Genomic DNA, 71,536 nt, shown 5'->3' with positions numbered 1-71,536 from the left:
CAGTGACCTCAAAGATTTCCCCGCTTGGCCTCAGTAGAGAATGCTTCAGCTAGGCAATCACAGGTAGTGCTTCAGCTCAACCACCATAGAGATTCTATGTAAACTTACTATAAAGCGTCTTGGCTAAAAGCACTGTGGCGCCTGTGACTTCTAATTAGATCAGCATACTTATGTAGTAGCTGAATAGAGACTAGCTGGCATTAATTAAAGATTTTGAAGAATATCTGGACAGCCAATTCCCAGGTAGCATCACAGACATTGATCCTTCACTAAATACGCCTTTTCTCACTTTTCAGCTCACCTTCATATCCTTTCCGACAATTGAAACTCGATGCACATTCCTTCACATCAAAACTAAGGTAACAAATAACTACATAAATAAGCAATTTGAAATCATAGAAACTCAAACTTTGTCCACGGAACATTCATCGCATTCACAATTCAATTCTCAGCATCGGCACTAAGATCACCATCCATCACAAATGAAGCAACATTACGTACGAAATCTTGAGCTCTAAAGAAACTAATAATTCGAAAATCGAACTCCCGCGGCAACCCATTTCTCAATCCGGCTTATAAGGTGTAAAGCAACAAAAACAAATAGAATCAAACATTACCTGGATTGATTTTGGCCCGTACTTGAACATCACCCCATGAAACTGACGCTTCTTGTTAACGGGCACACAAGCACCGCCGAAGCTGTCTCCGGAGGAGGCGATCGAAGATTTGACGGGCATCTTGGAAGAGGCGGAGCGGCCGCCAACAATTCCTGAAAACCAAGAAGTTGTAGACGACGTCGATTGCGAAGAAGCTGATAAGGTATTCATACCAAGGATTCAAAGCTGTCCATTGCAACTCAAATGATCCATTTCTACCTGCCCACGCAAATTATTTTTTGGATTACTTTTTCACTCTCTCTGTTTTCATATAATTTTTAAAATATTCATATTATTTTTATAATACAATTCACTCCCATCTAAGGTAAGATCAGCGAACCACATGGGACATGTAATCACATTTAGGTATATCAAAATCAGAGATCGAATCGAAATTGAACTTTTGAATATTTGAATTTGATTTGTTTATAATTGAATTGAACTCGAGTTTTATTTAACTAATATATTTATGACTTACGAGTTTATTCGAGCTTTTATCAAATCTTAATGAACTTAATAAATATAAATCATAAATTTAAATATTCACTCAATTCATTAAAGATGAGACCGTCTCACGGATCTTAATCTGTGAGACGGGTCAACCCTACTCATATTCACAATAAAAAGTAATACTCTTAGCATAAAAAGTGATACTTTTTCATGGACAACCCAAATAAGATATACGTCTCACAAATACGACCCATGAGACCGTCTCACACAAGTTTTTGCCTTCATTAAAAACTATTTTTATTAAAATTTATAATTTTATTCTAATAAACAAACTTAATATATTTTTCTACATTTGTAAAAATATAAAATCTATAAATCAAATATAAAACTATTTTTTATCTGATAGTTGATTCATGAGCATACTAACAAACATATTCTCGAACTAACGAATAGAATATTATAAAGTTTGAACTTAGTTTGTTTATTTTAACGAAGAGGTTAAATTAACTTTTATAAAATCGAGCTCCGAATAGTTGACGAAAACCTGATTCATTTCCCTTCTTGGTCACGCTAATTTTACATATGTCGATTTCGATGTGCCAAACCCAGCCCACATAGAGGTACTGAACTGGGATATACATTTTCTTTGGACAACGGCCCAACCTTGTTCTACGGACATCTACAATCCAGTTCCCAAAATGACGGGATCGTTGTGCCAACAATTTGCAATTTTTGATAGAAAAAATTGTTCAAAATAGTGGCATAGCACTTTACCATTGTGCCAAAGATTTGCAATGCTTTTTTTTAAATCAATTTTTTTGTTTGTTTTTACGTTTTATGATGTATTATATAATATATAGAAATTAATTTAAAAGAGTGCGATTTGTTGGAAAAGTAACCAAGGGCTAACCTGGGAAAGCTCAACCAATTTGGAAATGTAAAGATCATGCACAAAAGCAATTGTGGGACAGGAAGATTGTAATGTTTACTCATTATTGTTCCCGACACCAACCCACGCGTAGGGGACGGCTCTCGGTTGGTCCTCGCACTGGGTTGGCGAGATGCTCGTGAGACTGGCCTAATAAAGCCTCGACCCGTCTAGTTCATGTACGTCGTTAATTCGACCCGTCTTCGGTCTTGCTGATGTGCCTTGGAAAATGTCTTTTTTCGTAAAATGTTTAATGCAATTTAGCTTGAACCATAAGCATTTGTATATATTTTCTCTAAATTTCCAAATAATTGATGATTAGTTGGGAATATATACTCATAATTAACTTGCATCAACAGAATTTCAATATATCTTGGCCATGCTAGAAATCATTTATGGTTTATAAAGCTCGATCTTGAATAAAGTCAATATTAAACTAACTTACCATATAATATCACTACTTGTTTGGATGGTTAAAAATATAGGATCGTTCTCAATATATGTAATCATCCTCTTGTAGAGGACCAAGATCCTGAGAAAACGCTTTAGCGACGAGAAAGCGAACTGTCGACGCGAAAATGTGGACGTGTGCATGTTCGGAAAGAGGAGGATTCAATGATTATTCCTTCGTCGGAACCAGAAGTAAAAATTTTGGTGGATAAAGATCCCGTAAAAACTTCTTTCGAGGGATGGGCCAAACCGGGTCATTCCTCAAGAACGGAGACTTTATAAATGAAAAATGCCTTGATATTATACAAAAACAAAAACAAAAAAAATATATCAAAGTTATACTTATGGTATTTTAATAATACTTATCATCCCAACAAAGAAGCAAAGTAATGCAAATTCTCAGAATATAAAGCCTTCCTCTCATCTGTTTTGCCATTCTTTTCCATTTTCCAAGCATCTTCCCCATCTCGATCTTCTGAATTCTACAATTTTCTTAATATATCTCTACTAAGATTTAATTTCAGAAGACAATATATATATATATATATATGTGTGTGTATATATATATATGTATATTCTTAATCTCTGCTAAGATTCGACCTCAGAAAAATCTTATTTATAGAGAAGAAAATGTCCGAAGAATCGAATTATTCAATCTTAAATTGGTTCCAAATGGACTTTTGAACACTCATTATGGGGACAGTTTGTGCCCTCACAGTACAGAAACATCACGTGCAGATAGAGCTACTTATCCTATCTAAATCTACATTACACACCTGTTTGTTCATTTACCGACTAGGAAAAAATTTAGATGTAACGAATAAATATTTATTGCGAAGTACGAAATTTATGATTTTAATTCGAAAAATTTACATTGGGAATGTAATTTAAAGAAATCTTGTATATTTGAATGGTGTGGACTGACCTTGCTCGTACCCGTTGGATCGTGGCAAGATCATCGCAACCGAGTTATTTCGGGTTTTTTTTCATAGCAGTTTTTTGGACATGGTGTTTTTTTCTATGCTTGAAGATAGGAATATGTAGCGTCTTGTCTTTTGGGACACTGCATATTGAGCATTTAGCAAGAGCCTCGACCATTTCTAAAGTCAGTTGTCGGGGTTCATCTTTGAGTGGCCACGCCTAATCTTGATTACAATCATAGTACAAAACAAAAATTAGGAAATAATAATGATGTGATCCGGGTGAATCGGGTGAGTCGGGGCAATCCACCGGATCTGATGAGAAGTTTTGTTTAAGGAAAATGAGCAAGAAAGATATATCTGTGATAAAGGTATCTCTTCGTAATCTATAGCTTCAACCGCGACCTGCAGACAATGAAATAAACTCGTGAATGGGCATCGGAGGAGTATCCGGCGTAGCCACTGCGATGCTTAAGTCAGTTGGTGAAGAAGAAGGGTAAAATGGCTTGTCTATGTGTGAATATATGTGAGTGTTTTAAGTTCAGAATTCTAGATTCCGTAAATGAGAAGCAAACCTGTGTATTTATAGAGGAGAATATGACCTCGATTATAGCGCATGGACATTGTTCCTTATTAGACAGTTGTCCAGGCTCTGTCATCTGACAACTGCCCATACCATGTACTCTGACAACTGCCCATGACCTGTCATCTGTCAATAGGCATGGCGACCCATACTGTTCGGGTCTTGTCATGGGCACTGATTATCATGCTAATGATGCATGGTGACCCATACTGATCGGGTGATTTGAACCTTGTCCGGACGAAAGTACCCTGGTCGGGCTGAAGTACCCTAGTCGGGCTGGAGTACCCTGGTCGGGCGAAAGTACTCTGGTCACCCTGGTCAGGCGAAAGTACCCTGGTCGGGCTGGAGTACCCTGGTCACCCTGGTCGGGCAAAAGTACCCTGGTCGGACGAAAGTACCCTGGTCGGGATGGAGTACCCTAGTCGGGCTGGAGTACTCTAGTCGGGCGAAAGTACCATGGTCACCCTGGTCAGACGAAAGTACCCAGGTCGGGCTGGAGTACCCTGGTCGGATGAAAGTACCCTGGTCACCCTGGTCGGGCGAAAGTACCCTGGTCACCCTGGTCGGGCTAGAGTACCCTGGTCGGGCGAAAGTACCCTGACGACCCATGCTCTACTCTTTACAGCAAATTGGATTGTGACTTGTTTTAATTTTTCTCTTTCCGCTCGAGTCTAAGAATGACCCGAGCCCTTTCTAAGGTATCAGATAATAATAAAATAATTAACATAATCGATAAAGATTGGCGATATATACATACATACATATATGCAACGAAATTATATTTTTCGAAAGAAATTTTTCTACTTTGTTTTGTAAATTGAGTCTTGACCAATTCATGGCGGAGTTTCTTGGAAATATTCCATGGTGCTCTTAAATGGAGTTTTCACATTATCAGTATACATATATACATACATACTTAGATACATACAACTGCCTTTCTAACTCATGAATATGCCAATTTGGGTGGTTGTATGGTGTAAGAAATTAGAATGATTTTTAACTCGTATGTCCAAATTTTATGTTGTTTTATCGATTGAGACATACATTTTCAGTTCTCCTTTGCGATCGCAAATCTTTTTTTTTTATTGTTATTATTGTTATTATAATAGGGGTGATAATTTTTGTTTTATGTAGATCAAACTCATGTTGTCTCCGTTGGAGTATCATTTTTTTGTATCCAAAGCACAACGAAAGCTTAAATTTTTTTGTGTTTTGACAATCAAAACTTCTTTGGGTGTCGTATGATTTAAACTATTCATATATGTACTGGTTTGGTGTTCATCGTTCTTAAAAGACACCAAACTAGTACATGAACTGGTGGTTCCACTCTACTCACTTAATTAGCAATTAAGCTAAATTTCACAACTTTCATTACATGAAATCAACTTATAAAGTCCTTTATAAGCATTTTATTTTATCTCTATCAAACTACAGTCGTCAAATTTAACTCTTTGAACTTGACTATCTTAACGAGAACAAAGAATCAAATACTTATGTGATCCTAATGGTTAAGAGATACAGCTAGTCATGTGTTCACAACTTCATGTGATTCAAAACAACATTTGTTTCTATTCAGTCTTACCCTAATTATCCTCATTCTTTTCACCTGCTCTTTGATCATAGTAACAACGTCTAGTAGTATCGCCCCATGATCTCCCAGGTATCACTGAACGTGCCTGCAAAAATATTAAGTTATGGTTAGCGTACAATATGGTTTCTTCAACTCATATATGCCGATCGAATTTGCAATCATTAGTATATCGAGAGTTGCAAATAAATTCGATGACGATGTGAAATATCTTTGAGTAAAAATAGTGGCATGGTATGCGCAACTGAGGAAACCCATTTTTCAAAATGTACATGTCTTACTCTGTCCAGAGATTCTTTGTACTATCAACTCATTGGTCACATAAGATATCTTCACCTGTGGGTGAGTGGTGAATCTCCTACTACAATGCATTGACTCCTACGTACTTCGAAATTACACACAATCTCATCACATGATGACCTCAATGGAATCGGTAAATGGATCAAAGTGCATGCTAATACGTAGAGCCTCTACGTTTTCTCGGGTCAAAGGACTAATGGTATACAATCATAACCACGGACTATTCCACTCGATAAATTATAACAAGTTTGAAATTTCGAGGGAGGGTTATTCAGTGCATCATCAAATGATCACTCATATGTATGAATGTACATCTCCATACCTTTACCAATGAAACATATCGTTTACATCACAGATGTTAGTCTCATACTCGAGCGACATTTATCTTATTTATGCGGCTAAATCGACTAGAAACCAGTTTAGAATATGTAGTACACTTTCTAATGAGTTTCATGATCTTTCGTTGAAGGACAGACCTCATGATACATATTGTATATCCAAAGACTTTATCTATACAGTTTGCATGGGTATACATATAAAGTAAATGTCATAATTGGATAAATACATTAAATATTATTAAAATAAAGGTTAATTTTACATACGAATCAATAAAATTCAAGCCACAAATTGGATCGCGGAGAACATACTCTAAAAATATCTCTTATTGGGAAAGGTATATGCAACTACACCAATAATGATGTGTGCTGTGTAATTCCGATTTAAATTTAGTCAAACTTTAACTTCATTTTCACTAGAAATTGTGTTCCATTGTCAAGCAAAAGTGTGGCACGGAAAAGTTAACATAGCCTGATCATATCTTATCCTAAAAGCAAAGCAAGGCAAAAGCTTCAAAGATAAGATCTTAATCAACTATATATTTTGATCAAAAGTGGACCTCGAAGATTGTGGCTAGCATTTACAAATATCCAGCTACTGTAAGGTCAAAATCTAAGGTCGGGATAATTTGAGTCCCGACAAGTCTTCAATCCAACTATATTGTAGCTTGGAGCATATTAAGTCACTCCTATACCATATAATTCATATTTTATAAAATTATATAACAATTCGAAGTTCATATTTTCTCTATATTACATGAGCGACAGTTGTTTTAAACTTTTAATAACTCATGAAACCGGGCATGTCATCTTGACATAGTGTCAATTCTAAATAGGGCACAAGTACTTGTTGTATCAAGAATTACAACCGTCCACAATTCATGAAACTATATTTTGATTTGTGCGCGTTATCAGATATGAATAATCGTGCAAGATAACCATGTGTGATACCTTTCTACTCACACATGATCGACTGGTAATTAGCTCTTAGATGATTTTTTTTGACTCATAATCTTGTCATTTAAATTATATATATACACAATATTACAAGAATACAGTTGGGGACAAGAGCTATATATATATAATTAAATACAAAAAATGGTCGGGAGTGTTTTTTGCTGTTTTATAACAAGCTTTGACGAGTACAATAATGGGGGATGTTATCTGCAATTCAAGATGTGACCAACTAAATCTCCTGCATCACAATATTCTCTTTTTAACTACAAAGTGGACACACAAGTCTAAGACTAGGGTTGGTCGGGTAGGGTTTTTCTACTTTGGATTGATTGAGACCATAGTCACGTTCACACAACACCATGGAGAAATCTCTCTTTTGTAAATATATTTTAACAATCTCTTTCTATTAAAATACAAATATATANTATAATCTTTTTGTCGATCAATTATATGCAATTTTTTATTTACAATATTATTTGATTATTATTCTCTTTAATGTAAATTGACAACAATTTCTACTGGATGCTTTTACTTTCATAGTAACCTTTAATTTATTAAACACTTATACTTGATAACATATAAACTACACATTATTATTAGAGTGAACAAAATTTTGGTTAAATCGAATTAACCGACCGAGCCGAGTCAATTCGAAAATTTGGTTCGGTTATTTCAGAAATTCGATTTTCAAATTAAAAAAAATTGGTTGTATCGGTTAATTCGGTTCGGTTACGATTGTCAAAATTTTGAAATCGGCTAACCGAATTAACCGATATAATAAATACTATTATTTAATAAATTTTTATTATTTATCAATTTTAATATATTTTTTAATTTTTAATTTTAAAATCAGCCCTAATTCTAAAGAAAAATTTGTGATGTGTGTGATTTTATGTTTTTATGCATTTGTGTAGATTGTAGTGTTCAAAAAAATTAAATATATAATTAAAGTTAAATCACAAATTTTTTTAAAAAAAACTAATCGGTTAATTCGGTCACCAACCGAATTAACCGATTTTAATTCGGTTCGGTTTTCATCGGTTATGAAAAGTAATTCGGTCGGTTCGGTTATTGCTAAATATTTCGGTTCGGTCCGGTTATGACTAATTCGGTTCGGTCGGTAACAGAACCGACCGAATATTCACCCCTAATTATTATAACAATCTATCATCACATAAAAAGTACTGATGGATTGATTTAAATAAATATTGATTAAATATTGTCATCTATTTGTAATTTATAATAATAATATTTTTTACAATAAATCATCTTTTTACTGACTCTTATGACATTTATTTTAATATTTCATATTAACTCATAAGTATAATTAGCACAATCAAATTACTAATGTCATATTGATATTACCTCCAAAAAAATAATATATTTAATTTTTCTAATTGTTTAAATATCTTAACGGGAACATTTGAGTACCCTTATATTGAGAAAAATTCATTGCATTTATAAAGTTTGAACGGAAAATATAACTTTATAGTATACATTTAATTTAGAAACTGAATTCATTGTATGACAAACACTTCTTTCATTTCTATTTTTTGTGTAACCCAAAAGAATTAATATTTTTGCTCTTTTATCTTCTCCAACTCACTGTAAAAAGTTATAAAAAAATATTTATATCTAGAAAAATATTTTTATTTATTGTTTTTCTTGTCTATATATTTTGTTATATGTGAGCATATATTCTACTTCATTCTCTTAATTGTCATATATATTTACTATATAATTTGTGTACATTGAAGATGAATAAGTTCATTTTGTAGTTTTTAGTACCTGGATTTAGGTTGATATATTAATATGTGATATACATAGATATAATAATTTTCAAATTCAATTTATTCACAATGATTGTTCATAACAAAGGCCAACTCAAAATAATAAAAATTAGGATTCATAATTATTTTGAATATGATATAAAAATAATACGTTGAAACTTTTTTTGATATTTTAGTTGCAAAAATACAGTGATAAATACATGTAAGTGTATTATTTAATTGTGGCAATTATAACTTTATTTAAATATCTTATTTCTCACTCAAGAATCAAAATTTGTTTATTTCTTATTTTGATTATCTACAAATCCAATATTTCATTTAAATGTTTTTGTTAATAAAATTTACGTGAGTTTTATTGTATATTTATCCAATTTGAAAGGGATAAATTATAATTCAATATATAATAATATTTGAAAATTGTAGAATGCTTCTAAATTTAAAAATCGAGTACATGTAAGTGATCAATTCAAAACTAAAAGTTGATGCAACATGTTTCTTCTAGCTTTACAATCAAATAATATATGATCGAGCGTTTGTCGCTTTACCAAAAGCTATAACTGATAGTAACTATGCAAATCAAATCTTTAAATCATACAACAGCTCAAGCGCCTACCAATCGTGGACAATTATTGTACCAAACACTCTATCTCCTAATAATTGCACCAATTGCAATCATTGAAAATCAAAATCGCGATCTTGGCTCTGATACCAATTGTGCACTCAAGCGTTTACTGTTTTATCAATATCTATAGATTATGGTAACAATGCAAATCAAATATTTTAAATAGTACAACAGCTCAAACATAACATTTCAATTACTATATCCAACATGATCAATTATTGTACTCAACAAATAAGTTTATGCAAATACCCTTTTACTATATCATATAAATTTATAAGACATTTGAGTATAATATATACTTGATATTCTATATAAGTAGTAGAGAAAAAAATCATTTTTTATTTATTTGAAAATTTATATTTTAAAATAAAAGAAAAATCAGAAAAAAAAAATATATATATAGCATATTGACAAAATCCTGAAACCCAAATTGAAAGTTGAATTAATACATTCATATTCATCATTAAATTTTACTATTTAATTTTAATAGATTTAACATGTTTATCCACTAAAAATATTGAAAGAATTGTTTATACAATTTAATAAAAAAGACAAAGTACATCATTTTCTGATTCCAAATAACGATCACATTATTATTACGTTACAATGATAAATAAATTATTATTTTTAGTTTATCATCATAGTCTTTATCTCAATAAACACAATTTCGAACGTAGGATATTAAATTTAATATTGACATTAGATAATTATAGTATTAATTCTAACATTCTTTTTTTACTCTTCTCAATACATTACTTTTTTTATTTTCAAATATATTAATCTATTTATTATTGTATACAAAATATAATAATTATTTGGTTAATTGATCACATTTAAGATTAGATGTTTAGAAAAAAGTCTAATATATCTTTAAAGACCAATAGATGATGAAAAATTAAGAAAATTTAAACACTACGGTACATAAACTTTCGCTTTGTACAGTGACAAAAGATAAGGTGAGACCAAGTGAGATACTTATATATACGAGTCTCGTTCAACTTAGCCAATTATAATATTTTTATTAACCGACTTTGTCTTTCGTTTTTACTTCACTAACTTTGCAGTGTGACTCGTTCAAGCATTAACTTTTTATGTTTTTAGTACATAGTGGCCTCCACTCTCTCACCGACTTCAATCTTTAGAAGTCGATATTAGTAGTTTATAGGTAATAGACAATTATTTAATTTTTATTTTCTGTCTTTTGATTAATTGTGTAATTTTTTATGTTCTACTTAATTCATTTTTAGAATTTTTATTGAATTTTTATAATCATGATTATAAGTGTTGCACCTATACAATATAAAATTAATATATTTTAAAATGTTAATATTGAAGTGTCGAATAAATGTATTAAATTATTATTTAAGAACTTTTAGAAAAAAAAATATACATTATAATTCAGATTTAAAGATTAATATATAAATAAAGAATTGCAATGAATATCTTATAAAATAAATGGTGTTAGCCCAAAAAGATTAAATATGATTATTGTAAATAAATTTTTCTTAATTAATTAGAAAATTTTCAGCAAATGCGCTGAATTAATTAGAATGTTTTTAATATAGTATGTCGATAAATGCTTTTCCATATGAGTTAGTGATTGAGTTCTTATGAACATTTAAAAAAAATGTGTCTTTAGTTATAGTAACGTTGTCTTATAATTTAAAATATTAAATGAAAAAAATTCTCAAGATAAAAAATTAATTAAGAAATTCAAGAATATGTGATTACTCAATTAGTTTAATTGACACGCTCTTTAGTTTGCTGATTTAATAGATATTAAATCCACAATCACTGAGTTTGACAAGAATTCTTGTAGAATAAAATACAATTATAATAAATTACTTGATTGTATATGTAATAAAATTTTGTATATTTCATATATGTTTGATTTATTTCATTTATAAGGTTGAAATTTTATATATTATGATATAAGATTTTTTATACGTCTTAACATCGATAAATTCACTAAAAATTTATATATTAATTTTCGCTACCATATAATTCTTGTTTCGCCCTAGACTTTTGTGTATTCATTTGTTTGAATTTATTATTCCTCATTTTACCAAAACTCAAATATGTCAAACATGAAAGTGAATATTAATTTAAAGAGATGATAATATTTATATATTGTTATAAACATATTTATCTCTCACAATACTGATAAAACTAACTTAAAAATAATATGTTGACGAACATATTGTCAGGAATCCAAAAATACAACTCAAATGTCAACTTTGACACTCAATTTTGAGTGACTGTCAAAATGTCTCAAAAACCCACAACTTTTGGACAAGATTGTAACATCACAAATTTGAAATCAAACTGATATTTTTCATTTTATATCAAGAATTCATGATTGAAAATTGATAACATTATATATATAGATATTTAATATAAACTCGTGTGAGCTCATTTAAGCTCACATTTAAATGAGTCGACAAAATTTCAACCCAACTCACTTAAACTGTTTCGCGGTGTAGGCCAAACCAACAGATCACATAAATTCTAGCAAACTGTCACATGAGGACATGAAAAAAATTAATAAGATACCAAAAAAAATTCACAATTCGATAATGAGTTATTTCTAAACTTTAATTAACTTAATTTATATAATGAAAAGATAATAAAATATCTAAATCATTAGATTAAAAATAATATATTATAATATGGGTATGCATAAAAATACCAAATACTAATTTACATAATGAAAAGATATCATTGGAAAAAAATAACATATTATAATGTGAGTAGTCATAAAAAATTAAATATTAATAATCACTTATATTTAAAGTATGAATAAGGAAAATGAAAAGACACACTTATAATAAGCAATTAATATAAAAAAACAATTAATAAGGAGACAAATGGAAATTCACATATAAAATCACATATTTATATATATAATATATTTATATATATAATAGATATAGAGAGAGAAATTTGAAAGTTGCTTTTGGAAATAATGTGGAATGAATGTACGTTCCATTATCATGTTGTTTCTTTCAGAAAGAATCTGATATTTTTGCAGCAATATTTTTCACATGACTGACATCTTAAATTGGAACATGTAATCTTTTAATTTTGACAAAAATTTATGTTAGACAGTCTCATGGATCGTATTTTGTGAGACAGATCTCTTATTTGGGTTATCAATAAAAAAAAATATTTTTTTATGCTAAGAGTATTATTTTTATTGTGAATATCGGTAGTGTTGACTCATCTCACAGATAAAAATTCGTGAGACCGTCTCACAAGAGACCTACTATTTAATTTTGCTCTCAGTCTTCTTTTCTTTTGTCTTTGTAACTTTTTCTTGTTTTGACGTTTTAATAAAATATTGAGCATATGATCATCTTTCACCCGAGTTTTTGAAGTAAGACCAACCTAGGGAAGAAGCCAAACCTTTAGTCTCCATCAATAATTACCATAAAAAAAATTTATTAGAATTATCGCATGTATGTAAATAGAGAAAGTACAGCAAGATCCCATACCTCTATTTGTTTTATTACTCGATGGACAAATGAAATGCTTCACTAAATAGACAGTAATCCAAGAACATAGTTCACCGGTCCTCCTTGTATTCTGCTATTTGTTGGTAGATTCATGGACATTGAACCAATTCATAGTACAAGAAGCTTAAAACGGTACCATATGTTACAAGAAGAAAGAGCATGTTTGGTTGCCTGGGAACGGATCCAATTTTGAAGAAAGGGTGGTGCTTTAGAACATCATAAAGAGCTAAAACTTACAAGATGATAATTGCACATTCATTCAAGAGAGACTAAATCGATCCTAGAGCGGCCAAAAAGTTGTATCTCTATATATATTCAAAATACTCCATCTATATGTCATCCGAGCCATTTCGAAAACCAATGCATATAATGTTTGATGTCAGATTCAGCTGCAAGTTGATACTAACGGAGAGAGAAGTGGATACTAGAAGTCTTCATCCATTTTGAACTCGAAATTCTTGGAGCCATCTTCTCGCAAGTTTGACATAACAGAAGCCTTCTGATAATCTCCCACCCTTCTCTCAAAGAAGTTGGCTTTTCCTCTGCATTTATTAAGACCAACCAATAACTCACTAGAGGCAATTTAAAAAGCAATCAATAGTTGACGCAACATAATTGTTTTGATAGTCAGGGTATAAACAAATGAGGGACTGAGCAATGTCACTCAATGGATGGTACTGCCTGGCCTATCCTGTTCAAGACATGAGTTCGTGGGTTTGAAAGAGAGGTGAGAGGTGCATTTAACATAGATTAATCTTAATATGCACATTCTCGATAGAGTATGCTTGGGGAAAACAAAACAACAAAGAGAAAAGAAAGCAAGCTTGTGATATACGAAGATATGTCATATCAATACACAAGCTTTCATGTCATATCAATACACAAGCTTTCGTGATTTGTCATATCGAACGTGGCAATAAAACATAAATGAAACTGCGCAATCCAAAACAATCGTTTAGCAATGCATATCATCAGTTTTCATTCAACACCAAAAAAGGTGTAAAAGGCATAATGCAGAAAAAACCCTGATAATAAAGGGCATCGGCTTCAAGTTTAGAAATCAATGGTATTACATGCTAGGAAAAATACTTGATGGTGTTACCCGTTGTTTAAATAATTTAAAATTTCTAGTACTTACTGCAAGGATATGAACTCCATCCAATCAAAGGGGTTTTCCACATTATACTTCCTTTCGTACCCCAAAGAAACCTGAGAGATAAAATAACATTTATACATTTCCAAGAACAGAAACAATACAAATGTCTTTTTTAACATTGCGGGTGACAGAGCACTAGCAAACATGTGAAACCAGGTCCATATTGGTTTGGGTGGAGGAATTCAAAATGGCTTGGCTATAAACCTACATGATGGATTCATCCAGCATCTAGCTATTTTAGCCAAACGAGAAAGAATGTGAAGTAATTGCAAGTGAATCCTGTCTCATTTGGGAGGGCCAGTGAGCCTGGAGTGTGAAAACATGTGCATTTGTTTGTGTGTGGGAGAAGGAAAGATACCAGAAGTCTATCAGCGACAAACTTTATATACTGGCTCATCAACGTTGAGTTCATGCCAATTAATGCACATGGGAGGGCTTCACAAACAAATTGCATCTCAATTTCAACAGCTTCATGGACAATGAGATGAACTTTTTGCCAATGCAATTGCTTCTGGATCAAACTGTAAGATTGAAACAAAGGGAACTTAACACACTAACCACCTAAAAAAATGCCAAGAAAAGCAATAACAAAATAACTTAAGCGGCAGCCAAGGAAAGGAAGAGTTTTCAAACTCTCGAATATTTCCACAGAAAACCTGATTTTCAACGCCAAAAATTAACTTTGGAAGCAAAAAAGTTTAAATAACCTGTATAGGAGGCAAGCAAAGTCGCAATGGAGACCCTCATCTCTAGAAATAAGCTCATTTGAGAATGTCAAACCTGGCATCAATCCCCTCTTCTTAAGCCAAAAAATCGCACAGAAGCTGAGAATAAAGAAAAATGTTAAATTTTTTGAGAAGGATGATAAAAGAGGTACCTTTATATAAGCAAATCAGGATGGGTACAAAATCTTGTAGAAGTATACCTCCCCGAGAAGAAAATCCCTTCTACGCAAGCAAAAGCAACAAGTCTCTCAGCAAATGACCTTGAACTGCATATGGAATTTAGCATATATTACATCTGATCTACACTTATTCCAGTTAAGACGGAAATATAAAGTTCACAAGTGATAATTCGTTATGTCAATTAAGTTCCATTAATTATCAAGAAACTAATAAATTGGGCAGCAGTTGCCATTAATAATTACAGTAACTGAAAAAACTGAGCATATATCATATAGCACATTACCTTTTAATCCAATTCAAAGCCCACTGAGCCTTTTGTGCCACACAAGAAATGTTTTCGATTGCATTAAATAATCTATTCTTTTCCTTCGAGTCCTTGATGAAAGTTTCGAGAAGCAAGCTGTACATCTCTATAAAAGAAGTTTAAAAGATGACAATCAGGAACCTCAAAAATGGAAAACTGGTATAATGGTCATGAGTATCACTTGCAGAACTCTACCAGAATGTATATTTTCCATAGCAGTTTGAAAACCATAAAATGCCCGAGCCTATGGACACGAAGAAAAAAATTAGAAGGTTCAACATATGCTTTTCAGCAAAATTAAGTTAAAACGAGTGATATTCCAGCAATCAATAACACTCTGACACTAAAAACTATTTGGTAATAAGCCTTCAATACCATAAACAAAATTAAATATGAGAAGATACTCTCTAAAAAGAGCAGGTTTTTCAAGAATTAACAACAATGTCTCATATCACCAACCAAAGTTGTTAATGGTAAACAAAATTACACTGCAGTTAGCCAACACGACACAGAAGTTCTAGTTTGATAAGCATTTGGAAGATGTTAATATTGCCATTTAAAATTGAAAGGACTTAACGTTTGGATTCTAATCTTTTTAACTCTTAAGATATTATTTGTCTCCTGGTGTTCCGTAAATCCACGCATGACAAGGATTAACTTAAGCATGATTCAGAAGTCAGATAATCAATTGTCATATAGAGTATAGGTTCATTGTAAACATCAAGAATCGTTGCTTGCTGAGTGAAAACAAAAGTTCATGCACAATAGAAATAAAGAAACATCGAGAAAAATGACATTTTGAATCCATCAGCTTGCACTAAAGTTAGTTCCATGAGCAGGAAAAAAAAATGTTCCATAATGATTTAGTAGCTAAGTATCAATACTAAATGGATAAAAGCAGGTAAAATTTAAATGTCACCTCAGGAATTTGAACATCTGTTATAAATCTGGCAGCTAAATTTTCCAAAACAATCCCATCTGCAGTGGCAAAGAATGCCAGCACATGACTAATGAAGTGTTTTTCAGATTCAGACAAAGTTTCCCATTGTTGCACATCCTGTGAGAGGTCAACCTCCTCAGCTGAACCGCGGTTAAAAAAAAGTCAACACAACTATCCAGCATGAGAATGCAGGGTATAAAATTCTCGTGTATAAAATATACGTCTGATCCCAGAAGTGATGGGCAGAACATTCGGCATGTGATCGGTAAAATGTAGTAAAGAAAGTAGTTAAATTATGTCAATTGGTTGGAACAAAATCTTGAGCAACGAAACACAAGGTATAGTGACCAATACATATGCTATTGTCATAGTAAAAAAATAGCAAGGCCGCCTGTTCATCTCAGTAAGCAACAGACACAATAGGTAAATAGGTAATACGCCATCACCCAACACAAATACAAGCATGCCCAATAAAAAGCTAATAGCAATCTAAAAACTATATCCATCCAATTTCATTTTTCGAACAAAAAAAGGCATGAGAGATGATAACAAATTCCCTCCAGGTTGAAATACAAGAATGTAGCCTCCTTCCACCTCCCCTTAGTGTCAAAATTTCAGACACAATAAGCATCTCCAGTTCCTTTTCCAATAGCTTTTCCAAATAGATTATAAACTAACACAGATAGAAAGAAACTCGACAAGCATGAGAATTTTCAGGGGAGAAAAATTATAAATGCTTTGCTTAAGGGATTCCTTCGTCCCTGCTAGATCTGCTTTTGCATACAAGACAGTATGTTTTCGCGCAAGGGACGGCGTAATATACCTAATACACAATAAGTGGGAGAATTTGTGAATAAGACTAAAAATCTAAAGTTCAACAAGATAAACAAAGACGTTTCATAAACTGGATACGCAATTCAAAAATATGGAGAATAAGACTAAACCTCCAAACTTGAACCATATTATCAGATGAAAAAATTCGTGAACTGTACAATTAGTCCATATCTTGTTCACAAAATACAAACGCGAATCTGTCTCACTCTGTTATAACCATTCACGTCATTTCATAAGCGCGTGGTCAGAAAAATACACAGCGAAAGTAACATGAAACAAACATGGTCTCCAAATAAACAATAAAGCAAACACTTTCAAGACCAGAGAACCTTGTAAGTGAAACATGGCACCATTCCACATAGTCAGAAAGACAGTTGCACGTATAACTTCACACATTTAAGTAAACTATCTTTTAACCACGTGTGCACTAAATATCGATTACCAGTCCAGAAACTGGCCTCTGCTTTCTTGTACATCTCCCATAGCTGGGGATATTTAACAGGGAACATGCAGAACCTTTGGGACCGCTTCATCAAAATAGGTTCCTCTTCTTCCTCGATTTCTTTCTGCTCGCGCCATTCGCTCCCCGTTTCATCGTTTCTCAAAGAACCCATCTTTTCTTTCAGATAAAGAAAAGTGATTAAGCAATATTCTTATCTATCCCTTCCTCTCGTGCAGAGAAGTGGAGAAAAACGAAAGTACGGAACCCTACACAACCCGAAATTAAAGTGACAGGTTTTGGGAATTGTTCCCAACTGCCCTCGATAAATTTCCCCTTCCGCCTCCTTTTTGTGTTAAAAAACTCAAGATTTCTTCCCGGATTGTAATTTTGTTCGCAGCCTTCTGCATGGCCAATAAAGTTCCAAGTTTTCAGTTCAGAGAGCGACGTTTGATGAATGGCGGTGATTTTTTTTATTAGAGCACTAACATCCACCACTTCATCAAAAATAGTGAAATCCATATGCCATGTATATATTACATTAACACATCTATTCTTCTACGTTCATTTTAACATTCACACTCATTATTCGTAGGTCTCGATGTCCACTCATTCATCTTATTCTTATTTTATATTAAATAAATTCAATTTCAAATTTTTTAAGAAATTTAAATTATTATTATTTTATATTAATAATAATTTGTTTTTATATATTCAGTACGTAAAATAATTTAATTTTATGAGTGTCATTTTATAGTACAAGGTGTCTATTTATATTGAAATTTGCAACGACTATATTCCAACGGCTATTTTGCAACGGCTATATTCACCAAAGGATACTTTAAACCAATACATTAAATAACATTAAATAAGTAACAACGTTTAGCGACGGTTTTTGAAAAGCCGTCGCTAAATGTCCAATTTTTTTGGGCGTTCATAAAATATAAAATATAATTAAAATAATTCAAAACATATGAACGTCCCACACCCTCTCTCATACATATGAACGCCTCACACCCTCTCTCATGTGAGCGCCCACTCACATTGGAGAGTGGTGTAGGTGCCCTTAAATCCAAGGATTATGACGGTGAATCCAAATCGATTCTCATTCCAATATTATTAATTCCAAAATCTTTTAATTTTAGCACATAAATTGCAATGTAAAATATTTAAATCCCATAATTTGCACATTATCACTATTTTTATAAATATTCATTTCTCATTCCAAAAAAATTGATTAATGTATGTCGCAAATATTTCTAACTATTATTAATGTATCATTTGAAAATTGCAAAAAATATAAAGGACGTAACCGAAATTTCAAAATAGGATGGACTGGTTTTAATATAATTTATTATTTTTTTGTTATATTATTGAGTAATATGAACAATATAAATTTAAAAAACAGTAACACTTTTATTTGGAAAAAAAAAAACATATCAAGTTACATGATAAATATCATAAATAATATTAATCTTTTTAAATAAATTCACTGAATATTAAGTCAAAAATTAAAAATATATATGACGTGATTCATTCAGATAATCTACCTACACAATTTTTCCTTTAATTCCTTTAATAAACATCGATTAATTTGTTTATTATTTAATATTTATATATTTTTAGCTCTTTCAAAAAATTTATTTAAATATAACTTATAGTTATATCAACACAAATACATACAAATTGTATAATTATATTGAGTAAATATGTAAATTAAGATAATCATATAGATATAGAATAAACTCAAATGTTAGATTATTTAAAACTCATAAAAATCCATGTATAATAATTTAGCTAAATGACTAAAATTCCTAAAATATAAAACTATATATACTTATTTATTTTTACTTTAAAAATGAAATATAAAGTAGTTTTATGAACTCCACAACTTCCATAAATATCGAATAGCTTCGATGCCAAAAAGTGTGTCCAAGAAGCACATGCAAATGGCAAATCGTGTCCACTATTTTGGTCACTTTGCGGTGGCCCTTCAATTTTATGATTTTATGGCCACTCAAAATTTTTATGAGACCTTTATTTTCTCTTTTGTTTTTGTCGCCTAATTTTCTCGATATTAAAATAAATATCAGTGGATAACTTATAATTCATCTGATATAAATATTTCAAATTTGAGATGATGTCTAAGTTCGATACTTAATTATGTAATGTTCTTCCTACTAAAAAATTACCATAAGTTTCATAATAGATTGTTTAAAGGGTTTGTTTTTCTCATTATATTATTAAGAACTATGTTTTTTGAAACGATGTAATTAGGATTGTTTCTCATTATTGAGCCAAATAGTTTTGATGATATAACAAGTTTTCACATTGGGAATTCGCCAAATCCATATATATTTTTTGTTTACAAAATTACAGGAAAAGTTTTTTTTTTAAAAAAATATTGGAGAAAAGACAACCACCTTGATTCCCTCCCAAGCAAAAACTATACTCTTTATTTTAACTAGCAACTGATATATGCATATTACGTTTATATTGTAGGTTCGATCATTGGAAATATTCGTAGTATAATTCGACTAGTTAGAAATTAGTATCAAATTGGGTTGTGCAATTATATTGGGTTTTAATGTTAGTATGTTGATTTTTGATGTTGTTGGAATTGATCTGAGCGATATTTAGTTGAATAAAATCGCATTATTTGAAAGATGGGTTATTATAGTTTTTGTTGGAAAATTGTGGAATTAACCCAACTGATATGGTGGTACCAACACTTTAAGAATCCACTTTTAGCTCATATTCATGCACCACTATTGGTCATAGGTAGTTAGGATGGTTCAACATGATCCGTAGCTCATGCACCGTCAATCATAAAATATCTCACCCTTAGAAAGTGGTTTCTTTTGCCTTCTCCAACACTTGAACTCAGTACTTCCAAGCTTAAGTACCTAAAGTCTTAAAGTGTTGGTATCAGTTGGGCTACTTTATGGCTCATGCTGGACAATCATAACGACCCATGATTAGTAGTAGTGCATGGGTATAGATTAAGGCTCATGTTAGTTCAACATAATGGCCCATGATCCTTACAATACGAAGATAAATTATAAATTATATTTTACTCGTATTTAAGTTGTTTATGTGATTTATGTGAGTTATATGAATTATGTGAATTAAATGTCTTGTTGATTTATTTGTTCAATTATTTGATATATTATGACATTTAGTTTTGGGCATGATATTATGATATACACGTTGAGCGCTATAATTATTGTTAATTGTTATTATGTTATTTTGTATTTCTGGCACACATATTTATTTCGAAATTAGCGGCGGCTTTCAAGTCGAGTTATTCGTGATACCAAAACTATGATTGTCTATTTCTTGATGTATTTTCTGTGTGATATTCACTTGAAATATTGACATAATACGTTATTCGTTATTGTGTCTTCATGTTGTATTATTATCAACTGTATGGAAGCCGAGTTGTGGGTGTTTATTAGACACAACACGACACACCTCGCATACTTGGCAGGACGGTTTAGCTGTGTAACGATGTAGCTCCCACTGTGAGTTGTTGCTCGAGCATTATTCATATTGTTACCATACAATTTATTGGCTCATGTTATTCTGTTGTTATTGAGCCTTGTTTATTCATTGCATATTTTATTATATATTTATGCATGATTTATAATTGTTTAATTGTTTCATCAACGAATCATAACCTCAGTATTTTATACTGGGGGCTATTGTTGTTGCTGTTGGGCATCATGGTAGGTCACACGAGTAGTTTTGCAGCATCATGCGAAAGGTCCGCCGGTTGAGTGCGTGATTGAGATATGATTACTCAGTTGTCAGAGTTGAAGCTTCCCGGTGAATCCATTTTTTATTATATTGGAGTCTTGTCAGTTTTATTTCATATTCTATTTATTGGAGAGATGTCCTGTGTATTTGTATGGTTAGTTGGAGTTGTTGTGGTGATTTTGGATTTAGTTTATGTTGTTGTGAGTCTTGCCGAGTTTATTCGAATGATTGCCTGTGAATTGTTGATTTTTGTCTGGTCGGTACTTGTATGTGATTGTTTATGAATATAGCAGCGTTGTCATTGAGTAATTTTTTTTACATGTATTTTAAAAAATTTGGTATGTCTTATTTACGAGAAGGTCATGCCGAAATTTTTTCAGGCCCTTAGGTTTCTTTTTGAGTATTTTAAACTATTTTTCGCCATAGATTTAAATTAAATCAATATTGGTTGATAATTAATTATAATTATAATAATTGAGTTTCACAACTTATTTTTTCCAGAATACGTTTAAATAAATAATTTTAAATTAACAATAAATAAAGTTCGAAGTTTCATTTTTGGAAAGGTCATACCAATGTTGTTTTTCTAGGGTTTCCGTTTTATAACAATAGATAGATAAAATTTTAATATATTTTGTATTATATTATGTTATAATTTTTTAGATGTACTATGTTATGATCATAAAGTAACCACATCACACAAAATCTAAAAACTTATCATAAAACACCATATTTAAATTTTGAGAATAGTTAAAATTATCCTACTTCAATAATTATAAAAAAACTTATAAAATCACATCTGACATTCTTAATTTTAATATAATCTCAAAATTGTNAAAATTACTAATGAATTAATTACAAGGGATGCAGAATTTTAGTTTGAAAGGTGATCAAAAAATTTGACAATATTAAATATTTTTTCTTATCACTTAATTAGTGGGTGAAATCTTTAAATTTATTTATAAAATCCAATCAAAAAGCTATCACAAAGTATGTATTAGTGTGATTGTTTTTTTTTTAAAAAAAATAATGAAATTATTCTGCGTAAATCGTGATTTTTTTTGATTTAAAAAAAATCAAATTAGCACATAGTTTAGGAAACACGAGATTAATGATGACCAATCAACCATTGACAAAGGAGACAGAGACAACCATTTTGAGGAACACCACATGGACTAGGCAGCACACACGTACACGAGGCATATGGACCCTACTTCATTTATATTAACGTATTATTGTGCTAGCTTATAATAAACGTATGATTAAATATTTATCACTTTTATCAAAAAATATAACGGATATAAACGACGTAACTCTAATTTTTTAAACAATATATTAGTTCAAACATCATATATCAATCGCTCTTCTATTAGAGGTTATTGGTTGCACCGCAGCAATCACTTCTTTTAATTGCTCTTTACAATAAGTGTGAATCAAATATACAAACTTGATTCTTATATCAATTGTAAGATTGAGAACTTATCGTTTTATCAAAAATTATAGATTATGATTCATATAATAACTCAAGTGTCATATATCGATCGTTCTCCTAAAATGAAGAATTCTTAGACCCCAAAAGGAAAATGTTGTGTTGCTATGAATAGTGTGATAAATTCTGAAAAAATTGCAAATTGAAGCTTGTTATATAATATCTTATTTTAATAAATTAAAGTAGAATATTAATCATTGAAGAACTTCTAAGATTAAGCGATGGAGATAGATTGACAGCCGCAATCAGTTGATTTTACAACTGATATTGAATCAAAATCATGTGTTAGATTTTTATGAATTACAAATAGTGTAGTTATTATGAACAAAATTGTTATAAAGCGACAATTATCTCTGCTGGAGAGCGATCAACACGTGACACTTGTTAGTTTTGTTGTATCCTTTAGAATATTATACTTATGTTAGATTGTAATTACACCGTTATCACTAGCTGTAACTTTTAATAAAATAATAAGCGTTCGATTCTGCATAAGAATTAGCTACTATGAATGATGTAACATAAAATCCATCCTAAAAAAACATTTGAAACTTGAAGTTCATTATAGAATATCATATTATAATGAAATGGAATCATTCCTAGGAGCACTTCTAAGATTAAGTGGTGAAGATGGATTAATAGGGCATTTAACATATTAATAGCTTCCATCTCATCTGTCCATAGTGACATATATATTAATTATTATTTGTATAATTAGTATAGCATTTGAGCATTAAAGAACAAAAATATTAATATAAAAAATAATTTATAAAATAATATATAAATATAGTTTATTGGAAAACTTGTTTTCAACAATTTGGAGACAAAACATTTTAGTTATCACTAATGGTTTACTTATTTTCTTATCGGATAAATTGTGATTTGCTTGTCCAAAATACAAGTTACAAATATTTAACAATAATATTGGTCTTCATTTCAATCCACACTACTAAAAAACAATTAAGTAATTAAAAATTGGCATAATTAAATTTGTGTGAGACCGTCTCACAGGTCGTATTTTGTGAGACAGATATCTTATTTGGGTCATCCATGAAAAAATATTACTTTTTATGCTAAGAATATTACTTTTTATTGTGAATATCGGTAGGATTGACCCGTCTAACAAATAAAGATTCGTGAGATCGTCTCACAAGAAATCCACTCTTAAAAAATTGAGACAAGAAATCCACTCTTAAAAAATTGAGACAATTTTAATTTTTTTTTTCAAAATTATTCAACATAATTAATTTCTTGATAATTTATTTTATCGTATTATTTATCAATCTACTAATTATTTATATCATATCAATCAAATTATTGAATTTAAATTACAATATTACACTTAATAAATAATATTATTAATTATTAAAAATACAAAATGATAATTTATCATCTCATATCAAATTTTATTAATCAAATCAAACAAACTATTATTACTATATTAACTATCAATTTTAATTACTTTTTTATGATATTAAATTATTTATTTATATATTAATATAATATATTTAATTTCAAACTGTGTTTAATTGTAAAATGAATTATTATTATTTATTTTTCAGGTGTCATGTAAATTTTTAATAAAATTATATTATATCGTTAATAATTTGTCGGAGTTCCTTCTCTTCCAAAGAGGAAGCGGTGCTCACCAATTTGCCAACATCTCTTGGCCTCTCTCTCAAGTTCCCAACTTTCCATCTTCTTCTCCTCACCCAATTTTTTTTGCAAAAATATTTATATTTTTTTCCGGTACAGATCATTGCCAACTATTGCGAAGATTCCCGTTATCCAGCTTCGTATACTCATTCACACTTCCGCTCCGTAAAACCTTTTACCCCATTAATAAACAAGTCAGTAACTCAGCGAACCCACCTAAAGATTCCATTTTTTACTTAAAAAATTTAGTTATTGCCAGTTTCTTGTGACAATCCTTGTATTCTAGTGGAGTTTGAGGTTTAAACTTGGAAATATCATCTGGGTTTTACTTTGTTTTTCTTTCAATCCGAGGTCTCTTCGTTTTTCGATCTGAAAAAGATAGCGTCTTTGTGAAGGATTGGTGTTGATTTGTTTCTTAGATGCTTTGTGGCTAAAAGATGCAGCCTGATCATCGGAAAAAGGTAATAATCTTTGGGTTTTTGGTTTTCAGCTGGATAGTATCTTGCTCAAAGTAACTTAACTGGTCCACGAGTTTATGCGTGGGTGGTTTATTTCAATAAGTTCTTGATTTATGAATGTGAGTTGGAATTCTGTCAGCCTAGCTTCTCATATGTCTGGAAATTTATCGATCTTGATTTCATTTTTGTGATAAAGTTTGGATTTGGATTTTCTTGACATTTGGGATACAATTTAATTTGCAAGCGATTCAATAACTACAGCTGGAGTCAGCGTGGATTATTCTGTTTGTTTTAGTTACTGATTTATTGGGCTGTCTTAGTATTTTGGATTCTAGTTGTCTAATTTTGATTCTTTAACTTCTTTGCTTAGGTAAGATTCATGGAAACAATAGCTACTGCGAGTGTGATTTCTATTTCCAGTCATAGCATGTTACTTTTTTAATGGTTACTAGCTAGGGATGCTTATATATATATTCATTAATTTGATGTCTGATTGGGATTAAATGTTTTTTTTTTGGTGTTGTCTGGTTTTCTTTTAAAGAAAAAGTTTATCAGAGAAGATTTGAGTAGAGTAATGTTTTCCTTGCTTCTATTGAGAGGTCGCTGGTTGGGTAGATAAATTTTTTTGTCTGTTTTTGAAATCTTGTTGGTCAAATGTGATATCTGTCTCACGAGGTTCGAAATTTATGCAATTTGCGGAAAACAAAACAAAAAAGAAGGGATGTAAAATTTTGATTTGGGATGTAAACATTAATTTATGGTATTAAATACAAACCGTAGCAGACAAATTATGCGGCAGAGTTTTCCAATGGTCGATTTAATTTCTTTTTTTCCCACCCATCTAAAATCTTTCTGAATTGATGTTTAAAATTTGTCCAAATGGTTGGTGATGCAAGCATCTTTCTTCGTCTGAGTTATGTTTTTCCCACTTCCTTTCGGTCTTGTTTCTTTTGAGGCATGAATAAAGCTTGCATTGTTCGCAGACATCTGTAGATGTAGATTTCTTCACGGAATATGGTGAAGGCAGCAGATACAGAATCGAGGAAGTTATTGGGAAAGGTAGCTATGGCGTTGTTTGCTCGGCGTATGACACCCATCTTGGGGAAAAAGTTGCGATAAAAAAGATAAATGACATTTTTGAACATGTATCTGATGCCACACGAATTCTTAGGGAGATTAAGCTTCTTAGGCTTCTTCGTCACCCAGATATCGTGGAAATCAAGCATATTTTACTTCCACCTTCTAGAAGGGAATTCAAGGACATATATGTTGTTTTTGAACTGATGGAGTCAGATCTCCACCAGGTAATTAAAGCCAATGATGACTTGACTCCGGAACATTATCAATTCTTTCTCTATCAGCTCCTTCGAGGCTTGAAATATATACATACAGGTAAATAATTACTTTGATCTCTAATCATTTGCACCATGTGTCCTCTCAGGAGAACGTGAATACCATTTCTCTTTTGCATTTAATTTGAGAAAGGCAATATGAATTTGTATGGTCTAATAAGTCACTGTGTTTTTTTTTCTTTTTTGCAGCTAATGTGTTTCATCGTGATTTGAAACCGAAAAATATTTTGGCGAATGCAGACTGCAAACTTAAGATTTGTGATTTTGGCCTTGCAAGAGTGGCCTTCAATGATACTCCTACCGCAATATTTTGGACAGTATGCAATCTTTGTTCCTTTTTCCCTACATGCTCCTTTATTCGATTTTCCCTGTGTCAATCTTCTTCTATATGAATGTGAAGCTGGGTGTGAACATTAAAGAACAAAGATAAATTTAAAATTTTATTTTTGATGTTTTATAGGATTATGTTGCCACAAGGTGGTATAGAGCACCTGAATTGTGTGGATCTTTTTTCTCTAAGGTAGATATCTCTTTCACTATATAATTTGTATCAAGTATTTATGATAAATTCGATCTTACTGCATTCTTATGATGAAAATGGATGTGATTCTTACTTAATTTTTCCATGTCACATTTCACAGTATACTCCTGCAATTGACCTTTGGAGTATTGGGTGCATTTTTGCGGAACTTTTGACTGGAAAACCTCTGTTCCCTGGGAAGAATGTGGTCCATCAATTAGACCTCATGACTGATTTGTTGGGAACTCCACCTTCCGAGACCATTGCAAGGGTGTGTTCTGTCATTATTATTTTTTGCTAGCATGATTCCAATACTGTTTGTCCATTAGACTCAACCATATCACGTGACAGATAAGAAATGAAAAGGCTCGGAGATACTTAAGTAGCATGAGGAGGAAGAAGACAATTCCTTTAATTCACAAATTTCCAAATGCAGACCCCCTTGCTCTTCGCTTATTAGAAAGAATGCTTGCTTTTGATCCTAAGGATAGACCTTCAGCAGAAGAGGTCCAAATTTTCCGTTTATACCCATGAAAATTTCTATTCATTCTAATTTGTAAAAAGTTAATGTTGTGATATTTCAGGCTCTAGCAGATCCATACTTTCGGAACTTGGCTAGAGTTGAGAGAGAACCTTCTGCTCAACCAGTTACTAAAATGGAGTTTGAATTTGAAAGGCGAAGAATTACCAAAGAGGATGTTAGAGAGTTAATATACAGAGAGATTCTGGAATACCATCCAAAGATGTTGAAAGAATACATAGAAGGAGCTGAACCTACTGGCTTCATGTATCCAAGGTATCGTGTCTGAAATTTATGATAATTAGTTTCAGATATGCTTTTTTTGCTTCTGTACTTTTAGCTGTTGTTTGCTGTTATTGGTTATGAATTACGATTATCAATATCATCAAATTTATGTGATCATCTGAAGTTTTCCACATCTTTTGGGCATGTCAATAAATCATTTAAATGGTGATAAACACCTGTTGATGCAAACTAGTTTTCTTATTTCTGTTACTTTTGTAATCTTCTTTTTAGCAATCTTTCTCCTTTAATGGAATTAAATAATTCCTGTAACAGAATATAGATTTCTCAAGTCGCTGAGGTTTCTTATTTTTATTTCCTTAGATGGATATGCGGATATGTCAAAAGATCACATAAATTGTAGTTTTTTGTCCCCGAGGTAGTCCTCACCGCCATTCTTACTTCTAGAATATCAACACTATTTCAATAGTAGCTTTCCCATGTTGTTCTTCTCCTAGTTTTTTCGAGAAAAAAACAAGCAGCGGGAGTTAAGATGGACCCACACCCTGACTTATTAATCTTTATATATAAGTCTGAAGCATCCTGCAAAGGAAAGGATTAAATCTTATCTCCAAGTCAGTAGAGTTCTGAATTAACAAAGGAACAATCTAACATGAAATAAACTACCCAAAAAGGGGAAAAAAACTCAAGGGAATAGGAACAACATAAACCCCTCAAATTACGAATGCCCGAATTCCAAAACTCAGCCTCTCCTATATCTTAATTTTCTCTTATTTTAGGTTTACTTATTTTGCATTGTTTTTGGTTTTCCTTTGCCTGTTTTGGTTATATTATGATTCTTGGAGTTCCACTAATTTCTCAAATCTTCTTGTGTGAATCCTAGGTCATTGTATTTTATATTTTTCCTGATTGTCTAATCTTTCATCTTGTGTTCCTCAACAGTGCTGTTGATAAATTTAAGAAGCAATTTGCGTATCTTGAGGAACATTACGGAAATGGAGCTGCTGCTCCACCTGAAAGACAACTTTCATCGTCTTTACCCAGGTATGAACTTTACAAGTGATTTTGTTATGGTCTTCACAAATCTTCTCAGAGTATAGTTGTGTAAGTAACTTAATTGCCGTTATATTCTATATTTGCTTCGTATCCACCTCTAATAATAGCTGTTTGTATACAGGCCATGTGTTTTATACTCGGACAATTCTAATCTGAGCTTAGCTGATGTTTCCAATGATATTTCTAAATTCACCATTAAAGAAGCTGACAAGAATCAAGTAGACCGTACTTCTGCACATACTATTGCGAGATTTCCCGGCCAAGTACCTCCAAATATCCAAGGTATGCCCTTTAAATTAACTTTTACGAGCAGAGCCCTCCAATCTCTGTGTATTGAGATGCGTTGTATCTAGAAGATGCTTTGAACAAGCATTAATGCAAATTCTGGTGTTATATTCCATATAAACTGTTGTCATGGTTTTCTCTGATTTGTCAAACCCGTGAGACCAAACAACTGAAGTTAGTGAATTCGAGGTGGAATATTAAAATTTTTCATTCTGTCTTGCAAAGACTGTCTGAATCTGGGTTGTTGGCGTCTTTGTAGTCTGCAATTAATGCATTTCTTGTGAGGCGTCAGAATACCAACTGTACAGAGTATAAAAGAAAAACTGTAGAGAATATACCCCTTTTTTCTGAAGAATTTTGAGTCATTAAGGCTTTGACATCGATGAACATAAACAATTGCTGTGAACTTGTTCCCAACACCCCAGTTCCGCATCATTTGTAAAAATATTAATTTTCTGTGTAATTACTGACACATTCTTTGCTTTTATATTGGCCATCCGATGTTTATGTTACAACAGAGTTTTGTTTTCCTTTAACTGATAATGGTGCCATCTCAGCAGGGGTAGCGTCAAGGCCTGGCAAGGCCGTTGGTCCTGTAGCACGTTACAACAATTGTGGAGCAACAGCAGCAACCATAGAGGCAAATGAACAACATAAAATGGTTCGAAATCCCAGTGTCTCTGCTCAGTACATTGTTCCTGGCTCTTCTTACCCAAGAAAACACCCTGGCTGCAAGATTGAAAAGGGGGACGATAGCTCTGAATGTTCGAATGGTCTGCAGTCCAAATCTGATCTGTACATGGCGAGAAAAGTTGCTGCTGCTCAAGGTGGAGCAGTAAACCATTGGTATTAACTTTAGGATACACACTTAAGCATATAGCCGAATGGTTAACCTGTGATCAAGCTCATTCAAGAATAATTGAGTTGTAAATTCAACACGCGTGACGAATTTAATATTCTACAAGAATTGTCCTGAAGGATTCAAGATATATTGACTATGTTAACATTGGTTCAGCAAATGTTACACGGCATTCCTGGTTCTGAGTTACTTAGATGACTTAGAAGTAATTATCATTCGGTTGAAATGATTACTACCGAGTCTATTCATGGAATCTATCCATTATGTTCAGTTATTGAAACGAAGGGAAATCTACAGAAAGATTTGAACCTGATCAAGAGGAGAGGCAAACAATTCACCTGGTTGGTTCAACCTGATTGACATCCTGTGTACGTCCTGACTGACTGTATCGATCTTGTTTTTTATTGCAGTATCACCGTGTAAAGTTGTCTGAGAAATGCGTCAATTGACTTGTTTGAGACTAGAATCTGGCAAATAGACCTTTTAACTGGAATCTCGTTATTTGTCTATTGTATTAACAACCATGTGTACTGTTTGTAACATGTAAACTCAAATATGTGGGGATAACCTTTGGACTTGAATCTTTTATGCATTGGATTAATTATCTTGTTGCTACATGTTCATCGAGGACCAATCATAGTTGGGACGATTTGAAAGGACCGTTTCGAAGATTTAGATTGTTATATTCAAAATGGTGGCATATTAGGCTCAGTTGGAAAGGCTGATAGGTCCAAATAGTGAAGCTAACTTTGATATCATGCTGCTTGTAATCTGTCGATGACAACGCATGGTTTCTTCAAAGTACCAAAATCAATGTTCACGTATACAAGTTATGGCAACATCGCAACCATTTTACAAACTAGCTATTTGGCACACGCTGCGCGTGTGTACGATTTTTTTTTAATTATCGAGAGACTAAAATGATATTTGACAAATTATCGAGGTATTAAAGTGCTATTTGAATAGTTATAATTTAAAAAAATAAAAAAAAAAGTTTTTTTGAAATAAAAACAAAAATGTAATTGTGATATAAAATAAGGGTAAAATTGGGAAATCAAAAAACATACCAACTGTTTTGTCTCTATTATCATATTCTTAATAAATAGTAATAGATATGCTTGAGTTATCGGACTAAAAATTCGGTGTGATTTAATCTGATCAAATTTGGAACTAATTTAAATAAAGAAATCATTCCAATTATGTTTTAGTCGGATTCAATTTGGTTTTGTTTTTAGTTTCAAATCAGTTTTATACTTTTAATCCGAGAAATGCAATGATCTAATCCGGTACCATGTAGATTGAAACAAGAGTAGGTCTTTTGTGAGACGGTCTCACGAATCTTTATCTATGAGACGGATCAATCTTACCGATATTCACAATAAAAAATAATATTTTTAGCATAAAAATATGAGATCCGTCTCACAAAATACGACCCTTGAGATCGTCTCACACAAATTTTTACCTTGAAACAATTCATTTACCCTACCATCCAAAACCGGTTTAATCCGATCCGGAATCCTCCACGAACATCCGTGGATTGGTCGACCTGTGAATTTACCATATGCCATATAAAACAGAGTGACTTTATATATATAAAATCATATGCCCCTTGGAAACAATTTTCCGCTTAAAAAAAATCTTGAATTTTCCTTCCCTGGTGGCTGGCAACTGATTCGATGCTATTCCGAAGGCTCTGTGTTTCCGTGTCAAAATCCAATCACAACCCTTTCTTCCTTTCCCCAATCTTTACGAACCCTCTCACCGTATGTCAGTCTAATCCAGCATCTTTGTCCAATTTTAGAAACCTAAAGCTGGGATTTCAGAGAACAATTTCAGTGAATTCACAAAGCTTCGTTTCGGGAAGCACCACGAATTCCACTATGGATGAGCCTAGAAGACCTCCACTTGTCCCCATACCACACCCTGATAATGTTGGCCGGGCCGAAGTTTTTCGGGCCCTCGAAGCCTCTTTGGGCGCAACATTTAGCTCTCAACCCACGGTTCCAGATCCTAACCCTCTGATCATTGTCATAAGTGGTCCTAGCGGTGTTGGAAAAGATGCCGTGATTAAAAGGTTAAGGGAAGTTAGAGAAGATTTGCATTTTGTTGTTACTGCGACTACCCGGGCTCAAAGGCCCGGAGAAGTTGATGGCAAAGATTACTTCTTTTTGAGTAAAGAGGATTTTATTTCGATGATAGACAAGAACGAGCTTCTGGAGTATGCATTAGTGTATGGTGATTATAAGGGCATACCGAAGCAGCAGATCAGAGAATACATGGCGAAAGGGTGTGACGTTGTGTTGAGAGTGGATATACAGGGTGCTGCAACACTGAGGAGGATTTTGAGAAATGGCGCAGTATTTGTGTTTTTGGTGGCAGAGAGCGAGGAAGCGTTGGTGAAAAGATTGATTGATCGGAAAACAGAGTCCACAGAAGCTCTGTTGATGAGGGTTGCGTCGGCTAGGGAAGAGCTGAGGCATGTGAAGGAGTTTGATTATGTGGTTGTGAATAAGGAAGGTGAGTTGGAAAGCTCGGTGAACTTGGTGGAGTCGATCATTGATGCCGAAAAGGCCAAAGTGCACCAAAGGAGAGCAGTCATTTAGAGGAGGTTGTGCTGTTTTATTTGTTTTTGGTCGGTTGGTTCATGTTAAAACTTTTTTGGATACAGTTGCTTAAGCTAACCTTGACATGCTACATTGTTGTCGGCTCTTTGTTAACAGATTATTGTGCCATTCAGAGCAATGATTTGATTATATCTGTTTTAGTCCATTGTAGTCCATTGTCATGAATGTTTCACTGTTTAAGGTTGGCATATATGTGGGAAGGATAGACCAGGGGAGAAACTTAATAGTTTCCATGGTTTATACATGAAATTTAAATATCTTTTTTGTCGTGCAAAGTTACTGCCACTAGCTTACCCTATTTGTGGATCCACCTCTGTATTACTACCGTCGAGCACTTGGCGGAAAGATTTGTTTCAATATCTCATCACAACATTAATAAACTCAGAAGTCATCTTTTTCATAATCTCAGAGATGGGACTTTTACCGTAATGACATCAAGTGCACAAATGTATAATGAGAAGCCTTCTGGCATACAAATACAGTGTTTTGTCTCCTTTTATTTTATGAAAATACCATTTCAATTGATTGTGGGAGCTCTACCGGATCTGAACACGCAGGATAAAGATCTGTTCGTGGAGAAAATATAATATGACTGGAAAATATTATCTCTGTTGCCTGTACTACACCTACGAAAGAATACATCTTTCATAGTTCCAACAAATCATACTCTCCACAATCCTTCTGTTACCAGTTGCATCATGTTCCACCAATACTTGTACTCCTCTATTGAACATGATTGAATAATTGTGTGTGGGCTTTTTCTCGACTTTTACAGTGACCGTAGTATGACCACCCATGTCGAGTCATGTACCCCGTCTACCCAATGATTTTATAACCATAAGATGCTGTCCACCTGCTTCTTGTCCCATGTGGATTCAGAGAAGGCCGAAGGGCCATTGACATTGATTGTGGGTTTTTTTTTTATCTGAGGTGGTGTTTGAACCATCGCTTGGGCTAAACTGCAGCTACATGCTGAAGTCCCATTGTAAGAACAAGTTTCTTGAATTCTTGCTTCTGAAGGTGCAGTGAATTTTGTAGGAGATTTCAGCACAGGAAGCGGCAATCAAAGTGGTAGTTCATCCTCCTGGCCATTCTTTGGTACCGGTGCTGGGTCAGTTTCAGGGAGATCGCTGCCAATTACCAATTACTGGACAACTGTTCCATGACATTGGGTCTATTGTCTCCAAGTCCTTTTAACAACTCGAGCGGGCTAGAAACATCAGCAGATAATATTTCATTTTAAGATCGAAAACATGTAATTATCTTAAGATTTTCATCGTGTAACAAAATGTAGGAACAAGAACTAAAAATTCAACTGCGTAATTTTTATGGCCAATTTTGATTTTTAAAAATAAATTATAGACGTCGATTTTCTTCATCCTTTCCATGATAGGATCCTAGGTTAATTTTCTCAACTTAATGTATGTTTGTCATTGCATCGCCAACTTTCAAATTAGTGTAATATTGGACATGGCCTCTTCATGTTATGCCTTTTTGTACTATTTTACCTTAGAAAGCGTAACTATTATATTCTTTATTCTTTTCCTCATCACGAGGAAAACCTAATACAAAGCCAAAAAATTCCAGCCATTTCTTTGTTAATACTTCAAGAAACAACATTTTCTAACAAAGAATTGGAACCTTTTTCGGTTTATATATACTTCTTTCTTGAATTCAAAAGGATTCAGAGCAAGATATATAATTAAATAAAAACTCACTAGCCATGGCTTCTGGTGCAGGAAAATCAGCAGCATTTGCTCTTTTTGTACTCAACGTGTTCCTCTATTTCATTGTCATTGCTATTGCAGCATGGGCAGTAAACCATGGAATCGAACGATCCCGTGAAACATGTACCGTTTATCTTTAATTATTTTTTCCCATCACACATCTCACTAACTCGAACTCGTAAACCAGGCAGTTTGTTGGCCGTGGTATATCAGCTTAATATGTTAAAGATAAATTTGCTTTCAAAATGACATAATCTAAGTGGATATTTTTCTATCTGCAGCATCTCAACTTTCACCTCCAGCTCGGCTTTTCCCTATATATTACCCGTTTGGAAACATGGCAACTGGCTTTGTAATCATATTTTCACTACTAGCTGGGGTGGTGGGATTCACCACATCCATTACTGGTATAAATAATGTGCTTAAATGGAATGCTCCAAGTTTACAAGCAGCTGTTGCATCTTTCTCTTGTTACCTGGCTACTCACTTTGCTTGCAATGGGGTATCAAAATTATTACTTCTTTTATATATGCATACACACATCTATATATATTACATAAACTAAGCATATGAGTATGTTGCAGGTTGGCTTGCAAAGAGATTGATGTAGGGTGGACAGACTCTAACTTGGTAAGCCAAGCAACAGTTTATTTCAAATAAATACTCATCCTGTTATAAAATATATTTGTGACATCCAATTCCTGCTTGTTTTTTAACACACAGGACTTTAGAGACAGTGTTAATAATGCTAAGTGGAACTCAGCTTTTCTGCACTGCTGCCATCTATGTCGGGGTCGAAGAGGTAGGCGCACGAACCACGGCTCTCATTTAACTATATCTATAGCTCGGCAGGGTTCGTTGTTCTTCGATGACGGGTAGTGAGTTATGTTGTGCCTTGTTTTGGAAAGGGTTGTATGGCGTATATGAAAAACAGACTTTTGACAGGAAAAATCTTAACATGTCCAGAGTCTATAATGTAGTGTCATTTATTTTGCCAATTGTATTCGAAATTATCGAATTCGAGTCCAACGAATATGTTCGAACTTTATATTTTGAACAACAATAGAATCCACGAACTTGTTCGAATGTTTTGGGTCGAACTCGAATTCAATATTTAGAATTTATGAACTAGAATAATTTCCACTAGAATAACCCGAAAGTCAACGTACACCAATTTTGTCATAATAATCGAAATCTATAATAATTATTATTATTCTAAGTCCACAAATGAATCCCTGTTTTAAAATCTCGTTAAGTTATGTGACATCGTTATTTTCTTATTCTGTTTAATTGGAAATTCACACAAGTATGTAATAAATAAATTAATAAATTTAGCATAATAATATATCATTCACAAAAATTAATGTGAGATGACCACGTCAATTTAAACTCATGTAAGTTTCACATGTCAATTTTGTAAGATGAAAATTATATTTGGATCATCAATGAAAAATTATTATTTTTAATCCAAAAATATTAATTTTTATTATAAATACGAACAATATTGACCAATTTCACGAATAAAGATATGTGATACCGTCCCACAACAGATTGGCTATACCGAATTATCGTGGCCTATATCAACACTATAGTTCAACACGGTCTACAACAAATCAACAAGGATTATCTTGGCTAGACAGACGGAACCTAATGTATAAATGTTGGTATTATCAATTGACACCGTCTATGAGAAATTGAAAAGATAGAGATAAGATGGTTAAACGGCGAGGAAGATGTTGCTGGGCGCAGAAGGGGACATGGAGTGAACCAAGAGAAAGAGAATCAGGGAAGCATAAACCAAAATCAAAATCAAGAAAACAATGATAAAGTAAATCAAGAAAATAATCCACCTCCGCCATTGCCTCTTTTTGATATTGCACAATTAACTCAACCGATCACCACCATTGTGGAACAAGCGTTGGCTCAATGACAAGGATACAATCCACCCCAGATCCTCCTTCGAATTAGAACGAAGTAATAGAAGATATTAGAAGACTATGGGAGGAGATGCAGCGCTTGCACGATTCTCGGAGAGGCCATCATCCTGCTGTTCTTTTCTCGACAGAGGTCCTAGCTGCCGAGCTTCCCCAGCACTTCAGATTCCCCAACATAGGGGAGGATAATAGAAAGGGAAATCCAGAAGACCACCTCTCTCGATTTGAGAATGCTGCCATATTGCATCAGTACACCGACCCCATTAAGTGTAGATCCAAATAAAATGGATTGAAAACTAAAAAAATCTATCTATGGACTCAAGCAGACATCTCGAAAATGATATTTCAAGTTTCATCAAGTGATCGTCTCGTTTGATTTTAAGATGAATTTAGTCAATAATTATATATACCATAAGTTCAATGAGAAATATAATATTTTTCTTGTTTTATATGTTGATGATATCTTACTCGCTAGCAACGATATATGACTATTGTATGAAACTAAGAGATATCTAGTTAAAAATTTTGAGATGAAAGGTTTTGGAAGTGCATATTTTGCACTGGACATCCAGATATATTGAGATTACTCTCGAGGTATTATTGGATTATCACATAAAGGATATATCGAGAAGGTATCATCAAAAAGAAATGGAGAATATTTCCTATGTATATGTAGTAGGAAGTCTAATGTATGCTCACGTCTGTACATGTCCAGATATTGCATATGTTACATGAATGTTTGGTAGATACCTAAGTAATCTAAGAGTGGAACATGAGACATCATTCAAAATTTTTTTATAGTAACTACGAAGAACGAAAGATTATATGTTCATATATTGGAAGTTAGGTCAGCTTAAGATCATTGGGTATACGGATTTCGATTTTGCTGGATGCTAAGATAGTTTGAAATTTACGTCGGACTATATATATCTCCTCGGTGAAGGTTTCATTTCTTGGAAGAGTGCTAAACAGTCTCTTATAACCTCTTCTAAAATGACAGCTGAGTTTATAGCATGTTATGAGACATCCAAACACGGGATTTGACTACGAAATTTGGTCACGTGATTGCACATTGTTGACTGTTTTCAACCACTAAATTTACATCGTGACAATAATCATCAGTTTTATATTCCAATAATATCAGGAACTCGACTAAATAAAAAATATTCACATCAAGTTCATGGTTATTAAAGAACGAATTCAGAGTGACCGGTTGTATATTGAACATATTGGTACAAACTTCAAGATTGCGGATCGGCTTATAAAGGACAACTACCCAAAATGTTTCATGAGCACACTGCTCGTATGTGTGTTATGTCAGTTGATTATATTAATTTTTAGCGAGAGTTTGTTTTTTCTGATGTTTTTATCTTATAGACATTTTTCAATTATGATTATTTAAAGTTATTTTTTGCATAAATAAATTTCAGTTTATTCACACTTTGATTATTTTTCAATTACGATTATTTAAAGTTATTTTTGCATAAATAAATTTCAGTTTATTCACACTTTGATTATTGTTAACGTTTGATCTCAATTAAATTTAAAGATGACCGGCTAAAATAGACATGTTATGATCAGAATGCATGAAATTTGTATATGCTACACATCCATTTCATAATCCATACATTCAGTTGTTTTGGTATATGGAACCACTTATGAGTCTAGTTACTACAAGCGTAACAAACACTGCTTTGATCCTATGTTGATATGATTGATGGACTGTAATGGTTATAGTTAAAACTCAGGAATGACAAAAATTTTTGAGCTCATGAGTTTATTTTCACAAAACATAATTGTAAGGTTACACATATAGTCCAAGCAAGAGATTGTTAGATCAATTTTATATTGTATGTTACTTTGAATAATTATGTATTATGAGTTGTCTATTTAGATTAAACCTAAAATAAATTAATCGATTAAAGTTTTGGATAATATATTTTAATGTATTTGATAAGTCGTGGACCTTTAATATGTGGCGACAAAATATAATTTTTATTTAATGATGAATTAAAACAAAAATATCAAAATAATTATCAATATTTTCTGATTATGGTTCGCAGATAACGTGTAATCATGTTGTCCTATCTCTTCTCTGTTATTAGTTCTCTGTTATTAGAAATAGATCCAAGGAGGNAGTTGGGGATATATTAGGGTGAATTGGTATTCAAGCTAAAATTGGGGGCAAATTGTAATTTAAATTTTTATAATCCTATGTCCTGCTTAGGTTCTTCCGCTCCAGCTTCCATCGTTGCCCAATCCGTCCTCTCACCCATGAATTCGAAGTTGCTTAGTTGCCACCCAAAATTACTTCTCGTGAATCCATCTCTTTCTTCATTCCGCACTGTTAAGTTTCCTCGAATAATCTTGAACCAAATATCACAACACCGCCACCTCTGTAAAAGTTTAAGATACCATGTGAAGTGTAGCGCAAATGACAACAATGAAGCAATTGGGGGCCCTAAAAACTGGGAAAAATGGATTCCCACGAATCTTTTTGCTGCTGAGAAAGTGTTTGCAGCCATAGCTGGAACAACTTCTAGTCCCCTTGCTCAGTACATATCTTCTCCCACCACTTTTTTGCACACTGTAGACCCCAGAATCAAGATGGTATTTTTAATCTTTCAGAGATTTCGGTTTGTTGAAAATGATTTAAAGTGGTGCATTTTCTTGATTACATTGCTGGTGCTTTTGTTATTTTGTGGTTAGCAAGTAGCTATTGTGTTTTGAGATTGGGGTGTTGTGTGATTGGTGTTTTTTATCTTCTTTTTTTCCCATTTTCACCTAAATAAGTTAGACCTTTATGAAATTTAATCATCTTACGGGTGTGAGTTATTTTAGTTTCTTGCTTGTATCGTGTATTTTGAAGAACATAACTGGAAAAAGAATTCTTTTTGGTATGGTAATACTAGCTCTTGTGTAGTTTCAGAGTTTCTGCGTTTGTTGATTCTACCTGTAAATATTTAATCAGTACTGGTGACATGAGTTGGAATAAAACAGGATCAATAATTCAGGGCTACTGCTTCTTATTTACTCAGAGCCGATGAGAAAAGTTACAAGGGACATAAGGCTAGTATTATGATAGTTTAATCCCCTCAATTTGTTCGGGATTTATAATCAATATATGAAGGGATTAGTCTTTAGACATGAGCTCTGATCGAAATGATATGATTCGTTTGTTTCATCAAATTTTAAATGAGCCTAGATATTTGATTACCGCAACTTGTCTTCAGGTTAGTAAGATGATTGCCATGTGATTTGCCGGGAATACACTTCATATGCTTTTCTTTGCATTCTACGAAGTAATGTGAAACATATAGAAAAGATAATTGGGTTGGCACCTATGGCACACGTCCATATTTGAAGAAAATATAAAACTGAAAGAGGAATTATAATATTCATCTACCTTGTTGTAGGGAACTTTTGTTAAGAACAAACTTGCTAGAATAAGTTTTAGATTATGTAGAATTTGGGTTTTTATGAGTGAGACGAAGTATATGCCTATTTGCAGAATTGTCTATTTTTATATGTGGAGTCCTATTTTCTTTATATGTGTTTTTATGGTGCTTATTTTTATTTACATTAGTGTCTATTAAATGTAGGCATGGCTACTTGCGCTTGTTATTTTACCAGCAAGATCAGATACAACAATTCGTCTGGGGATAGTTATCTATCTTGCCTTATTGTCCGTGTGGGTTCAGCCTACTGAGGTGTGGATGGTAAGGTTTCTTGCTAGTTTTGAAGTCTTTATCTGTAACGCACTTGACAGAGGTAGTTAATTTTCGCATCTTTCATGAACTAAAATATACTTAGTTTTGTTTGGTGGGATATTTATTGTAATTTCACTCGTGTTTATGCAGGAATCTGTCTTATTAAGTGTCCAATATTGTTGTAGGATCAATTGGGAAGAGTGTCTCTGCTCTGTGGTATCTTATTTGTATTCTTGGGGCTTAGTACTGATAGTGCACCTTCCCTTCTGTGTTCAAGAAACCCACCATCTTCACTGACAAGATTGCCGACTCTTCCAGTATCTTTTGAACGTTATAGATACGTAATAATGAAGTTGGGTCCCCTATTACTAACCAGGAAAGGCCTTTCAGCAGCTACTACAGCAGCATGTTTAACATTTACAGTAAGATAAATCTGGACATACTTTTGTATATGTAGATTTCAGAGATTACTTTTTCAGTCCGGAGTATGTGGCTGGATATGGTTTATATATTGAGATTGGTTGGGATTATTGATTTAGTTTTTAAAGTATTTTAAGGATTAGAGCATTCGATTATTATTTGTTTAAGTATTTTGATGTTAAATATGCTGCAGTTATTAATTTACAGTGTATTGCATGTACAAATCATTCATTTTCCTGCGTCTTGCTGTTACTCTACTTACCATAATCCTTGACCTTAAATGAGTTTCTTATGCGACTGTCATGTCCCTATATTTCTAATGAAGCCTGTAATTCCTTTTTTGTAAAAGATCTTCCAAAGTGCAAGTCTTTGTCTGACAACAACAACATCAGAGCAGCTTGCATTTGCTTTGCAATGGTTCATTCGCCCTCTGTCTCGCCTTGGTGTCCCGGTGTCTGAAGTCATACTTACTCTCCTGCTTTCATTAAGATTCATCAATCTAGTGTTTGATGAGGTGCAATATATTATAATGAATGATTTACATTTTAAAGGTTGATCATTGAGCTTCAAATCTTTGTGGATGAGTAACCCTGAGACTTTTGGTTCTGTTTTCTCTCTCTATGCACTTTCAGGTCCGCAATGTGGCTTTAGGAATTATATCTCGCAGGATAAGATGGAAAGAGTTGACGACACTAGAGACAATTGATGGTATTCTTCAACTTGAAAACTCCTCATTTATCTTTTTTTAAACTTGAAATTATACATTCATGCTTCTACAGGAAAGATTGTTTTAGGATTAAATTTTCCCTCTTGCTTCTTTACTTGATGTGATTCTTTTGCATGAAATGAAACAGAATTGTTTCATTATTTTTGTTGAAACAACTTTGGTGTTTACACATGTATCAGTGCTACTTTGAGGCATTCTAAGGTTCAACAGGCTTGCTTGACCTGGGCCCTGCATTAGAACGACGTGTTGTGAGAAACTTGTTTACTATTTATTGTCTAATGAAAGATCAAGAGATTTCATATGATTGTTGGGAGAAGACATATTACTTATGCTGCTGCTTTTAATTGAAGAGTGGCTAGTGAAAGATGACCACCTTTTTTATCGTTCAAGAATGATTTTATTGTTACTATGTGACCATGGTTCTCTCTTTCCCAGGCATCGTCATTGATATATTCAAAACTTATTTCCTTGCAGTTTTCTTTGCATATATTCGTCGGATCTTCAAAAATATTTACAGCCATGCAGAACAGATATCCCAGGTATGCAATTTTACCTTTCGCTCTTCACATCATGTTTCATTTTCTCAGCTTCTGTCCTTATTATCAATTTATTTCCTTGCGTTGCTGTCTTATGGCTTATTTTTTTGAGAAAAACTCCTCGTTCAATGGTGTGGTTCTTCAAAATGCTCGTCGCTAGCTCTTCTTTCTAACGTGAGAATTAATGTTTCAAAAGATAAAACTGTGCTTTCTTTGGCTTTGCAGGCAATGATTGTGAGAGGATTTCGAGGAGACTGTGATTCTCACAAAATACTCTTGACGGCTGGCTCATCTACATTGATATCTAACATTGTTTCTCTATTTTGTCTTGTTGGTCTAATAGGTGCTACAACTTTGTCCAGATAGATACCTTAGCTTGTGATCATTTTATGGTGAATATTTAATTGGCAAAGAACAACTCGGCGGATACATACATATATATATATGATCGAATACTAGCCGTTTTACCACAAGATGTATCTGATGGTAACGGTGCAACTTAAATTTTTAAATAACAGTTCAATCATCATATTTCGATTGCGCTACTCAGCAGAGACAATTATTATTCACGCGCACACACACACACATATATATGAAACTTCAAAACATACACCCTTCTCTTTCTCTACAAACTAATCAACCATCTTTCTGTAAAGTACACTGGTATATATTCAGCACATGTGAATGGTAATTGCTCTGGCTTATGCGGGTGACCATCAATTTGAATGAAATATTTAGATAATTGCACTGATAATTATATAATGGAGGATTGATTTTTGGGGCTATGTAACTACTTTGCTGAAACGATTGAAATTTAGAAATTGTGATAGAGAATAACTGTAGTAATAGCGCGTCATCGAGATCGGGCTTTGGTTCAATGGTCTCACATGATCTCCTTAGTTTGTAAACATAATTATGTAGTGGAGGATTGATTCCGGATAGTCAATTTTGTTGATCCTAGTATTTACAATGAGGTTTTGAAGCAGCAGAATAATGTGTTCATGCAGTCTTATCATTGGCTCAAGTCTTTGAATTGGTTTTCACTGGATCCAATTTTTTGTAAGGAGATGTTTCGTAGGCTTGTAGAGGCTAATGCTGCCAAGATGCTGAAATTTTCTTAAGGAGACAAAGTTTGAGCCTGAGCATTTGGAGTTGTATATTGAGTGCCTCTGCGAAAATGGACTGGTCAAACAAGCATTCGAAGTGTTTGAATGTTTCAAAATGATTGGCCATTGTGCGCCATTGCGAACATGGAATTCAGCTATTTTATGTGCGCTAAAAACCGAAAGGCTCGACATTTTTTGGGCACTATATGGGGATATGATGCAACATAAAATCATACCTGACATATATACCACAAGATACTTGACTATAGCCTTTTGTATTGACAACATTGTTACAAAAGGCTACAAGCTTCATCGACAAGTTTTGGAGGATGTGCATATCCAGAGAAAAATTATTTTCAATAAGCTGATAGATGCATTTTGCAACAGTGGTGATTATGTGAAAATGTCATCTGTAATTCATATGATCATTACGAAAAATTGCTCCCCATATATTTATACCTATCAGGAGGTCATTAATGGATTGAACAAAAAAAATATGGGACATGAAGGTTTTTGGGTTTTTAATGATCTAAGTGCAGAGGGTATTTTCCAGATAGATGGTCTCTGTAACAAGAAGTGGCTGGAAATGCACGAAAAGTGTGGTTCGAGATGACTTAGAATGGAATTATTCTTAATGAGTACTGGTAAAATGCTTTTATTACTGGTTTATGGCATAATGGCAGCGTAGAAGAAGCTGAGAAACTTTATAAAGAGATAATTTCCGAAGGTTATGGCGAGTCTACCATTGGTTACAACACTACGATAAGTGGAATGTGCTTGAATGGAATAGTAGATGAAGCTCAGCTATTGTTCGAACAGATGAAAGAGAAGGGTATTGCCACTGATGCTGTTGGGATCATGGTTCGCTGTCGCGGTCGCGGAGATCGGAACGGATGCTACCGTTCCAGTTACAATGAAATTTCGCCGAACGGGTATTTAAAAAATATATTATAAATATATAAAAATTAAAAATTTTGGAAAATATTTATTAATATAAAAATTAAAATAAATATCATTTAAATAGATTATTTGATGTAAATAAGAAATTTAAATATTTTTAAAATTTTATTAACAATTTATTGAACACAATTTATATCGTCATTATATTTAAAATATTTACAACCATATCAACAATTAAATATACTATTAAAAATTATTTGTATTTAAATGCTTCCACTTGGGATGAAAATATGCGAAGATAGGTGGTGTTGAATTGCAATTGAATTCGGTGTGCAGATGAAAACTTGCGGAGAAAGTAAATTCGGTGTGCTAGCAAAATGCGGACATCGGTGCAATTTAAATAGGGAGAGGAGGAGTCACGGGACTAAAAATTGCATTATTTGTACTACAAAGCAAAGATACGACGGGCATAGGACCTACAATGAATAAATTTAGCGACGATTTTTATTCAACCGTCGTCGATTTTAATTTGGCGACGGTTTGAATTAACTATAGGGACGGTTTTATTAAACCCGTCGTCGATGTTAAATAAAAACCATCGACGGTTGAATAAAAACCGTCGCTAGTAGCGACAGTTCAAAACAAAACCGTCGCAAATTGCGTTCCGGTTCCGTTCCACCGTTATATCACTTTTTTCCACCGTTATATCCCCGTTTTCGGTATATAAAACGCCGATACAAGCCATCAACCTACACACCCCGGAACCTCGTCAAGGTTGCTGACGTTCCGGTTCCGGAACGCCTGTTCCGGTCGTTCCGTTCCCGTTTCGGCGAACCATGGTTGGGATGCAACCAAAGTCCTACATTGGAAGATCTAGAGAAAGATAATGAGTTAATAAAGATGGAATGATATCTCCATTGGTATGAGGCCTTTTGAGTGATTCCAAAAGCAAAACCATGAGGGTTAAAACCCAAAGTGGACAATATCATACCAGTGTGAAGATATCCGGATTCCATTGGTCCTAACAGATGCCATTTCATATCATTCTCTAATGAAAGGCTTCTCTCGAAACGGGAACATAGCCGATTGTATTTTTTCACAAACTTTTAAATCACAGATTTAAGCCATCAACTGCATCATTTACCGTTTTGATAGAAATGCTTTGTGAAGCTGGATGTGAAGGAAGCAAAAAATGTTGTGGCGAGATGTTCTTGATAGGGGTATGGAAGCGGCTGTTTTTTCTCAAAATAAAATGATTGTTGCATTAGGTGAACAAGGGTGTTTCCAAGAAAGGGTTGGATACCTGAAAGCTATGATTAAGACTAGTATGACACCAGAGAAGAAAATTTTGAGATGCTCATTCAATGTCTGTGTGTTGCTGATAGATTGGATGATGCTTTACTTTTTTAGATTATATGTTGAAGATGGGTTTTTCGCTCGAGAAATGAGTTCGCGATTTGTTGGTAAATAAACTTTGCCAAGATGATTCGCCTATTATAGAATTGTGCTCAGATAAAATTTTGTAGGGAACCCAATGTTACTGAGGCTTTACTTTTTTTCCAGTTTCCCATTAATTTTATATCAAATTATTGCGACGAAATGGAAAAAAAAGATTTACTTGCCATAACGAGTTTTGTTTTTCTTTTGCTAAATCGAGTCAACAAATTTTTTTTATAAATGAGATAAAGTAGCTATTCTGTTGTCTTTTAGTTGGCCAAGAATCACTACTTGCGTTTATTCTAATCCTTTGAGGACTTAACTTTAGGAAAAGAATAACAATGCGAAGTATGACGGTTGAAGGCAAAATTAAAGTGTGTTAAAATCATAGAACTTATAGAGTATAGGCAGCATTACCTGTATGGTTCTTTCAAATTCCTTGAGAGACCTGATTCGATTATTGTTGTTGAGGGGAAAGTATTCATGGCAATGTCCCAGTGAACTCTACTTGCACAGTTCTCTGCAAAAAGATGGTGTAGGTTCTTGATTTTCCCTGGTGCCTTATCACTCCATTAGCGCTAACTCTCGCGTGTTCGGGAAGGCCAAGTACTGGCATTCCCTGGTTATGTTTGCAATAGGTTTCATAACAGAGTATGCTCGTCATGGGACATAACTACGCTACACACTGAGAAACTTTCCCTGTGTAGCTTTAGCCATTAGATGGTATAGATCCCACCTATTTTGAGATGAGATCCTTTTAGCCATGCAAACGCACAGCGTACATTGGGAGTGTTAGTTCCCATGTAGCCACATGCCTGCCTTTCTCATATCTGAACTTGTGCCTAAAACATCATTGTTAGCATTCTAATTTTTTCTGGTAAGGTAGCATCAATTGGCCTACTACTCGTTTTGTGGGCTGCTATTTGGCACGATGATAATTTTGTAGATGCCTAATGACTATGTTTAATAGTTTCCACTGCCCCAACACCACAAATAGATGGACTCCGCCCCATCCATGGCTACAGCAATTAACTATGTCACAATAGATTCCATTGCAATAAACTGGATGATGGCATTTAGTAGGTCACAATAGATTCTTTGTGATAAACTGGATGATGGCAGTTGAAATGAGAAAAGATTACGGGGGAAGAAATTTGGGGAAAATAAATTTGAGTTATAATTTAACCTCGTTATGTGATACTTTATACTAGAGCTTAAAAAGATTTGATAGATACTACTTATATAATCAAAGTGTATCTTCTTTTCGAAAGTTCATCACTAAAAAATTCTAAAGTTAAGCATGTTTGACCGAGACAATTCTGGAATGGGCAACCCCGTAAAAAGTTTCTTAGATAGCGTGTGAATAAGGTCGTAAGCACAATAGAAAGACATATGTTGATACAGTTTGGATAGTCACCGAATCTGGAGAGTTACATCATGGTATCACATATGGTCTCTCTTAGTAGGGTATGGTTCGGGGATGAACCAAGCGGAAGCAAGTGGTCATGTGATGTCCGGGGCAAAAAAGAGGCAGAGAGTGATCATCAGTGTCAAGAGATTGCACATACAATGAGCGGATCTTTGCAGACTTCTAGGCGAAGGGAACATAAATGAATTGATCACACACCAGAATGAGAGGGGAGACTCATCACTTAAAAACTTCAAAATTAAGGGTACTTGACTTTGAACTATTATAGGATGAGTTGTCATATCCCGTACCAAAATGCAGGGTTTAAAAGATTTGATATATACTATTCATATCATCAAGATGCATATTCTTTTCTGGAGATAATCACTTAAAAGCTCTAAAGTTAAGCTTGTTTGACTTGAAGTAATTTTAGGATGAGTGACTCTATGGAAAGTTTCTCAGGAGCGTGTGAGTGAGGACATAAGCATCATGGAAAGACATGTGTTTATATAGTGAGAATAGTCGTCGAATCGCAGACGTTACATAATTGTAACGACCATGGGCTATCTCGATCTTGGCTCCCTCCGGAGCCTTCTCCCGCAATTATAATGAAGATGGACTATCTCGATCTTGGATCTCTCTAGGGCTTTCTCTCATAAACGGGCTCCCTCTGTGGCCTTCTTTCTCACGGGATTTCTCATTTGCCATGACTCGTAGCATTATGTCATTCTTGGAAGTGGTTTCTTTTACCTTCCTAAACGCTCAAACTCATGGCCTTCAAGATAAATACATAGATTCTTAGAGTATGGATACCAATTGAGCACTTTTCGAACCTTCTCCCTCACCAATGGAGCACCCTCTTCTCTCACGAACTTTTCTATACGTCATTACTCATAGCATTATCACACTCCTGAAAGTGGTTTATATCGTCTTCACCAATCCAGGACCTTCAGAATAAATCCATAGATTCTTAGAGTGTGGGAGGGAGGCTATCCCGATCTTGGCTCCCTCCAAGGCCTTCTCTCGTTATTATAATGATCATGAGCTATCCCGATCTTGAGCTCCCTCATGAGCCTTCTCCCGTAAACCAACTCCCTTTGGGACTTTCTTCCTAATGAGTTTTCTCATGCACCATTACTCATAACATTATCTCATCTCTAGAATTGATTTCTTTCATTTTCCCCAACACTCGGTTCCAAAATTATTAGGATAAATACATAGATTCTTAGAGTGTGAATACCTTCCACGACTCTTAGAACCTAGAATCTTCATGATAAATACATAGATTTTTAGAGCGTGAGTACCAATTGAAAACCCTCTGGGGTCTTCTCCCTCGCGAGCTTTCTTATGTGTTATTACTAATGATATTATCATGACCTGAAAGTGGTTTATCGTCTTCTCTAACACCCAAACACATGACTTCTATGATAAACCCATAGTTTCTTAGAGTGTGGTAGGGAGCCCAAGATCGGGATAGAACGTGATCGTTAATATCTAAGTACCTCATATACTAATCAACACAGGTCGTTCCGAAGTGTTTATATTCTCACTCACACAGTCCTTGAGAAACTTCTTGGGGTTACTCATCTCACAATTGGCTCAAGTCAAGCACGCTCAACTTTTGAGTTCTTAAATGATGAGCTCCCAAAAAAAATGCACCTTGTTGATAGATTTCTTTTTTTACGAATAAACTTTACATATGACACAAATAAATAAAATCTAGTCATTTTAATCAATACAACATTCAAATTGTTAAATTCTAAAATAAAATATGTGATGGTTGTGCAAGGTATGCTTTTTGCACTCCTTTAACTTACACTAAGTCTTCTTAATCTTATGAACGTTTTACATATAATAAATTGCAAATAAATACTACATATAGTCAAAAAAACAAACAAATTTGGAAAAACACAAACCTTGAACGTACATCACTAAGCAAATAAGGTTCAAATCAAGAAAATCAGAATAAAAAAATTCCCTCCATTACATAAATAAAAAGAAATAAAAACATTCATCATGCTATGTAATAAGTAAAATCAGAAGCAAATTGCATAATAAGGCTCGTCTGCGAACTAAAAGTGATTTGATAATACAATTAGTTCAAGCCTCCGAGATAGGACAATAAACATCTTTATTCATTTCACTAGATAAAACAAACAAGCTGTAGAAAATTCAATATTTCTTCCAAAAAATGTGACATGAAACATATTTCAATTCAAGATTTCAGATAGCACCAACCAAATATTTCTAATAAAAACATGCCAGAAACGACTAAAAATAATTTAATAAATGTTGTGATTAAAATTTAAAGGAATGTACTCACCTGATTTTCCCTTGCCTTTTTCACTTAATATATGTTTTGGAAGAGAAAGGTTTCACGATGTACTGTAATTGACCAAGAATCAAGCCCACTTTATCCTTTCTATTTATTTATTATTTATTATTTATTATTTATTTGTCATTTTTATTTTATATTATTTTAAAGGAAACTTTTGATAAAAATGGGAGAAGAGAAAAAAATATTGAAGGGGGAAAAATGGGAATGATAGGATTTGAACTCAAGTATAACAAATCCTTAAAGTCATATCTACCACTATGATATAAGTTTTTTCAATTATTTAGGGAGGCCGTTTAGTTATGTATTTATTTTTTAAAAATTTATATATATACAAAAAAAATATTAAAAAAATTTTGGGGGGCCGTGCCCTCTTTTGGTCTTATGGTGGATCCGCCATTGATCATAGGTATCTTGAAGATATATAAATTTATGTTTATCTTCATTCTAATGCTTTCGCGTGGGAGAAAAACTATATCTTGCTAATAAATTTACAGTGACTGTTATGTTCGGTGTCTTGCTATTAGCGCGGTACATTAATGCACCAATTACACTAAGTTATGGTGCTTCTGGATCGATCAGTTCTTGCTCCTCAAGAGGTCGAAAAATATCCTTTGCCACGTCAAAGGATCGAACAACCATGGGCGGACTTAATGGACGAGCTTTATCTGTATAAAAATGTTTTAATACCTTTAATGTATAAGTTGATTGATTGACAAAAATTCCATCTTCAAGGTGTTCAATTTGCAAGACAAGATAAAATTTTGTTTTACCTAAATCTTTCATCTCAAATTCTTTTTTATGACATCAACTGTCTTTCTGAGTTCTTCGAGACTTCCAATAATATTCAAATCATCAACATATATATTAATAATGACAAATTCTGATTCATTCCTTTGAATAAAAACGCATGCACTTATTAGATCATTTTTGTAGCATTCTTACAATAAATAGTTGTTAAGTCGCTTATACCACATGCACCCAGATTGCTTAAATCCATACAAAGATCTTTGCAGTTTAATGGAATAAACATTTTTACAGTTTGAATCAAATGCTTCTGGCATCTTAAATCTTTTAGGGATTTTCATGTAAATATTATTATCAAGTTTTCCGTACAAGTATGCAGTAACAACATCTATAAGACGCGTTTCAAGTCTTTCTTGTATAGCCATGCAAATAAGGTATCAGAACATAATTGCATCTATCACTGTAGAGTATGTCCGTTCGTAATCAATAACGAGTCTTTGAGAAAAGCATTGTGCTATCAATCAAGCTTTATATTGAGTTACTTCATTTTTCTCATTTCGTTTTCGTACAAAAACCCATTTGTAACCAAAGAAAATAATTATTTTTGGTGTTTGGACCACAGGTCCCAAAACCTCACGTTTGGCTAACGAGTTTAACTCTTCTTGTACTGCACTTTTCCAAATTAGCCAATCATTTCTATTACAACATTCATCAATAGATTTAGGATCTATATAATCATTTTCATTAATAACATCAAATGCCACATTATAGGCAAACTTAACGTCAACAATAATTTCTGTTCAATTTAATATTTTCCTTGTTTTGACATAATTTATAGAGATCTCTTCATTGTCAAGTACTTGAACTTCGTATGGGGTTTGATCATCAACTTTTTCAAAGTCATCAATCAAATAATCGGATATCTCAATATCTGTATTATTTGCTCCTTTTATTTTCCGTAAATTTTTGTCCTTGGACACTATTGGTCTACCACGCTTGAGTCGAGCAGTTGACTCAATGTTTGATGGTTTATTGGGAACATCAATATGTGCTAGAGCATTAACAATAGGTATGTATGACTTAGTTACCCTTTTCACATCATTAAATGCATCAGGTAATTTATTTGCAATATTTTGCAAATGGGCTATTCTTTGAACTTCAAATTCACATTCATTTGTTTGATGATCAAATTATTGGTTCTAAATATTTAATAATCGAAGGAGAGTCATATCCAATATATATTCTCAATCTTCTTTGTGGACCCATTTTAATGTGTTGTGCTAGACTAATTGGAACATACACCGCACTTCAAAAAATTTTTATATGAGAAATATTAGGTTCTTCACCAAAAGCTAATTGTAAGGGTAGAATTCATTGTAACTAGTTGGTCTCATGCATATAAGTATTGTTGTATGAAAAATAGCATGCCCTAAAAAGAGATGAGGAGTTTTGTTCTCATAGTTAATGAGGTAGCTATTAATTGAAGACGCTTAATCAATGACTCCGTTAAACCATTTTGTGTATGAACATGAACAACAAAATGTTCAACAATTATCCCAATTGACATACAATAATCATTAAAAGTTTGAGATGTAAATTCACCAGCATTATCAAGACGAATCCTCTTAATGGGATACTCTGGAAATTGTGCTCTTAGTCGAATTATTTGAGTCAATAATCTTGCAAATGCCATGTTGCGAGTTAATAGTAAACATACATATGATCATCTTGTAGATACATCAATCGAAACCATAAAATATTTAAATAGTTTGCATGATGAGTGAATGGGTCCACAAATATCACCTTGTATTCTCGCTAGAAATGTAGACGATTCAATAGCAACTTTAGCTGGTGAAGGTCTTATAATTATTTTTCCCTGAGAACAAGTTGTACATGAGAATTCTTTAAAATTAAGAATCTTCTTGTTCTTTAGTTGATGCTCATGTGAATTCTCAATAATTTTTCGCATAATTTTAAAGTCGGGATGCCCCAATCGGTTATGCTAAGTCTTAAAAATATTAATATCAATGAATTTATGATCAACCGTTGCATTCGTCTCCACTACATTTATTTTTCTATAGTATAAGCCGTAAGTAAATGTCTATAATTTTTCAATAATATATTTTTTTCCGACATTTCTTTTGTAATAAAAAGATATCTTTTATATTTTTTGCTAACAGTCTCAATATGATATTCATTTCGACGGATATCTTGAAAACTTAATAAATTTCGTTGAGACTTAATAGAGAATAACACATTATTTATTATAAAAATTATCCTTCCATGTAATATAATATGTGTTCTTCTAGAGCCTTCAATAATGCTTGTATTACCAAAAATTGTGTTGACGTTACTTTTTCGTATTTGCAAATATGAGAAATATTTATTTCTTTTAAATATGGAATGTGTTGTCGCGTTGTCAACAAGACATATTTCTTCATCATTGATTGCATGTCCAAAATCCATATTCTATTCATAATAATAAAATCAATAAGAATAAATCATTTTATTCATAATAAAAATAAGTAAATTTTATTCATCATATAATAATTAAAGGTAAACTCAATTAAAACAACATGAAAATAAAGTCAAATCATAAAGTAATAGTCTAAATGAGTAATAAATATGATACCAAAATAAATCAAAACTATCAAATAGAAGATAAACAAAATATTCAATAATTTTGCAAGCTTTCATCTTCAATCAAATTACCGATTCTCTCTTCCAGATTTTAAAAAAAAATCAAAAAAATATCAAAATATGCTGAAAAAGATGGGACTTAACTTAAATCTTCACCTTAATAAATAAAATTAGTCTCAACATCCTTTTATTTTCTTGTGATGCTTGATAGAGTTCAACAAGGTGTTTTGACGTACGACGAGTATGATACCAATGTCCTTTTATTCCACATCTATAGCACTAATTTTTTGATTTTCTTGACTTATTAATTTTACCATTTTCAGCTTTCTTCTCTTGATCATTACCCCACTTTTGGAGCTTGTATTATTTTGATTGCTTTGATTATAGCCACTATTATAGTCACGAGGTTTTCTTGACAGTTCTCACGGCCACGTTCACGACCATGATCATATCCGGTCTTATTTTGTTTCCCCTTTTCATAATGCATTATCATATCACTTCAGGGAAAAGCTTGGCACCAGTGGGACGAATTTCATGATTTTTCATCAATAATTCATTATTTTGCTCGGCCACAAGCAAACATGAAATCAATTCAAAATATTTTTTAAAATATCTCTATCTATAATGCTGCGACATGAGCACATTAGAGACGTGAAAAGTGAAGTATGTTTTTTTTTTTCCAACAAACCATCATCGATTATTTTTTCTCCACACAATTTCAAATGTGAACTGATGCGAAATAATGATGAATTATATTCACTTACAGATTTAAAGTCTTGTAAGCGCAACTGCGCCCATTCGTAACATGCTTTTGGGAGAATCACAGTATTTTGATGGCTATATATCTTTCTTTCAAATTTTGTCAAAGATCAACCGGATATTTTGTCGTCAAATATTCATTTTTCAAACCATCATTGAATATAGTGACGAATGAATATCGTATCCTTCGCACGCTTTTGCTCTTATGCGGTGATTCAAGAATTTTCTTTTTGGTATTTCCAATGTCCATAACATCTAGATGTATTTCACCATCTAGTATCCAAGAGATATAATTGTTGTCAGATATATCAAGAGCAACAATGTCAAAATTTGAGATATATGATATGATCAGCTATATAAAACAATCTATGTTAACAATCATGTAATATTATCAATAAAAATTTAAACATAATTACAGTATTTCATGTCACATTGCATTCATCAAATAATAAGAAAACATTCCATAATCAAAATTAAAACATTGGAGAGTTAAACATGGATGACGTGCATGTGTGAAATCTCGATCATCATGCATACTTCAATTATAATATATTGATATGCATATGCCACGTTTGAATGAGAAATTGAAATGTTCGGAAAATGATGAATATTCTGTTTCTATTCCAAAGATTAAGAAAAGTAGTGCATATAATTAAACAAAATAAATATACATCGAATTAGATACAAGAAATTTGAATTAAATATACCTCGAATTAGATACAAGAAACTTGAATTTGGTGATGGCGGGGAAATAATATTTTTAATATAAAAAATATATATAGTGAGATAGTACTGATAATGTGTTATAAAATGAAAAAAAAAAAAAAAAAAAAAAAAAAAACTAATTAAAGAATGATGCTAAAAAAGTAAATTTAATATATTCAAAAATTTATATGAGCGACCTATTTATAGGTTCAAGAAATACTCGAAAAGCATATTAAACAATTTTATCTTAAAAACTTTCATTTCATTATTTTATCACCAAAAAAATAAAAAAAAATATCGAAATTATTGTTTTTTTTTTCCAAATAAAATCAACATGATCTAAAAGTAATTAACTTTTGACTCAAACTTTGTTGATTTGATGATACGTTTTTAATCTAACTAGACAAGTAATATAATACTTGAAAAATTAATTCAATCATATAATACTCGTTTATTTTATATAAATCATATTAATTTATTCTAGATATAAAAAGATAGAATTAATAAATTAGGACAACTGCAATTTTAATCATGTATATTCGAAGATATTTGGGAAAATAACTTTGGTCGAACTTCAAATTTTTTTTTTAAATGATCATTTTCAAGTTTATTTGATTGTTTCTAAATACACACGAGAATCTCATTTTTTTTTTTTAAAATGTTAGACCAATGTTATCTTGTTAACTACCTCAATATATTTGTTTCTTTGCGATTTTGATCATCTATATTATTAAATTTCAATTATATTTCATTATGCTTGACTTTTTTTTTCAATTTAAATTTTTTGGCGCAAAACAAAAAACTAAAATTTAGAAAAATTGAAAGATATAAATTGACAAATACAATCCACCGAATTTACCACGAGAAGTTGGAAAACTGGTTGGCAGGAAATTGTGGTGAAGTCAATGGGAAGAAATGGTTATGGATAAATTAATATATAGAGAAACCGTCGAGGATAATTGATAGTCGGAGGCTTTAGAAAGATTGAAAGGGGCGAAACTGAAACGTTCGAAGAACGATTGGCAAGATGTACGGCTACGCAGGCGTGAGCAGCGGCGACAGCGGAATGAAGGGCGGCGGCGTCGACCTGGAATCCGGCGAGATGCTGTATCCTGGCATCGGGTATGGCGAGAATCAGCTGCGATGGGGATTCATACGCAAAGTCTACGGTATCTTGGCCGCGCAGATCGTCCTCACCACTGCCGTATCCGCCGTCACTGTTTTATACTCGCCAATTAATGATCTTCTTCGTGGAAATTCCGCCTTGTTGCTTTTTCTCCTCTTCACCCCCTTCGTCTGTAAGCATTTTTTCGACAACACCTTCGTATTACCCTTCGATTATGATTTCGCTTGTAGATTTCTACTTTATTTTCTTCTATGTATGTATTGTACTCCTTGCAAGGGGTTGGTTGATGCAGACTCTTTTGGGTCAATTTCAAGGCTTTTAGCCCTGTTTTCCGATCTTTCATTTGTGACCAGATTAATTGATCCCTATCTTTGTTACACTCCTCGATCTTCCCTCCACCCCTGCAGTATATGAGCAGCTAATTGCCGAGTCAATTTTTTTCTCTGAATATTTTTGGTAGCTTCTCTTTATGATGGTACATACACAAACGTAGACACATAAGTTTGTGTTAAGCATTTAGAATGAATGGATTGTGTATTGCACCCCGGGTTTCATGCTATGTGTTATCTGTATTTCAGAACATAGGATATTGACTTGGTTATTTAAAAAAAAACTTCAGGACATACTGGCATATCATTGGAACAAAAAATATGGTATTGGTATATTGATTAAACATATGATGCAGTTTTGTTGTTTTGAGGTCCATGCGCTTCGAAGATCTGTAATGGGTGTTTTTTAAACTACAGACAGACATGATCGTGTTCTGTTTCTTGTTTTTAAGGTTTTGATTAATTTTTCAATGAATAAAAATGAAGGATGGATGATTAATCAATGCAACGAGAGGAATGAGAAATGAAATTATCGGTTTTCCAGATCCTGACAACTCAGTTTTACTAGTTCCTTGCATACAGGAAGCATGGCTTTAACCTGTGTTTTCTTTGCGTTATTATATTTATTGTAATTAATTCAAATCTTGGATAGTGTTGTGGCCCTTGTTCGTGTATCAACAAAAGCACCCATTGAACTTCATTTTCCTCGGACTTTTCACTGCTTCCTTGAGTATCACAGTTGGTGTTAGCTGTGCCAATACCGAAGGTTAGTAGTTATTGAATATAAGTTTCAAGTCAAACTTTGCTGGATGTTTGCTTATCTTGCTATATCACCTTGTATCTAACTCTATTACAATCAAAGAGCTGTGTTTCTATCCTTAATCTTGCTATGGAGGATATTTGTTTATATTGCATCTTACAATGCATCAATCTCTATTTCAATTCACAGGAAGAATAGTGCTTGAAGCCTTAATCTTGACATCAGCAGTAGTTTCAGCTCTGACTGGATACACTTTCTGGGCTTCAAAGAAGGGCAAGGACTTCAGCTTTATGGGACCAATCTTGTTTACTAGCCTTTTCGTCTTGGTTTTGACTGGTTTCATTCAGGTCGGTCTCTCCCCCCCTCCCTTAGCCATTTCTTATGTTGGTTAATTTGTTGCATCTCATTATCTGATGAACAATATCTTGCATTTGAGACGCAGATGTTCTTCCCATTTGGATCAACCTCCGTTGCCATCTACAGTGCAATGGGTGCCATAATTTTCTCAGGATATATAGTTTACGATACTGACAATTTGATCAAACGCTTCACATATGATGAATATATCTGGGCATCTGTCACCCTTTATCTGGACGTCCTCAACTTGTTCCTTACCATTCTGCGGATGCTAAGGCAGGGAGACAACTGAGGCTACAAGCCTACAACACATTATTTCGTGCTAGTGCTTTGTTTGTAAATCAATTATGTTTTGTTAATGTACCCGACTTGTGTGAGAGATTTCCATGGAAGTTGTATATCTCCCTTTGCTTGTTGATTGTTATGCTACTCTAGCAGAGTGCTAGCTATAACCGAATCAAATAATTGTAATGAATTGCACAAATTAAACTTTACTTCCTGGAAACCTTCTTGTTAGAAGGTTCATTTATTAATACATGTTGGCACAGTTTGGTGCAGACTCATTATCCATGTTTTTTTCAAGGGTTTCTACAATTATTTGAATTAAAGATAATTATATTATTCATATATTCGAATTAATTAGTATCCACATGATATAAATCATATATTATCTAATGTAAAAAAACCAAGTGGTACCTTTATTGAACCGTGTACATTATACTTGTTGGAGTTGTTACCTAAGTTGCTATTTTGTTGGCCTTGACTATATGCAAAAGGTTCAACCTGTCTAACACGCATTTATAATGACCAAAAAAAATAGGAAAGTCAATACTTAAGCACTGTTTGATGTCAAAACTAAAACATTGATTATTTCAACATTTTTATTTAATTCAACTTTTGACTCGAGTTACATATCCTGTTGTTATCTATATAATTTGATATCTCCATATTATACATTATTTATAATTTCATATAAGAACCAAATGATGCGTAATGATAAATCTAGAAGCAAGTCAACAACAGCTAATATTGACCATCATCTTTAAGCAGAAATTGAAACTGTAAAACACTAACGTTGGGGGTAATTGAAGCTATAATAAAAAATAAAAAAACTTAAAAAAAAACATTGATTTCATAAATACCTATTAACAAAATTAGGCACTCTCTCACCCACTTCACGTATCAAAGTAAATCACAAAACACATGGGAAAAATTCAAGACCTATATTAGGTGGACGCAGTATCAAGAAAAAGAGTTAGTTACCGGTAATCCAACTTGTAGAGATCACAGCACAACATATTTATTTACAGGGTACACAGCCTTATTCCAAATTTTCAATCAGAAAAGAAGCTACAAAAGTAAGACTATGCTATAAAAAGATGGCTTCTTGGCCGGTTGCAGAACAGTTTATATAACTCGAGTTCTCACACGATGGGTTATCATTATCTCGACCAAGTTGTTTGTAAGTTCTCTAGTGCTCGATCATTCACTTCAATTTAGAAATAGGCGAGGCTTAGCATGGATACATAAAGGTCTGGAAAGATTAAAAAAAATACTGGTATCACGGTAGGATGATCAACGTAGTTACATAGTGGTGTAAGTGCACCTAAGATTCAAGTTTTGCAAGCCGAGACACTCTCTCTATTTCCTTAATTATTAGCTCCTTTTCCTCTTCAAATTGGTCATCTTCGGCACCTGCAATAACACCAACACATTTAGCAGGCAAATGATGTAGAGATGATTGTTAACATGGAGGTGATTTATCTGTTTACAACAGAATCTGACTTAAGTCTCTGTACATAGTCTTGATTTGTGGCAGTTATTCAACAAGTTCAAACTTTTGACTGATTTGTGTGTACCTTTGCCAACAGAGAGATTGTGGAGCAGCTCTAGCAGCCTTTCATGGTTCTTCGCAAGGATAACTTTAACATCACGTGGTTTGTTTGGGTTAGCTACAAAAACCTGTAGATGGAATAAGAAGATTAATAAAAAATTTCACTGAACCAAATGAGATTATTGTATATGTACAGAGGTTTTTCCAGGTTGGGTACAAAAACCGGAAAAGACTCTCATTGAAATATCTTTTTCTAAGAATCTCGACCAAGACCGATGAATATTGTCAGAGCACCAAGTTTTAAACTCATTTAAGTCCGCTGAACGAATTTGAGTTTTGTTAGATTTCCCACATTGGTTGGATTGAGTATGGACTTGGACAACTCTCTCCTTTTAGCTAGTTTTTGGGATTGAGTTAGGTCTAAGTCTCAATCTTCACATTGTATTAGAGCTCAAGCCCACCGTTATATGTTGGACTATGGGTCATCTGATAATGTATCGTAAACTCCACGCTCCAAATGTTCATTCCTCTGTGTGAGGGTGTGTTAGATGTCCAACATCAATTGAATCAAGTCCTTGAGAATTGTATACAAATATTTGGGCAATCATCCCACCTTGAGTTAGTTTTTATGTTGAATTAGGTCTAAATCTCAATCTTAACAAGTTTCAACCCAGATGCTTTAAATTTAAGGGATCCCAAAGCCAGAATTTGAAAAGAAAACTAAGTACTTGAGAAAATTGGAGTGAGAAAATATAATGTGCTTATTACCTTGAAAATATGAAAGGCAGATATTTGGATGTTTTTGCTTGAATCCTGTACAGAAATTCAGTCGAAGAATATTAGATAATGGCTCTTTTCCAAATAACATCTATCTCTAAGCTTAGGGCACGTAATCAAAAAACGATTTTAATATTCACTAGCTTGGGGTGTTATAAATTGGTAAGGAATTTTCAAGTATCATACCTAGAATTTTTAATAGGAGGACCATATACTCTATAGACTTTGTAAGGTTGTAAATGATTGTGAAGAACTAGAAGCTGAACAAACACACCCTTCAAATATATTTTTTTCCTTTCTAGATTATATGTAACCAGGGCCCAGGGGTAAAAATGAATCAAGTTCAACTTGTGACCTTTTTGAACTGGATCAAATATTATTTGATCTGTGTTCGCAATTATTGAATTCTATATCAAATTTGAGTCGATATTATTTTCTTCGAGAGCTCGTTGGCTTGGACATATTTATTAATAGCTTATAAATACATTTAAAATCAGTTGAGCTCAAATATTCAAGCTGCGCATGGAAATTGTGTTTACAAAAATTCGATAATTAAGTTTGAATCAAAAGAATCGAACTTGAAATCAAACTCTAAGGCAAGCCAAACTCGATTTTAAAATAGTTTTATTTTAGAACCACGAGCCGACTAAAAAAATTGAGCTCAAGTTTGAATTCAACAAAAGGGGTAATACTCACCCTACTCAATTAGCACCCCTATTTACGGCTAAACAACTTAAGTTAATTGTAACAATTCAAAGTTAACTGCCAGAACGCTTGAAATATCCCTTGATGGTCAGAGGTATCTGATGATTTATGTCTGCTCACTATCCAGAAATATTTCAAATAATAATTATAATACTCTCTCTCTCCGTCCCAAATATATAAACTTTTTGTTTTACACAGATTAAGAAAATCATAGGAAAAACAAAGTTTTACAAACTAACTTGCTATTTTATCCTTATTTATCTCATTAAAGAAATGGTTGCACGTCTTTCCAAGACTTAATTAATAGAGATATGTTAGTAAAAGACAAGAAAAATGGTACTACATGTAGAAACTGGACAATATAGTTTGGACAACCAAAAAAAGAATGCAGCTTATATATTTGGGACGAAGAGAGTAATATTACTGGCAGATGTACTTGAGGGTAAAGCCATGCCAAAAGTAGCAAGGCAGGTAACCATATTCCGCAGAGCAAATAGCATAGTTTCTTTATACAACTATAATTCTTAATCATTTTCCATATAATTTTACAAAATCCTACAACCATTTGGCATCAGAAAGGATATGAAGTACCTTCAACAATGTCATCATGACTTTTAAGTGGTGAACCTCAGCAATGTAACTCTTCATTATTTGAGAATTTGGAGATTCCAGAAGAAAATCGGACAGAAGCTAAAGTCCATTACAATTACGATGTCAATGCAAATAACAGCCAGAAGAAGAAACGCGAGCTGATATAAGCACTAACCTTCAAAGACTGCCTTCTTGTCACATAGTTAGCCGATGTCAATAGCTTTTCATATTGCTCAAAAAACTGATGATACAAATTTCATTATATTAAGATGCATCAAAAATAGGTATAAAAATACAAGTGCACGCAATGCATGATTTTAAGTATAACATAATATAGGACAAATGAAACTTTTACAACCTTGAAGGGAATTCAATAACAAAATTCTTCGCACATTACTCCAAAAGAAATAAGGAAAGAGACGACAAAACCTCGTTGTAGTGAGTAGTCAGGTATTCAGAAACTGCAGATGCATGTTTAGTGAGCAGATCCTGGCAAATTTATCTATATATTCAATATTGTAAATGATAGAATAAAAATAGTTTAATGATGAAGTATGTCCGGAAAATATTTAGAAAGATGTGACCTTGAAGGTAGAAAATGCATCAGATGTAACATCAAAATTGGGTAGCTCAACAAATTTGAAGAACAACTCAAAGCTGGGAGACTCCAATATGTATCTGAAACAAGATTTATGGATTTTTTTTGTTGTGAAAAGCTCTGCAATATAAAACAGGCCTTGCATACTTGCTTTTTTCACTTCTTGAGAAACATTAAATTGGGAGCTTTTAGGACGTAAAGAAAACAGTAAAAGTACACATATGTTACTTCGCAAGAGTTGGGAACTTGATACATTCCCTCAGCATATTCCCACAGTTCAGAGCAATTTCCTTGTTGTCATAGCTGTTATCCAAACCAAATAGGTAGGTCTCATTAGTCAAAACATCATTATTGAATAACACGATTACGTAAACTTCGTCTACGAAATCAAGATACTCATAAAAGGGCTATTAAAAGACAAGTTGAAGAGTTGTTTTCTAAATATCGAGGATCTCACCAAACAACGAGGAAGTCGAGCAGTTCTAAATGGTTCTCCATGTATTGTACACAGCAAAATGTGGAATCAACCTTTTGTTTAAGCAATATAGACCAACAGTGGACTAAAATTTTCCTGGTCTGAGATGTCAAAAAATTTGTGGAAACATAAAATATATAAAATACATGTAAAACCTTTTATTAGGTTGTTCATTATTGCTTTAATTACTTACTTCCCATCCCAGAATTGGTAACTTGTGAAACAGAAGAGAAATAACATCTTCATCACAGATTTCAAGTGTGAGTTGAAGAATTTGATCTGTAACTGGTTCGATTTCTCCATCTCCTGACAACATAGTTTTCATTGCCGTCATGTTCTTCTCAACTTCCTCCAAAGCCTAGAGCAAATTGAAAATAGAAACACGAAGATAACAACTAATCCCGTACATCAAACAGCAGACCCACGGAAACAACAAAACTCCGTATAGAATCCCATACGAAATACCCAGATCTAGATATGCATAGGATATAAAGAAATAAAATGATATACTGATTGTTTTCCATTTTCATTCACTTCTGCATTCTAGATTCATCCATTTGATAATTTACTCACGAGTAAAATATTTCCAGCACCACTTTTCCTAAGCTAAGACCCACTCAAAGCCAACAATAAATCAATTCCTCGTCACAATGTCTGACGCAACAAACTAAGATATATGCATGAAATGTTGTTAATGTTCCATTCATTAGCTATTTTCCTTCCTTAGTTTCAGTTTGGCATCACTTCTTTATCATGCAAAGAAGATCAAAGACAACTTCCATCAATCTAGACCTCACCCAGACAAGTTAATCATATAAATTAAATTCAAGCCCTATTGTTAATTTTTTCGGTAGAAAATTAGAACTTGATAATATCAGTATTAAATAAGTAAATTTGATTGGTTTGACAATGTACGCGACAAAGGTTTAATCAAGTCATGTCCAATTGAACCGTTCATAGCTCCAATGGACCGTTGGTTCTAGAACCGGCATCAGTTTTGGAACCGTGGTCAAATCAATATCTATCACCAATATAGAAGGAGAATTAAAACCAGCCCTAACAACGAATCACGTGCTTATTAACTATTGGTCAAGCTCAAACTTAGATATCTGTTTATTGAGCAAGTAAACCACCGAGACACCATCTTTATCAGTCCTAACCCCTTCGACAGGGAAAAAGAACAATAGAAGTTCTAACATTTCCAATTACTTTTCCAAAACATATTCGCTTCATGCAAAACTACTGGGAGCATGCAACACTCAACTACATTTAATTTGCAAAGGCAGGTCTTTTGCCTCTGTCAATCAAGAAAACGAATTTCACATCAATAATTTCGCATCACAACGCTATACAGTCCCTCTAAACAAACCACATTTTTTTTATACAATCAAACAGTTCGATTATTCCACCACAATCCAGAAAAACAACACAAAGATTTGACCTTTTCCAGGGCTTTGACCTCTGCTACAGTTTTGGAGTCGAGTGCCATTAAACTATCCTTGATCGCCTTTGCCAACTCCTGAGGGGTTTTAGGCCTCGATTGCTTGAAAAATGAGAATGACATTTGCCTTCAGCTTAAAATCGCAGACTTTATCGATGATTGGTAACTGGGATTTGATTGAAATTCTATCGATCGGTTTAAATTCTCCCGTAATTTTTGTGGGATTTGGGAACAAGGACTCGTTGCATTTGGGTTTTTGATTGATTGATTCGATTGAATGCTGCAGTGGTGCGGATTCCGCGTGTTCTGCATAATAGCGCGAAATGCTGTCTGAATTCAGTCTAAACTCTAAAGTCGCATTTTTAATTTCAGCTGGAATTGCTTTCATTTATTAACTATTTTAATTTAATCAAAGTTCTCATTTATTTCTTATTTGATTCATTATATAAAAAGTTAAGAACTATATTTAGATGGGACAATTACATTTTCTTATGATGTTCTTGGCATATTAAAGACATTTCCTATTAATTGCGATGCACGGAATATTAAAATTAATAAGTATGAAGATTTAAATAATTACTTAAAATTATTGATATGATAAAAATATTTAATAATTATATTAAAAAAATATAACAATTATGCCGTCAAATTAAGTTATTTGCCATTGCATTTAATATACTGATTGAGTAGAATTATTATTAATAAAAAAATAGAAAAAATTATTTAAAAATAGTATATTATTTATCTATCAAAATTTTAAATAATAAATAAAAAATTTTTTTTGAAAAAATCATTCATTAGATGAAAATTTTGATTATAAAATTTAATTATCTTTTGAACATTTTAAAAATATCTATACTAAAGTTTTAATTAAATAATAATAATATCGATGTATGGACAGTCAATATATTAAAAATTCACTATGACATTCTTCACGAAAAAAATTGAAAATTATAATATTATATAGAATTTTTATAGTTTATTTAATATTTTAGAGAGTATGAAAAACTAAATATATAAAAATTAACACAAAACTCAAAATTGTAACCGAAATTAAATGAAATAATATGATCAATGCAAAAATTTAAGGGAGTGTTATTTACACTGCATTTTTTAAAAATGTATTTCATATTTCTTTATTTATTTTAAAATACCTAATATGTCCTCAAATGATTTTTTAAAATATTGATATAAACATACAATGTCTTTTATATATTTTTCTTTTATTACATATAAGAAACTATTAAAACTAATTCATAAAAAACTCTTATGAGACAGTTTAATCAGTCAATTTGTGAGACAAATCTTCTGTCCGACTCGACTCATGGAAAAATTATTGTTTTGTATCAAAATTATTAATTTTTACTCAAGATAGGGACTGAGTCAATTCGTCTCATTAATATATATAGATCTGTGAGAGCGTCTCATGGGAGACTTACTCAAACTAATTTAAGCAAATTTATTTTTTTTCTACATTGCGTAATTTTTCATAAATATGTTAACAAACATTTTAATTAGACACTTGATTTCTAACATTTATTTAAATATCCTAACATATTACTATAATGTTGTTAGTATTTTTTTCTTCAAAAATATATTGTGACGAATTTAAGATAGTTTCTTTCTTTTAAAATAATTATTTTTATTTTTATTTATGATATTTATTTATTTATTTTAATGAATTACAAAAATAATTGTAAATACTTGTATAGTTTATAATATTGTGTGTGTCATTGTATATTTAAGTTTCTCAAATAAATTAATCTTTAGTCAAATAATAAATATGTATACTCTTATCTTTTAACGTAAATTATTAATTTAATTACATATATAAATATATTAATATATTTTTGTTCTAGTTAGCATTAGCACCTATGCTTGCTATTTATGGGCAGCAGTGGAATTTCCTTCTTTTTTTCCTTTATTATTATTAGGAAAATACTCCTTTGACTTGATTATTTACAATGCATTCAATTTGACGTCATTGCATGCGAAAATGGGCTGGCTTTGTCTAGAAAATGATTTTATTTTATTTTATTTTTTTTAAAAAAAAGAAGAAATGTAACAATCAAACGATATTATTTTCTTAATATTTAAAACATGTAGGGCTGGCTCTTCATTATTAACTAGTGACTTTAATTAATAATACTTTCTCATGTAAGTGGTTCAAGTTCGAACTCTCCCCACCCCATAGTTTAGGAAATTCAAAAAAAAATATAATACATTACATGTATATGTGAAAACAAAAGGTAAAACATCAATAAAACAAAAATATTTAATAATTTATTTAAACTAGTTATAAAAATAGAAGAATAGTTAATTTTGTAGAGCAAAAAATTACTTACTAATTAAATTTAAACTATATTGATTCTAGAAGAAAAATAAATCTTGCATGTTGACAATTATTTATTTTTACCTTTTTATTTTTATTTATCTCAAGTTATTTTTCGAAGATGTACAATTGGCCTAGTAGTAAGCGCTTGATCCTAATAATTGATATCAGAGCCAATGCCACTTGTTCGATTCTCATTGATTGCAAGGAGTGCAATTATTAAGAAGGATATTGTTGGGTGTAATAATTGTCCTTGTTTGGTAGAGCGATCGAACCGTGGTGCTTGAGCTACTGTGCGGTTTAATATATTTGAGTTTCACCATTACCACCAGCTATAGCTTTTGGTAAAGCGGTAAGCATTCGGTCCTAACAATTAATATCAGAGTGAGTTTATGGGCTCAAGTCTCCCAAAAAGCATATTTCTATACATCTTGAGGAGAGGAATGCTAGCTTAAGTGTCCATAAGTAAGAGTAATACTGGGATGAGTGACCTCATGAGAAGTTCTCATGCATCAAGTTGCTGACGCTGTGCCGCTTGATCTGATTAGCTAAGTGGGCCGTAAAAGAGTGACATCAGATCTTAACGGGTAATATTGTCTATGCTGGGTACTGGGCCGACGGTAGGGAAAGAGTAAGACTGATCTCTAAGGGATATGAGATATCACAAGCAGATAGACACGCACCTTTTCGGACTCATGGGCCTAACAGCCCGACCCATTAACATCCAAGTATGTGCAATCTGCACTGCCACAAACATAAGGAAATAAAGTTGCGTCTTGGCTAACAGCTATAGCTTTTGACCTGGTGATGAGTGATTGATCATAACAAATTACCTAAAGAATGTATATTTTCCAAGAAAATATGAACAAAAGTCTTAACATTTTATATAGAATAGATGATAGTTTAGATCCGTTCCAATACGCCCCCAAGAAATTTAAAAATTGTCAACCGTGCATTTTGGAAACTACACCTTCGCATGCATGGTCAATCAGACTTAATTACCTAAATTTCCCGAACGTGTTGGAAAGAATCTAAAATGTCATCTACTCTACATAAAAATGTTCTATAATTTTGTACATATTTCTTGGAATATATAAATTTGTAGGACATAATTACATGAGAATTTCCACGGTATAGCATTTCCAAACCTAAAATTTCCTAGCTAGGGTAGATATATATTGTCTTTCTTTAACTTTAACTAATTTTTTCCAAATAAAAAAAAAAAAAAAAAAAAACCCTACACGTGGATGCAATGTTTGTGGGCCAGTATATATAAATTTCTGGATCCAACAGATGGGCCTGGCCCTTTTAAAAGAGGCCCAAGCCCAAGACCAATTAATTCATAACGTTTCGCCAATTTGAATTACTATCATATTTTTCTCGACATATTTCACTTGTAGACAAGTAAGCATTTCATGAAATTATTCATTTGAACCACAAAAAATCAATTATTAGATGATTATAATAAATTCAACGTTCACAAGTTTCATGAAAATATATAATGATATAAGAATCCAACAACAAAAAGTTTCGATCAAAGATGGAGGATGATTCGGCCAAAGTTCGAAAAGATCTATAAAACGAAACCAAAATTATTTTTCAACTTTGGTCATGAACCAAAACTAAAAATTTCCGTAATTCTGGTTTCTAGAGATAAAAAAAAATCGAAATCCACCATATTCAAAACATAAATAAATCAGTCTTAATTTTTAAGAGTAAGTCTCATGTGAGACGATCTCACGAATTTTTATCTGTGAAACGGATCAAATCTACCGATATTAACAATAAAAAGTGACTCTTAGCATAAAAATAATACTTTTTCATGGATGACCCAAATAAGAGATTCAACCGACGAAATTGATCCGTGAGACCGTCTCACAAGAGTTTTTTGTGAAATTTTAAAGTCAAGTTATAATTAGACATTTCATATTTTTTTCTTTTTAATTTAATAAAAAATAAATAAATAATCTAATTATTTTCTGATATAATTATTTGTGTGAATTCACCACTTGCGTTGATATGCAACCAGTGCATGAAATAATTCACACGAATTCATTGTGTTGTAACTATAGTTAAATATAACATGGTCCCAAAGACAGTCTGCACATAAATTTAACCCTGGTCACATGCTAGTTAACACCTACACCAAACTCCGAATAATGCGAAATGAATAACTATTAAATCTCATGAAAATATTATTATTATCGCATAAGATTTTATATTGAGTTTATAGTTGGAATTTAATAGATGAGTTTTTGTGTTGAATTTTGTGTGTTTTAAAATTTTGATACAAATTTCATTGCATGATTTTAAATTTTTTTTTTGAAAAAGACAAATTTTATTTTCAATATCATAATGATATTATAATATTTTTTAAAAAAGAGGGAATAAATAGAAAAAATTCAATGCTGGAATAGCTGAGAGAATATTAAAATCGGTAAACAAGAAAATCGAAAAAAAAAAAGAAGATACAAACGAATCCAACTATCTATAATCTCTCTACTTGCATCCGATGCTTTTGGATTTGTTCAACATATAATTGCGCGAAAAATCATAAGCTGAATCGGGTATGAATTCGATCGTGTGATTATCCCAAGGATTGTCGAAGATTGATGATTCCACTCGTTTATGAGATCTTAAATTTTCATGTATAAGATTGAATTTACTATGAATATGTTTTGTGGGCTGCTCTAGAATTTGATTTTCTTGATCCAACGAAGTTTTATTGAATTTATAAGATGTTAATTTGCTTTGGTTATTGGATGGTTGTTTGTAGATTGTGTTCCTGCTGTTTGTTGATGTACGGATTTTTCATGTAGATTATTTGGTTTATGTTTTGAAGATATTGGTAGGGAGTGAATCAGTGATGTGCTTCGTCAGTATTTTATTTTTAAATTTCTTCCCCCGAATTTAGTCCTTTTGATATGTTCTTGGTCTGGTTTGAATGTGAAGATGAAGAGTATTGATTGAGCTGGTTTATTGTTGAAGTAGCTATGGATATCAATTTTTCATTTTTCTTTTGGTATTGTTTTTACTTTTATGAGAGTTGGAAATAGAGCATTGAACATATCATTCTATGTCAGGAGCCAGTGTGTGGGATATAGGATAGTGTTGTCTGTGGAATGGAGAGTTTGTTGAATTTGGAAAATTGTTGAAAATGATATTTTTTTTTATTAGATATGGCATCAATGGTTGCAAAGGCTTGTAGCAGTACTTCCAGTCAAATGCCAGATATGGCTGTCCGAGAAAAAGGAAGTAGGAATAAAAGAAAATTCCGAGCTGATCCTCCGATTACTGAACCAAATAAGATCATCCCTTTGCCTCTGAATGAATGCAGCAATTTCGAATTCTCAGCTGAAAAGTTTGAGATAATCCCAAATCTTGGGCACAAGGATGAGTGTGATTTATGCTGTGTCGATCAAGATAATTCTGATGCATTAAAACTGGACCTTGAATTGTCTTGCAGTATGGGGACATTGGAGGTGGGTCCGAGCCAGCCTTCAGAGGAAATACAGGCATCATCCAACGAGTTTCATGATGCTGATTGGAGTGATCTTACAGAGTCCCAGCTGGAAGAACTTGTTTTGAGCAATTTGGATGCAATTTTCAAGAGTGCAATTAGGCAAATAATGGCAAGTGGTTACAGTTCAGAAGTTTCTAATAAGGCTATCTTAAGGTCTGGACTTTGGTACGGGTGTAAAGACATAGTGTCAAATATCGTGGACAATACGCTGGCATTTCTTAGAAGTGGTCAAGACATTGATCCAACAAGGGAACACTATTTTGTGGATTTGCAGCAGATGGAAAAATATATATTGGCGGAATTGGTTTGCCTTTTAAGGGAGGTTAGACCTTTTTTTAGCATTGGGAATGCAATGTGGTGCTTGTTGGTATGTGACATGAATGTATCTCATGCTTGCGCGATGGATAGTGATCCTTTGTGTAGTTTCCTTGCTGATGCAAATTCAAAAGGCAATTCCTCCATTTCTTCTCGACCCCGATTCGGAACAGAGTCCAAAAGTTATGAGCCTAACATCACAGTTCCTTGTACTCCAAATGTATCTGCTTCTTATGCTTATAAATCTCTTTCTGACACATCCATTTTAACCTCAATTCAGGATGGTCATAGCTTGCAATCTGATTCATCTGGTGTGACAAATCATGCTAACTTAATCCCAAAAACACCTTTTGTTCTCAATGGACCAATACCTGACAATGAGTGTCAAAACTTTGCGTCTAATACTAATATCAGACCCTTTAGCGCTGCAGGATTACCCCACACTACAGTTTCAGAGGAGAAGGTTGTGGCGAGTAGAAAGGTTTCTGGAATAACCAAAAGGGAGAATGTATTGCGTCAGAAATCGGCTCACTTGGAGAAACACTACCGTACTCATGGTTCTAAAGTCATATCTAGAAATTCGAAACTGAGTAATTTCAGTGGTCTAGTCCTTGATAAAAAGCTTAAGGATGCAGCAGGTTCTACCGGTATCAATTCTAAGAATGGCTCCTTCAAAGTTGGCCAGGCAATCGAGTTTGATGCGCCTCAAGACACTGTGAATCAGAATCTTTCAGCAAGCCAAGATTGTACTTCAGTTCCCATGTTTGGTTCCGAAACTAATAATGGCAGCTTTTCATTGACTAAAGCAAGTATCTCATCCTCATTTTCTGTCGTGCCGAGCAGTACCTTTTCTGCATTACCTATTGCTGATACTGAGCTCTCTCTCTCAATCCCTGCCAAAAATGCTGTGAATCCAATACCCATCAACCATAACATCGAGTCTGCCAACTCCACCATTGTCGATGCTTCAAGTGATAAGTCTCTGGGTCATAGGGCCCCGCTGGATCATAAGGATGAGATGATCATGAAGCTGGTTCCTAGAGTGCGGGAATTGCAAATTCAGCTTGAAGAATGGACAGAGTGGGCAAATCAGAAGGTCATGCAAGCTGCTCGTAGACTGAGCAAGGACAAAGCTGATCTCAAGGTACTTAGGCAAGAGAAGGAAGAAGTAGAGCGGCTCAAGAAAGAAAAGCAAACATTGGAGGAGAATACTACAAAAAAACTGTCAGATATGGAAAATGCTTTTCGCAAGGCTGGTGGGCAAGTAGAACGAGCGAATGCTGCTGTCCGCAGGCTTGAAGTTGAGAATGCTGCATTATGGCGGGAAATGGAAGCTGCGAAATTGCGTGCTGCGGAGTCAGCTGCAAGCTGTGAAGAAGTGTTGAACAGAGAGAAGAAGACGCTGTTGAAATTTCAGTCATGGGAAAAGCAGAAGATGATTTTTCAGGAGGAGCTTTCAGCTGAAAAGCACAATTTGAAGAAGCTGCAACAGGAATTGCAACAGGCTAAAGTGATAAAAGATCAAGTTGAGGTATGCCTCCTAACATAATTTAACTCTTCCCTTCACATTAATCCGAAATTTTTTTCACTGAACCTTGTGAGCTTTGGCCTGGTGTAACATTACTTGTGCTTAGAATATATTGATTAGCGTCAGAAAATTCTTCAAATGTCTGATGAAGTGGCTAAAGTGTTAATGCTAACAGTTGTATGCGCACACAATTTTATATCCTCTTCTGCGTATTTGTCTTCCTCTTACGCATATTTGTCTTCCTATGTATGCCACATTGAATGCCTTCATAGAATTTCATTGTTGATGATGGATACAACATAACCGGAGAAGCATGTTGATCAATATACTGCCGTCTGCCATCATCAAGATTTATCCTTTTAAAGAGTCAAAAATCTTCATGTTGTTCTCATGGTAAAGTGATAACCACGGTCAATCTCGGATCTTTTCTAAGTAAATCTGTGATTACGTGAAGTAAAGTTTTTGCTATATGATGCCCTCGTTATCATGTTCTTTCATATAATTGAATATGGGATAAAGGTGGATTCGAGAATATGTACTAAAAAATGTCTTGTTTGGTGTCCGTGATCCGGGATTATTAATTTATAAAAGCACGAATAATGTTCAACAAAAGAATGATCGCTGTTCCTAATTTAATGTAAAATATGTAGTCTTATATTTGCAGTTTGGATTTGCATCCACGCAACCATGAAAGCATTCATTTATATTTCTGGAGGACCATTTTCCCGCCCTTGTTGGTTATTTTTAGTGATGCACGTTTAGATTGCAAAGCTGTTAAAATGACAGGCAAAACGGGATCTAGAGGAGAAGGCCAAAGATGAAGCACTTACACTAGCCAATTCATTTAGAAAAGAAAGAGAGCAAATTGAAACCACCGCCAAATCCAAAGAGGATGCAATCAAAATGAGAGCAGAAAACAACCTACAGAAGTATAAATACGATATTGAGAAGCTTGAAAAAGAAATTGCCCAGCTGAGGTTAAAGACCGATTCATCAAAAATAGCAGCTCTAAGAAGAGGGATAGATGGAAGCTATGTCAGCAAGCTCACCGACCTCAGAAAAACTCAAGCCCTTCAAGATTCCACAACACCTTACATCTCAAATACAGTGACATCCACCAATTTTCACGGATCTAATGGGACCGGAGGAGTGAAACGTGAACGTGAATGTGTGATGTGTTTATCGGAGGAGATGTCTGTCGTTTTCTTGCCATGTGCACATCAAGTTGTATGTACAATGTGCAATGAGCTGCACGAGAAGCAGG

General features: G+C 33.1%; 9 protein-coding genes across 14 annotated transcripts in view; 6 read left to right on the top strand and 3 right to left on the bottom strand.

Moving 5' to 3' along the window:
- LOC140981282 (UPF0613 protein PB24D3.06c) overlaps positions 1-915 on the bottom strand; it is a 6,573-nt gene extending 5,658 nt beyond the window's left edge. The window contains exon 1 of the mRNA XM_073447644.1: positions 618-915. Coding sequence (XP_073303745.1) covers positions 618-827 — 210 coding nt within the window. The 5' untranslated portion in view covers positions 828-915. The remainder of the gene's footprint in view (positions 1-617) is intronic.
- A 12,140-nt stretch (positions 916-13,055) lies between these two features.
- Positions 13,056-18,129, bottom strand: LOC140981215 (ribonucleoside-diphosphate reductase small chain A-like). The gene is made up of 9 exons (XM_073447543.1): positions 17,676-18,129; positions 16,379-16,539; positions 15,655-15,703; positions 15,439-15,565; positions 15,176-15,241; positions 14,958-15,074; positions 14,609-14,771; positions 14,233-14,303; positions 13,056-13,636 (listed from the first exon to the last, which is right to left on the bottom strand). The coding sequence occupies exons 1-9, from the start codon at positions 17,845-17,847 to the stop codon at positions 13,519-13,521; spliced, it is 1,044 nt and encodes a 347-aa protein (XP_073303644.1). The 5' UTR covers positions 17,848-18,129; the 3' UTR covers positions 13,056-13,518.
- A 6,405-nt stretch (positions 18,130-24,534) lies between these two features.
- On the top strand, positions 24,535-30,454 carry LOC140980670 (mitogen-activated protein kinase 15-like). Its single transcript, XM_073446642.1, has 10 exons — positions 24,535-25,034; positions 26,015-26,423; positions 26,573-26,700; positions 26,844-26,903; positions 27,025-27,174; positions 27,255-27,410; positions 27,488-27,699; positions 28,609-28,710; positions 28,844-29,004; positions 29,568-30,454. Exons 1-10 carry the CDS (start codon positions 25,011-25,013, stop codon positions 29,858-29,860), a joined length of 1,695 nt encoding a protein of 564 aa, XP_073302743.1. The 5' UTR covers positions 24,535-25,010; the 3' UTR covers positions 29,861-30,454.
- A 998-nt stretch (positions 30,455-31,452) lies between these two features.
- On the top strand, positions 31,453-34,526 carry LOC140981278 (guanylate kinase 3, chloroplastic-like). 5 transcript variants are annotated; one of them, XR_012176066.1, is made up of 3 exons: positions 31,453-32,474; positions 34,230-34,340; positions 34,499-34,526. XR_012176066.1 is itself a non-coding variant. In XM_073447640.1 (2 exons), the coding sequence occupies exon 1, from the start codon at positions 31,543-31,545 to the stop codon at positions 32,467-32,469; it is 927 nt and encodes a 308-aa protein (XP_073303741.1). In that variant the 5' UTR covers positions 31,453-31,542; the 3' UTR covers positions 32,470-32,474; positions 33,539-33,708. The 5 variants fall into 5 exon arrangements, 4 of the variants coding, with proteins under 4 accessions (XP_073303741.1, XP_073303740.1, XP_073303739.1 ...); XM_073447640.1 differs by lacking the exons at positions 34,230-34,340; positions 34,499-34,526 and adding an exon at positions 33,539-33,708; XM_073447639.1 differs by lacking the exons at positions 34,230-34,340; positions 34,499-34,526 and adding an exon at positions 33,529-33,691.
- Positions 34,198-35,049, top strand: LOC140981280 (membrane protein PM19L). Its single transcript, XM_073447642.1, is given in 5 exon segments — positions 34,198-34,340; positions 34,499-34,680; positions 34,682-34,719; positions 34,802-34,847; positions 34,939-35,049. Coding segments are annotated over 5 exon segments (504 nt in total). The 5' UTR covers positions 34,198-34,213.
- A 3,290-nt stretch (positions 35,050-38,339) lies between these two features.
- Positions 38,340-41,956, top strand: LOC140980082 (protein ABCI12, chloroplastic). Of its 2 annotated transcripts, XM_073445755.1 has the most exons (7): positions 38,340-38,761; positions 39,754-39,870; positions 40,047-40,283; positions 40,631-40,795; positions 40,914-40,989; positions 41,483-41,547; positions 41,770-41,956. In XM_073445755.1, exons 1-7 carry the CDS (start codon positions 38,366-38,368, stop codon positions 41,908-41,910), a joined length of 1,197 nt encoding a protein of 398 aa, XP_073301856.1. In that variant the 5' UTR covers positions 38,340-38,365; the 3' UTR covers positions 41,911-41,956. The 2 variants fall into 2 exon arrangements, with proteins under 2 accessions (XP_073301856.1, XP_073301857.1); XM_073445756.1 differs by lacking the exon at positions 40,047-40,283.
- A 12,503-nt stretch (positions 41,957-54,459) lies between these two features.
- LOC140981515 (BI1-like protein) lies at positions 54,460-56,582 on the top strand. Its single transcript, XM_073447936.1, has 4 exons — positions 54,460-54,879; positions 55,689-55,802; positions 55,986-56,143; positions 56,239-56,582. Exons 1-4 carry the CDS (start codon positions 54,609-54,611, stop codon positions 56,443-56,445), a joined length of 750 nt encoding a protein of 249 aa, XP_073304037.1. The 5' UTR covers positions 54,460-54,608; the 3' UTR covers positions 56,446-56,582.
- A 775-nt stretch (positions 56,583-57,357) lies between these two features.
- On the bottom strand, positions 57,358-62,905 carry LOC140981422 (uncharacterized). Its single transcript, XM_073447813.1, has 11 exons — positions 62,575-62,905; positions 61,327-61,491; positions 61,116-61,234; positions 60,887-60,961; positions 60,645-60,738; positions 60,490-60,549; positions 60,236-60,301; positions 60,061-60,159; positions 58,756-58,800; positions 58,013-58,115; positions 57,358-57,848 (listed from the first exon to the last, which is right to left on the bottom strand). The coding sequence occupies exons 1-11, from the start codon at positions 62,695-62,697 to the stop codon at positions 57,760-57,762; spliced, it is 1,038 nt and encodes a 345-aa protein (XP_073303914.1). The 5' UTR covers positions 62,698-62,905; the 3' UTR covers positions 57,358-57,759.
- A 4,403-nt stretch (positions 62,906-67,308) lies between these two features.
- LOC140980583 (putative E3 ubiquitin-protein ligase RF298) overlaps positions 67,309-71,536 on the top strand; it is a 4,481-nt gene continuing 253 nt past the window's right edge. Inside the window, exons 1-3 of the mRNA XM_073446492.1 lie at positions 67,309-67,473; positions 68,084-70,275; positions 71,059-71,536. The exon at positions 71,059-71,536 is cut by the window's right edge and continues 253 nt beyond it. Coding sequence (XP_073302593.1) covers positions 68,086-70,275; positions 71,059-71,536 — 2,668 coding nt within the window. The 5' untranslated portion in view covers positions 67,309-67,473; positions 68,084-68,085. The remainder of the gene's footprint in view (positions 67,474-68,083; positions 70,276-71,058) is intronic.

This window comes from Primulina huaijiensis, chromosome 7 (assembly GCF_012295235.1).
Source record: "Primulina huaijiensis isolate GDHJ02 chromosome 7, ASM1229523v2, whole genome shotgun sequence".
Lineage (NCBI taxonomy): Eukaryota > Viridiplantae > Streptophyta > Magnoliopsida > Lamiales > Gesneriaceae > Primulina > Primulina huaijiensis.
This window is presented reverse-complemented; position numbering and strand designations above follow the sequence as displayed.

Bases quoted from the DNA above. Each gene is read 5' to 3' on its own strand.
- LOC140981215 (XM_073447543.1), bottom strand. From the start codon at position 17,847: ATGGGTTCTTTGAGAAACGATGAAACGGGGAGCGAATGGCGCGAGCAG. The intron at 16,540-17,675 runs GTAATCGATATT...ACCGCGGTTCAG, and splicing joins AGAGGCCAGTTTCTGGACTG to CTGAGGAGGTTGACCTCTCA. The intron at 15,242-15,438 runs GTAATGTGCTAT...TTCCATATGCAG, and splicing joins GCTTTGAATTGGATTAAAAG to TTCAAGGTCATTTGCTGAGA.
- LOC140980670 (XM_073446642.1), top strand. From the start codon at position 25,011: ATGCAGCCTGATCATCGGAAAAAG. The intron at 25,035-26,014 runs GTAATAATCTTT...CATTGTTCGCAG, and splicing joins AGCCTGATCATCGGAAAAAG to ACATCTGTAGATGTAGATTT. The intron at 26,424-26,572 runs GTAAATAATTAC...TCTTTTTTGCAG, and splicing joins CTTGAAATATATACATACAG to CTAATGTGTTTCATCGTGAT.
- LOC140981278 (XM_073447640.1), top strand. From the start codon at position 31,543: ATGCTATTCCGAAGGCTCTGTGTTTCCGTGTCAAAATCCAATCACAAC.
- LOC140980082 (XM_073445755.1), top strand. From the start codon at position 38,366: ATGTCCTGCTTAGGTTCTTCCGCTCCAGCTTCCATCGTTGCCCAATCC. The intron at 38,762-39,753 runs GTATTTTTAATC...TATTAAATGTAG, and splicing joins TAGACCCCAGAATCAAGATG to GCATGGCTACTTGCGCTTGT. The intron at 40,284-40,630 runs GTAAGATAAATC...TTTTTGTAAAAG, and splicing joins CAGCATGTTTAACATTTACA to ATCTTCCAAAGTGCAAGTCT.
- LOC140981515 (XM_073447936.1), top strand. From the start codon at position 54,609: ATGTACGGCTACGCAGGCGTGAGCAGCGGCGACAGCGGAATGAAGGGC. The intron at 54,880-55,688 runs GTAAGCATTTTT...AATCTTGGATAG, and splicing joins CCTCTTCACCCCCTTCGTCT to TGTTGTGGCCCTTGTTCGTG. The intron at 56,144-56,238 runs GTCGGTCTCTCC...TTTGAGACGCAG, and splicing joins TTTTGACTGGTTTCATTCAG to ATGTTCTTCCCATTTGGATC.
- LOC140981422 (XM_073447813.1), bottom strand. From the start codon at position 62,697: ATGTCATTCTCATTTTTCAAGCAATCGAGGCCTAAAACCCCTCAGGAG. The intron at 61,235-61,326 runs GTAAGTAATTAA...TTGACATCTCAG, and splicing joins TACCAATTCTGGGATGGGAA to ACCAGGAAAATTTTAGTCCA. The intron at 60,160-60,235 runs GTTAGTGCTTAT...AATGGACTTTAG, and splicing joins CAAGAAGGCAGTCTTTGAAG to CTTCTGTCCGATTTTCTTCT.